At 35.6% G+C, this 72089-nt stretch overlaps 1 protein-coding gene across 5 annotated transcripts; it reads right to left on the bottom strand.

The window, feature by feature from the left end:
- Positions 1-26862: 26862 nt before the first annotated feature.
- Positions 26863-56808, bottom strand: LOC131072031 (uncharacterized). 5 transcript variants are annotated; one of them, XM_058008034.2, is made up of 3 exons: positions 56490-56808; positions 53695-54613; positions 26863-27250 (listed from the first exon to the last, which is right to left on the bottom strand). In XM_058008034.2, exon 2 carries the CDS (start codon positions 54523-54525, stop codon positions 53704-53706), a length of 822 nt encoding a protein of 273 aa, XP_057864017.2. In that variant the 5' UTR covers positions 54526-54613; positions 56490-56808; the 3' UTR covers positions 26863-27250; positions 53695-53703. The 5 variants fall into 5 exon arrangements, with proteins under 5 accessions (XP_057864017.2, XP_057864018.2, XP_057864016.2 ...); XM_058008035.2 differs by lacking the exon at positions 26863-27250 and adding an exon at positions 27609-27969; XM_058008033.2 differs by lacking the exon at positions 26863-27250 and adding an exon at positions 27609-27973 and having other exon boundaries at positions 56490-56807.
- Positions 56809-72089: the final 15281 nt, after the last annotated feature.

Here is a 72089-nt window from a genome sequence, read left to right as displayed (position 1 = left end):
TGAGTTTTACTACTATTAGTCATACCTATAATATCCCCGTTAGAAGAAGTTGTAGAATTAAGGCTACCCAAGGTTTAATTACCGAGGAAATGGAGCCTAATTTGGCTAGCTTTTTCAATGAGGATATTGGTGCTTCTTCTAATCCTATAAATATTTCCATTTATCCTCTTGATAATTCTCATAATGAGGAGGAATCACTAACTAGGGTATCCATTGATCAATTGGTGAAGATGGATAATCAGTTTGATAATCTTCAACAATGGATGAGTCGAGAATACTCGGACACTGAAGCTCTCTCATTGATTGAAGGATTAAAAATAATAATTCAAAGTGATAAACATGGTGTTGATATCTTGCGTGGTATTTCTCATATTGTAGATTCTAATATCATTTCTATAAAGAGTTGTGCCGAAAATTTAGGTTATACACAACCTCCTAGTCAAACTAATCATTCCATTCCTTTAACAACTCCTATGACTAGGGTTCCTACCTTCACATCAAATATCATGGCTACCTCTACACAAAATGTTATACCTACAAGTGTTAGTCATGGGATCAATGCCTCTTCTTTCATTTCTCCTACAATGAGTATTCCCCTTGTTACCCAATCACATTCACCACCTATAAATGTTAGTCAAGGGGGCAACTCACTCAATCACAATTTCTTTATTCCTCCTATGAGTCTTCCATGTGTTATCCAATCTTCTCCATTACCTACTTATCATAGTGTCCCACTTCCTTATTCTCAACCTCTTCCTCCATTCAACAATATCACTCCACCCTCTCAATCCAACATGTCTAATTTCAATCTTTCTACAGAAGCTACAATCAATAGTTTAGCCTAAACAATTTATTCCTTACAACAACAAATAGCTTCTGTGAATCAATCCAAGTATAATGTGCCCACATTTGACGTAGCGAGCCCATTATCCAATGACATTGTTAGAGTTGTCCCTCCTAAACATGTAGAGTCCCTCAATTGGAACTTTATAATGGAAAAGGTGATCCCTTAGCTCATGTTAAAACATTCCAAACTTTGTGTAGTGATTTTGCTCACGATCAAAGGTTGTTAGCAAAATTGTTTACTAGAACATTAAAGGATAGAGCTTTGCAATGGTATTGTTCTTTTCCTCCTTATTCTATTAATTTTTTTCAACAACTAGCCAATGTTTTTATTCAATAATTTCACAATAACATTGGTCCTAAAGTTACTTTAACCTATTTGATGCATTGTAAACAAGGAGTTAAAGAAAAAGTGACTGATTTTATTGGTAGATATAAGAATTTGTATTCTCAGATTTCTTTTCCTATGCCTGATCCAAACATTCAAAAGATTTTCATTGCTAATTTACAAAAATATATCAGGGATAAACTTCTCTTAACTGAATTTACTTCCTTTTCGCAATTGTGTGCAATAATTCATAATTATCAACTAATTGTGAGTCAATTGGAACAATTATCTCCTTCCATGGCTCTGAGTGATAAGGGTGATAGTGCTCAACAACTGTTTGCGAAGTTCAAACCAAACAAAGGATTCATCAAATTTAATGACAATGTATCAATAAAAATACTCAAGTAGCAGCCACTACAGGTGTGCCACCTTTGTCTAAATTCTTTAAAAGAGAAAAATAGTTTACTCCTTTGAATGAATCTTTGCATAGCATTATGTCTCGGTTAATACAAAGGAATGTGTTATAACTTCCCCAAATCAAGCCTATCGACCCATCCGAGATAATTTCACCATACTTTGATGCTAAATCTTTTTTTCAATATCATCGTCAACCTAGTCATGATACTGAGAAGTGTTTTTCATTGAGAAGTAAGATTCAAGAATTGATTGATAACAATACTATATCTATGGTAGGCGTGAATGATAAAGGAAACAAATCCATAGCTCCTCCTAATCAGAACCTTCAAATTTTTATTGATACTTTACCATCCCATTCCACTAATGTGATTGAGACTGATCATCCTGCTTACTCTCCCAATGATGTGACCCTTGAATCTAATAATGTGGTGAACCTTGTAGATGAATAAGAACCTCCTAAGGATTTGTGCATCACATTTGATCCTAGTGAGACCATTAAGGCACCCGATGGCCCATTATTCTTATGTGCGAAAATCAAAGGTATACTAGATAGAGGAGTGCTTATTGATCCTGCTTGCATGGTTAATGTAATAACTGAAGAATTTCTTTATACTTTGTAATTGCATCTAGTGATATATGATGATAATAATGTGATAGTTATAGTTTTTGATGGCTTCTCTTGTCCTGATATTGGTTCTATAACACTTCCTATTGATGTTGGCACTAAATGCTTAGATGTTCAATTTGCTATCATTCCTACATCAGATCAATTTCGTGTGAAGTTGGGATATCCTTGGCTCTCTTCCATGAAAGTGATCTCTTCTACTATTCACAAGTGTTTGAAATTTCCTCATAATGGTGAAATCATAACTGTTAATCATAGAATATTTTAACCTACACTGAGGCGTGGAGATGTTTGTCTTGATTATTTGTGGTCCAAACAATTCAAGCCTCTTCAACCTAGAATAAATGCTCTCTTTAGATCATATCAAAACTGGAAAAATGAAATGATTTTGTCATTGAGTAAACCTAGAAATCCAACACTTAGCATTCCTCTTGATGATCATATACCCCTTCTTGAGGATAAGATTATTCTTCCTCCTAAGGAATGAAACAATCTTCTTCCCAAGAGGCACCTATTCCTTCTCCTAAAGAGAAGAGTATCCTTTCTTGAAGCAGTCACCGGTTAGGAGGGACCTCAAAGAGATCAATCCAGATCGGTCAACAAGAGTAAACACAACAGAAACACAAGGACATGATGGAGACAATTCAAAAGAAATTGAATTATAACATAAAAACTGATTACAACCAATCGATATATGATGGGGGCAATTCAAAACAGATTGAATTATAACATGAAAACTAATTACAACCAACCGGTAACAGCTGGGTTACAAAATCGGCTCATAGGCCTGCTAAAACATGCTCAAAGTACATAATAGATCACAATCAGGACCTCAAATCTCAAGATCTATTTTTGATGCTGAGTCTAACTTCTTGGTTACATTCTAATGCTCTATTACAATAATTTATATGATCCAAGGGGATCCGGTTGGCCCAAAGAGGGATTAAAATCCGAAGAACAAGACCTAACATGCAAAACCAACAAGGTCGGCCTCCACCAAGGAAGTTCCTTCGGAAAATCCAAAGGATGAAGAGTAGATCATGGGAAAAGGTCAGACACATGCTAAGGAACATTGAAATCAACACTCAGGGCTTTGCAAGCTATGAAAGGGATCTGGTAGATCACCAATGCAAATAGGTCCAGACAACTGGTAACATGAAACTGTCAACCGGTAATAGGAAACTGTCTTGGAAACCGTTAGCGATAACTTGTCGAAAAATGATCCAAATGCTCCATGGTTTGGGAATAAGGAAAATGATCAAGTCTTCAATTAAAATCCAACTCCATAGGTTCCAGTGAGCCAAATCCGGGACACACAGAAATAAATGTTGAAACTGCAAATAGAGAGAAAAACAGAAAGGAAACATTTTTGGTTGATGCAAGATTGCTATGAACTAGAGATGCTCCTGCATCAGACATCTGAGGTTGTTGAAGAAAAGTGAGTCTCTCACTTTGCTGGGGTCAGAGGAAAACCAAGGCGGTCTACCTCTTCCTGAGAAATGCAAGATGAATCTTCAACTGGTTTCTCCTTCCACTTCACAAGATACTCCTTATACTGACTGCTCTGGGTACTACGCCCAATCCTACTGTCCAAAATGCCTTCAATCTGATCTGGTTCCTTTCAAGGCAACTGTTTCCCCAAGTCTACAATACTGTTCTCATTGAATTCTAGTTCATGATACTGATGAAGATCTGTTATGTTAAACATAGGTGAAATACTCAGACTATCTGGTAACTCCACTTCATATGCATTCCCAGAACTGAATTTTCTTAAAATCCTGCAAGGTCCAAATTTTCTCATCAGCAATTTGTTATAAGATCCAACCGAAAATCTTTCTTTTCTCAGATACACCATCACTTCATCGCCAACTTAAAATTCCTTATGTCTCCTTTTCTCATTTTCCTTCTCCTTATACTTGCTATTCATGTCCTCCAAATGTTGCTTAACTTGAATATGTAAGTCCTTCATGTTATCTGCAAATTCTTCTATTTCTTAACTTCTCTGGTCTTCACTGCTAATATCTATTAATTCTGATATACCTCTAGAATGTGCTCCGGTAACAATATCAAAAGGTATTCTTCCGGTACTCCTGTTTATTGAATTATTAATTAACTCTGCTTGTGCAAGAATCAAATCCCAACTTCCAGTTTTATCTCCAACTAAATATCTCAACAAATTTACCAAGCTCCGGTTAACTACTTTTGTCTGTCCATCAGTCTATGGATGAAAAGTAGAACTGAACTTCAAATCTGTTTTCATCTTCTTCCAAAGTGTTCTCCAAAAATAGCCAACAAACTTAGTGTCTATGTCTGAAACTATGCTCTTAGGTAACCCATGCAATCTCACTACTTCCTTGAAAAATAGGTATTCTACATGTAGTGCATCTGATGTCTTCTTACAAGGTATGAAATGAGCCATCTTAAAAAATCTATCCACTACCACAAATATAGAATCATTCCCTCTCAGTGTTTCAGGCAATCCAAGTATGAAATCCATGCTTATATCCTCCCAAGGTCTTACCGGTACTGTCAAAGGTTTATACAATCCCACATTTCGACTACTACCCTTTGCAACTTGACAAACTCTACAACTTTTCACATATTTCCTAACATCCTTATGAATTTGCGGCCACAAGTAATGCTCACTCACCAATGCTACTATTTTGTCAATACCAAAATGTCTGGCTAATCCTCCACTGTGTTTCTCCTTTATCAGATTCTCCCTCATAGAATTCTTAGGTATGCACAACTGAACTCCATTGAATAACATCCCATCCTGAATGAAGTAATCCAACCACTTGCTTCTATCCACCGTAAAAGTTTCTCTACATGTTCTCTAAGGTTCTACAAAATCCGGGTCATCATCATACAAGGTCTTCAATTCCTCAAATCCTAGTACTGTCACTCTCACTCTGTCAGTAAATTTCTTCTCCTACTTAGTGCATCAACAACTTTGTTAGATTTATGACTTCTATGCTTCAACACAAAGATGTAACTCTTCAAAAATTCTACCCATCTCATATGTCTCTGATTCAACTTTGATTGTTCAAATACTGCAAGGCTTGATGATCCATATACAACACAAACTCCTTAGGCAATAGATAATGTCTCCACTTCTTCAAGGCTTGAACTATGTCGTAAAACTCCTGATCATACATTGAATATCTCCTCCAGACATCATTCAATTTCTCACTGAAATAAGCTACTGCTCTCCCATCCCGAGTCAAGACCGCTCCTATTGTTGTTCCACTTGCATTGCAATCCACTTGAAATACTTTATTGAAATCCGATAAAGCTAACACAGGCTGCTCAGTCACTTTCCTTTTCAACAACTCAAAACTTTTGTTTGCTTCGGTGGTCCACTTGAATTCCTTCTGATCTCCCCTCATGGTCTCAGTCATAGGGTTACAAACTGAACTGAAATTTTCAATAAACTTCCGGTAGAAACTAGTCAATCCATGAAATGATCTTACCTCTCCAATGCTTTCCAGTGTAGGTCACTCAACAATTGCTTTTACTTTATCAGGGTCCATCTTCAAACCATCCTCAAATATCACAAATCCCAAATAAACTAACTCATCTTTCATGAAAGTACACTTCTTAAGATTTATTAGCAATTTTTCTTCTCTCAACCTCTGCAAAACTTGTCTCAAATGCAACAAATGCTCCTCTTTTGTCTTAAAATCAGAATGTCATCCAAATATACAATAACAAACTTACCCAAGAATTTATTCAATGCCTCCTTCATCAACCTCATGAAAATACTTGGTGCATTAGTCAACCCAAAAGACATCACCAACCATTCATACAGTCCTTCATTTGTCTTGAATGTTGTCTTCCACTCATATCCTTCTCTGATCTTAATATGATGATATCCACTCTTCAAATATATCTTTGTAAAGTATTTGGCTCTGCTCATATAGTCCATTATGTCATCCATCCAAGGCAAAGGAAACCAATACTTCACTATGATCTTGTTTATTGATCTGGATTCAGTACACATTCTCCATTCTCCATTCTTCTTAGGTGCTAATATCGTTGGTACTGCACAAGGGCTTAGACTTTCTCTGATCAAACGTTTCTTCAACAACTCCTACACTTGTCTATTCAATTTTTTATTATCTGTCGGTGTCATCCAATGTGTAGCTTTGTTAGGCAAACTAGCTCCGGGAACTAGGTCCATGCAATGACTGATACTTCTCGCAGGTGGCAATCCATCAGGTATATTATCTAAAATGATGTCTTCATATTCTATCAGTAAATCTTTTCTCTCCCGGTTGTTCCTCTTCATGCTTCAGATTCTCAATCTTCTTAGGAATTAAGGCAAAACACACATTCTCATGTCTCAATCCATCCAGCAATTTCCTTCCATCCACTAAACAAATTATAGCATTCGTACAGACTTAACTCTTCAAAGGTTCCTCCAAGGGCAACAAGGTTTGATTCATCCCATTGGCCACAATAGTGTATGTATTCTTCCTCCCATCATGTATTTCTTGTTTATCAAACTACCAAGGTCTACCCAACAAAAGATGACAAATATACATAGGCATAATATCACACAAGACTTCATCATGATAATTCCCAATTTTCAATTTCACCAAACATTTCTCACTTACTAACAACTTATTTTCATCCTGAATCCATGCTATCCGATAAGGCTTAGGGTGTTTCAATATTTCCAAATTCAACTTATTCACCATCTCTTCTAAAATAAGATTATCTAAACTACCACTATCAATAACAAATTTACAACACTTATCAGATACCTTACATCTGGTCTTGAACAAATTCTTCCTCTGCAAGGGCTCTTCATCTCTCCTGGTATGACACAAATCTCTCCTCATCATCAACAGTTCTCCATCTTCCAGTTTATTATCTGATCCAATGGGGTTTTCTTTCACCACTGCTGCTCTTCTAGTATTCTCTATCTTCTTACACTTGAAAGCACAATTCCCTTCTCCTCCACACTTAAAGCAAGTTCCTCTAAATGTTCTCTTATCTTGTCTTCCAAAATTCTCATCCTGGTAGTCATTCGGTTCTCTCCTCCGATAGAAATCTCTATCATCTTTACGATATGAATTACCTTGTTTGCTTACTTCCTTGTCCTTGTTCTGATTTGTACAGGTTCCTCTACCTCTGGTATATCCTTTTCCTCCTTGAAATATTCCTTCGGAAAACCTTCCACCTCTACCTCTCTGCCTTTGCTCATGTCTTTTGTTTAGCTTTTATTCTGCCTTCAGGGCGTACTGGTAAGCCTCTTCAACATTGTAATTTGATCAAACCAAGTTCATCTTGTATAGACACCCGAAGTCCATTCAAATATCTTGCAACTTGTTCAACTTCATCATCAACATGTCCAGATCTAATATTCAACTTGTAAAATGCTTCGGTTTATTCCTTCACACTAGATTCCTTCTGTCTCAAATCCTGCAATTTCCGGAACAGATTCACTTGATAATCAAATGACATAAATTTTGATTTCAACTTAGCAATCATTCGATCCCATGTCTTGATCTTCTCTTTACCTCTTTTCTATCGATCAACCTGCAAATGCTACCACCAAAGAGAAGCATGACCTTTCAACCGGGTACAGGCATATTTCACCTTCCTTTCTTCTACAGTGTTTTAAAAATCAAAATATTTCTCCATCTTCGAGATACAATCCATCAATTCATCCAAATCCAACTTTCCATCATATTCCGGTGGGGTAAAATGACGTTTAGTATTCACCCTACTCAAAACCCTCAAAAACCTTTCCTCATCCAAATCAACCGCTAGTAGGTTTACTTGTTCTGCTGGGGCTTCTTCTCTTTCATCTTCACTTACATCTTCAATGTGTCAACCTCTTCTCTGGGCTATCTCCATGACTTCCAACCGGGCTGCTATTCCTCGCAACATTTCCATCACAACAGGGTCTGCATTCCCATGTGCTCCACCATTCCTAGTTCCTCTTCGCGCCATCTTTACGCCAGTCCTCTATAGCTACAGGTTGGATCCACAGTCTGCCACCCTACAACAAAATTCTCAGGACAACGCAACCACTGGAATGAAAAATCAGTCCAATACCACTTGAAGCAGTCACCGGTAAGGAGGGACCTCAAAGAGATCAATTCGGATTGGTCAACAAGAGTAAACACAACAGAAACACAAGGAAATGATGGAGGCAATGCAGAAAAGATTTAATTATAACATGAAAACTGATTACAACTAACCGGTAACAACCGGGTTATAGAAACCAACTCACAGGCTTGCTAAAAAATGCTCAAAGTACAAAATAGGTCACAACCGGGACCTCAAATCTCGAGATCTATCTTTGATGCTCAGTCTAACTTCTTGGTTACATTCTAATGCTCTATTATAATGATTTATACGATCCAAGGGGATCCGGTCGGCCCAAAAAGGGATCAAAACCCGAAGAACAAGACCTAACATGCAAAACCAACAAGGTCGGCCTCCACCAAGGAAGTTCCTCTGGAAAATCCAAAGGATGAAGAGTAGATCATGGGAAAAGGTCGGCCACACGCCAAGGAACATCAGAATCTGTAATACCCTAAAAATGGTCATCTAAACCATGGGCCTCTAATCTTGACAACGTCACCAAGGTCCTAACCAAAGGCAATTAAATCAATCTTGAGCACATTATTAATTCTTTAATCATCAAATATTGCATGGCAAATCAATTACTCAATATTAATTAAATATTTAATTAATTAATTGAATCATTTCAAGAACATCATTTTGATCAATTATCCTATTTTAATTTATTAAATATCCTTTCATATTTAATTAATTAATAAATTTGTCATTAATCATGCAAAAAAAGAATTAATTTATTATAAAAGAAGAATTAATTACAAAGCAAGAGTTGAATTGAAAATAAAATAAAAGAATTGAATTGAGAGAGAAATCAAACTTGAGATATTATTTCTTTTTCTAAATTTAGAACTTGAAATCAGAAAAGCAATTTAATTGAATTATTGATTATTCTCTAAAATTGAAACTCAAAGCTTTTCAGAAAAAAGAAGTTCAGTTGCATTAAAAGACTCTTTTCTTGAATAAATCAAAGAATTATCTATTTTTATCACAAAGAATTAATTTAATATTATTTTCTAATGCAACTTGAACTTCTTATCTAAATGAATTTCAATTAAATTATAATTGGAATCTATCTCAAGGTTAACTGAACATGATTTCTCAATTATTTCAATTAATCCTAAATTGAGCTTTTTTGTAATTCTCTATAAATTCAGCCTTCAGCTCTCATTCAATTCACCCCAGAGATTTTTGAGAATACGCTTGGAGATTTATTATTATTATTATGCTGATTTTGCTCTGGAGTCCTTGAATATATTGTGCTTTTTTAGATTATTTGCATCCATATTTTAGTTTATTCATTATTGCTTGAATTCGTTATTGCTTGAATCTTTCATCCATCTTGCATCCATTTAACTTAATATCATGCTCATATAGATTAAATCCTTCATCTTGGTGTAGTCTAGTCACTGGTATTGCTTATAAAAATCTGAGAGCAATCTTATACTCGCATCTTTTAGAAGACAATTAGTTGCTTTGTTATGGTTTATTATTTATTGATTATTGATTTACTAACCATACATGTAATGACTTAATTGAAGTGTTGTGCTTGTAGCTACAGACCCTTTTTTCACACACACAGAATCAATGCTTAGGGCTCTACAAGCTACGAAAGGGATCCGGTAGATCAACAATGCAAATAGGTCTAGGCAACTGGTAACAAGAAACAATCAACTGGTAACAAAAAACTGTCTCAGAAACCGGTAGTGATAACTTGTTGGAAAATGATCCAAATGCTCCACAGTTTGAGAATGAGGAAGATGATAAAGTCTTCAAGTAAAATCCAACTCCACAGGTTCCAGTGAGCCAAATCTGGTACACACAGAAAGAAATGGTGAAACTGTAAACATAAAGAAAAACAAAAAGGAAATATTTTTGGTTGATGCAAGATTGTTATGAACTGGGGATGCTCCTGCGTCATTTCTCATAAGAAAAGAGATATTATTCTTCCTAAAGAAAAAATATATTCCTTCTCCTATGGATGAGTCCATTCTTCCTTGCAAAGGTAGAAAAAATCTTCCTCCTAAACAACAATCTATTCCTCCTAAGGCTAGACCTATCCCTCCTCCTCATGATGGACCCAGTCTCCTTCCTACACCTCCCATTCTTCCTTTATATGGTGTGGTTCCTCTTCCTTCATCTTATAGAGAGAAGCAACCAACCTCTCCTATTGTCCAACCTAAATAACCTCAACCCATTTATCCTTCCTTAAAAGAAGAGACAAAGCCTATATCTGATGAACCTAAACCTTCTCAATCTTCAGCCAAAAGAACGCTGACAAAGACGTCGTGCTAGATCTCGTGAAGTTGCTTCCCAAACCATTTCTTCTCCTAAAACACAAACAGTTGACATGATTCTATTTTCTCCTAAACAAGATGTTCAACCTAATTCTCCAAGGCACAAAATGCTTAAGACAAATGATGGTTCAAGTTCTATTCCTATTAGAGCTCCTATTCTTATTAATCTTGAAGAAATAGGTGAAAATTTTATTAATGATGAAAATGTTGATCCTAATATTTCGGATGATGAATATGAATATGTTGATGTTGTGACAATGATTTATCTACAAAATTTTCAAAAGTATTAATCCTAGCTCCTAGTAATGAACAAAGCGACTTATCATTAGAGAATGGTCCTTGTTTGGAACTTGTGATAACTCCATCTACCGTGCTCAATGTGGCTCCTCTTGCATGTTGTCCACCTTCCCAAAATAATGATCAGTAAGATTGGGGGGAGGATGACGTGCTTGATTAGCTTCATTAGCACCATAGATTTCTCTCTCTCTCTCTCTCTCTCTCTCTCTCTCTCTCTCTCTCTCTCTCTTATTTGTGACATTCTTCTATTTGTTTGCCCTACTCTTCTATTTGTTGTCCCTAGTGTTGTCTACTTGAGGATGATGCAAGTATTGAGATGTCTTTTGGTCTCTCCCATGTTGACTCAAAAGACACATGTGCTCCCTCCTTTCATGGTGGTTTCTTTTGTTTGGGGGATGAGGATGATTCTATGCACATATACATATACATGATATACATGAGTTATCATAAAAAGAATACTGACTTCAAAGTTAGGTGAAACCACCTCGTGTTTTGTGCTTTGTGTTCATTATCCTTTGATTTATCCTATCTTGGGAGCTAAGTTATTGTGATAATATGTTTGTCTTCTTTGGATGTATCCTACTTTAAAGAAATTGCTCCCGATAAGGCATACACAATCTATTTAATGTGGAGGCATACACTCCACTCATGATTCTCTCTTTTGATACTTTAAGTTACTTAGCAGATTGTATCTTTGCTTTGTAATTTCTGGTATTCTTTTCATGACTCATAGTAAGGGAACCTTACTAGTTGCAATCATGGTTCTCTCTTTCTCTCTCACAATCTCCCCTTTTACCTTGTCATTGAAGTCATAAGATCCTAAAGTCCATTGGGGGCTTGGTGAATCTTGCCTCCTTGATGTGGTGAAAGTTTTTCAATCTAAATTCCTTGTATTTTACCGACAGTATAAGCTCATACTCCCGCTAAAGTGGGGGATAAATGTAATGTCCTAAAATTGCACCCCTCGGAATTTTTGACTGTATTTGGGTTTTCACCTTAGTGTTTGTGCCCCTCGGCCTGTTCGGAGACCTGAATATGCTCATGCACATCAAAAACATCTTGCAATTCAGTAATACACTCAAGGGCCACCTTGATCGTGCCCCAAAATAGGGCAGGACCAAGGCATGACACCCTAGGATCCCTTAATTGGGGCCTATCTTGATCCTCTTCCTTGGACCTAACTCAAATTTGAAGCGGGAAAATCCCCTCTATGTTGGCTCAAGTCAAAAAATTAGTCAATTAATCCTAATGGCAAGTACATAAGAGAGATTTCCCTTCTCATTTGACAGATCATGAAAATTATATCAAGCGTTCAAGAATTCAAGAGATCAAGCATTCAAGAGAAATTGAGCATTTTCAGTCTTCCTTTAAGCTTTGGAGCATCCATAGAGTCAAGATTTCAAGCATTGAAGAGGAGATCATCATTCTACTTCATGAAATCATAATTCCATGTGGAAGAAAGCAAAACTTCACAAGGAGGTATAAGCATTTCATTTTCAAGCAATTCAACATCCCCTCAAAGAGGAGGATTTCCACTTTCAGTCATTTCATTTATATTATTTCAACCACTTGGTTAATTACAAAACCAGGGTTTGACTTGAAGGCAAACCCCTATTCCCAACACATTTACCTCTCTTTTTGTGTGCAGGAAATAGGTGCACAAATGTACTTTTGGAATTAAGCTTTACTCACAGAGATGGAAAAACCCTTTTTGATCTGTGGAAAGCTCGGAGGAGCGATTGGAGGGCGCCCCTATTCGGACACATGGTCCTTGCAAATTTTGCCCAATTTCACAAAGTATCTCCAAATCATCTCAAACTTCTTAGATCCAGGTGCACGACTGAATCTCGAATTTGCACAATTTCATAAAGTATCTCCAAATCATCTCAAACTTCTTAGATCTAGGTGCACGACTGAATCCCGAATCTGCACCTCGTTGTTTTTGCATACTTTGTCTTCATTTTCAGCACTTTGCCTTAATTCAATTAATCAACTTACAAAACAAGATCAATTACATTCCAATCTACAACCAATCTACTTAGTTTTCAGTCCTTGCATCCTTTGGGATTGGATCTTACAGATTCATCCCCCTCTTTTGAATGTAAAGTTTCCTCAAGTGAAAATTGAGCTTAGTAAATTCCCACACTTCCCACGTGGAGAATTAGCTAAGTTCCCAATTTTCCACTCAACACACACACACAGATATATATATATATCGAATTTTGATGATTTTTTTAGTTGTCTTCATATATGACTTAACTACTTAGAGCTACTTTTTTGGCCTCTGGGTAGTAAAGACAAACATTGTGGTCTACGTTATGTATGGAAGAGTCAAAAAGTGGTCATTTCAAAGTGTGAAGGCAACTCGTTAATTAGTTGCCTCCCTCACCCTTCTCTGAAACATATTCCCTATTGCCCCATTACACATTCATTTTGGCATCCAAAAAAATTGTAAAATTGATCCAATACTTATGCACAAATGCCCTAATAATCACGTGTTATTGATATTAATAAAGTTGCATAATTGATCTAGTTACTTATTGTTTTCCCAAAAAATTGGTAGCCATTGGCCCAACAGATGATTTTTTAGTGGGTTTTTAATTACCAAAATCCAAAAAATGGTAATTGAAACATGGGCGATAACTCGTGCTCTTCCCCTAGTTGGGATATTGGTGGGATTATTGCCCCTTGCATCTCCATCATTTGTGAATTTTTTCTATGATAGAATTTTTTAATATAGGGCTATTCACTTTTTAAATCAAAAGCTTTTAAACTTAGGATAATTGCTAGGCCTAGGGTAAGATAACTTGCGGTTTAAGAAATATAAAATTCATACATAAAATATTTATGTATTTAATATTCTTCCACAAGAAGAATTATTATTATTTCCTTTAGTTAAAGGAAAGTAAAATTCAAGATAAAAATATACACATTTCAATAATTATTTATTGTTAATTTATTTATGTTTAAATTATTAATTATGTTTTTTATTAAGTTAAGTGAGAAACAAGGGTCCCAAAGCCTTTACAAAGGTTTCCAAAGGGGTTGATGAAACAAGCTTGAATAGGCCATAAACTACAAAGAAATAATACAAAGAAAGAAAGAGGAACAACCACTACCAAACACAAGACCACCGACATCCTACTTAGATAATCCTAAGTTGGGGGGGGAGTTGACTTACCACTTAAAAGACGAGTATGAGATTGGTAAGAGTAAGAATAAAGACCTTTCCTCCTACAAACAATAGAACAAGAAATATTTTCATCCAAATGCTCATTACAAAGGGCAACATGAGGCAAAACCCCATAGAGGGCTTGTTAGCACACAAAGATGGAGCATCCACATGCACAAGACAATGTTAACCAAGTTGGGATTCCCCCATAGGGATTCCATCGACATGAGAAGAACAATAAGAAGGTTCTAAAGACAAAGGAAAATCGATCTACAAGGGGAGAGCACAAGTTTCCACCATAGAGTCCAAGGGCATTGGAGTTGCACCAAAATCAAGAGATACATCATCATCCTAGGAAGAGTCATCCAACAAATCATCAAGAGCATGGATAGTTCAGTGGTCATTAGTAGCCTACTTCCATCATGTAGCAGAGCCCTTGTGATGCATGAGAGGATAATTTGTAGCCAAGTGATTGACGAAGAAGCACTAATGAAATTTGAAGGGGAGGCCCTGATAAACTTCCCTTGTGTTGCATGAGAGGATAATTCATAGCCAAGTGATTGATGAAGAAGAACTAATGGCATTTGAGGGGGAGGCCTTGATAATCAAGAGGTTGAGTATAAGGCCTATCCCCAACCATTAAAACTACATCTCTATGAAGGGGCTTATAAAAATTGTTGTGTGTGTGTGTGTGTGACATCCTTAGACAAACAAATTAAATGTTGGATCTTACTTAAATTGAGAGATGATACTATTTCAAATTTATACCATAATGAAGCTCATACATCTATGACTTGGATAGATCCAACATATAAATTGTTTGAAACTTTGAACCAATTACTTTATCACACACCTCTCAAACTCTAGTTTGTGATACATATGTACTAATGTAAGTTTGATAATTTAGATAATTAGGCAACATGATCAAGTTGAAAGCAATTTATATATCAATCAAAAATTAAAATATGGTCGATTTCATAATTATCATAAATATGAAATTATGCTAAAGGATATATAAATTTAAAGTGTTGTTGGTATTATCTACTATTTTAGTAGTTATGAAGTGCATGCAACATGTGAACAATAATAGACATATGAATAAGGAACTTATGAGCCATTTATAGTGTATGAAAATTTCTACCTACAAGTTCCTAATTTGGTGTGAGAAAAGCTCTAGGCCCAAATAGATGCCAAGCTCCATTTCCATGGCTACCTACTCAATTTTATTCAATGGAGTTCAAAAATTTTCTCCACACCAAGAGGGAAATTAGATAAGGGAACCTACTTTCCCCTCTATTAATCCTATTTAGGAAGGGAATTCAAGAAGTGCTCTTAAAGGGAGGTTGTATGGTGGTAGTGTAAATAGCGACTTTATGCATCTAATCTATTTTTAAGTCTCTACATAGGGATTTTTAAAGATTTGTCTCACCTCATGTGATTGAGACATGTGTAACTCACTTAGTGAGACACGTCTTGCAAACACACATGAAACTTGCTCACGCACTTGTCAAGTGTGCTCACAAATGTCCCACGTATGAAGTGGTAGTTAGTCATCATCTCTTAACTTCTTACTTCACTAACTTGCCTATATATGCAAGCCACTATATACATTCATCTCATCTCTTACATAATATTGTTTTAGATTGTTGTGTGCTCATTATTTGTGAAAGTTTAATTTTTTCTTATTGATCTTCATAAACACTAACATGATATGTGACCCTTTATAGCAAAATTCTTCCCCTATTTTAAGCCAATCACACTTCTATCCTATCCAAGAGTTTATGCTAATCTTTGTGCTGAAAGGTCGACTTACATACATCTTTATGTTGTGAATTTGATTCTCATAACGCATTTGGAACGTGGGAAACAAAGAAATGTTTGTATCTGTGCATGAGGTCATGGAACTACACAAATCATCTGCCATTTTGGATCAAGGCATCTTGATATGACTCACTCTTCTTTCTCGCCGATCTGCACAACTTTGTCACTCAAGAAAAGGTTCAACTAAAGATGGTCAATCTAAAGAAGGTCGAGGTGTGGAGGAGGTTGATACAAAAGCAGAGGTTGTGGTTCTCTTGTTTACAAGTAATTTCATCATAGTCTTGGGTGCATCAAAAAAGATAATTTGCAATGTGTGCAAAAAAGGGTGCAACCTCTAGCCACCCAGGACCACCACCCTACCTCCATTAATGCACCAAGAGTCTTGCTAATTCAATATCATTGTGAAAATAGATATTTGCTTGAACCCTTCCCCATAGGCTTTTCAGAGTTTAAAGTTTGCAGTTGCTAGCAATTTTTTTTCTGTTTCCTGCACAATTTCCACTCCACAAAAGACTCTCACATGACTTCTTTGTTTGGCATTGACCAAGTCAAAACCTCCACTCGTAGCTCACCTTCCACAAGTTTACACAACCTGTCATTTTATTTCAGTTAGCATTTATTTCAATGCTACTATTAACATTATATTTCCTACCAATATTGTAACCAAAACATCTATTGTTACTAATTGACATTTAATGTCGCATTTGTTGTAACCACTAGTGGTTAGTTTATTGTTGGGTGATTGTAAGGTTGCATACAAACATGTAAAGGGGGTGTATTTATTCATTTTTCCATAACTTTAAGTGTGAACAGTCATTACAAAGCTCATTCCATGTCAATTTTGATAAATAGTTTGAAGCTTAGATCTGACCTCATCTTAAGCAATTTTGTCTTATTTTAGAGTTGTCATAATTAAAATAGGTCAATTTTAGTGGGAACTTCAATGTTTAATAACTTTTTATCAATAACTCAAAATTGAGTATCATTTTTTGCAAAAAATTGTGTTTTCCCATTTCCCGTGCATTGGACCTATTTGCATTATAAAAATAAATAAGTTATAAATTATCGAAATTTGGGGGGTTGCCTAATATTGCATAAAGGGGGGTTGTCATTGTGTTGTGCCTTGTGCACTTGACATTTCTCCTACAATTTCTTCTTCTATGATTCTAAGTTTGCAATCAAAAGCATGGAGCCTAATCGACCAATCAATCATCTTACACCTTTTAACTACCAAGAATAGAAAGTGTAGACACTTAAAAATAATTATTTTAATTATTTTTAATTCCTCACATAATTAATTAATTAATTATGTTAATTCAAATTCTCCTCAATATTAATTAAATATAATTAATATTGTCACTATATCATGTGATTGATTTGTTTAATAAATAAATCCCTTTCTGTATTCTTCTAAAAAATCAAATCCTCACAAATCTCTCTCTTAGCTAATTAATTTCAATTAATTAGTTAACCCCCATAATTCCTACAAATCATCTTCTTATTCATCATTAACCTAATAAATTCTTCTAGAAACTTCCTAAACTCACTTAACCTTATTCTTCTAATTTTTAATTCCCTCCACTCATTCTCTCTCTTAGTCAAATCCTCCTATAAATCCTAATCCCACCTAACACTTCCTCTAATCCCTTTCCTAATGAGTTGTTAGTGACTAATCATCATGATTAGTCACAAAGTCAACCCCTTGTCCCTTCCATCCAACCACTAGCTTTAAATGCTCTTTTCCTAGGTGAATATGAGATTTTCAAGATCTCACATTCTTCTAGGCATCCCCTCTCCCAAGGAATTTTTAATTCCTTCTTATTCCTCCAATCCCTATGCTTATCCGTTTTTGGAGAATTTTTAATTCCTCCTCTCCATTCTCCAAAGAATGTCACATCCCTTGCTCTTCTCAAGGCACATTGGGAAGTCTTCCCAAGGTACCTTGAGAGTCTTCCCAATGCACCTTGTGGAGTGTGGAGACAAGAAATGCCTTTAAGGCATATCTCTTGGTCTCCACACCCTCTCTTGGGCCTTGTGTGAGCTCACAAGCAATCCTAGCCCTTCATCTTGAATCCATCCTATCCATCCATTCTTCCTCTCCTCTTCCTATAAATTGAGGACTCCATCTCTCCATTCATCATCTCCAAATTTAATAATCTTATGCTACCCATTTGAGTTCAAAAAAGTCATCAAAGCATCCAAATTATAGCCAAATCCATACTCATCCATCACTTAGCCACTTATCCATCCATCTCATCCTCCTATCAATCATATTGTGCACATTTGGAGAGCCATCCACATCAAGCAAGCAAGAGGAGCCCATCTGATCAAGTTGAAGAGAGAGGCGCTATTCAACTTCACCAAAGGCTCAATCCGAAGGAGAAGGTAAAATAGCAAGGTGAAATGGTCTCTTTATCATATTTTAGCATTTTTCATGTTTATTTCATTATGTTTTGATCATTTTCCCTTCTAATCTATTTTCCCCTCTTCATTTTGGCACTCCCGGTGGGACTCACATCCCTGGATTTAACCTTTTTTTGCAAGTTTTTGTGAATTTTTGTTGCAGATTCCGCTTCAACACGAAAACCACTAAGAAAACTCGTAGGAACCTGCAAAATGAGTCGTATGAGTTTCTGTTTCTGTTTACTTGTATATATATATAAAAAAAAAAAAAAAAAAAAAAAGAGTTTTCTTTTTAGTAGTTTTTAGAGAGTTGTTTATGTTTACTCGTATAAAAAACAAAGAGTTTACGAGTTGCTGTTTCTGTTTACTCAAATTTCAGGTTTTTTTTTAGGGTCAGGAGTTTTCTTTTTTTGGGATGTTTTGACAGTCTAACAAGTGTTTGCAGATCTCATTTGTCAAAGGATTCGTCAATCAAATCTACACTTGTCAAAGACTTCATTTTGAAATTACTAACCAAGTGGTGTTACAAGTTGTGTTTTCGATTTTTAGATACTTAGGCTTAATTAGGGGAATAAATGAATCATTATCTTTTGAGGAAAGTGTGAAAGTAGGAGAGTATGCTCTTGTCTATCTAGACAATCAGAAATCCAGACCTTTGGCATTTTTCTATCTGTTTAGCATGACTGTTATTTGCTTTGATATCTGCGACTGTTATGTACTCTGTTATCTGCGATTGTCATCTGCTTTGTTATTTGGTCTGTTATCTGTGACTGTTATCTGTTCTGTTTTTGTTTGTTGTTTTATTTAGCACTTTTAAGACTAATTTCCATCTTTTTAGTTTTGCAGATTAATCTGACCGCCTGCTAATCAGTACTCTCTAGTGTGTCTCTATATCTAGGATCAATCATCCTAAGGGGCATTACTAAGCATCTAGATAGGTTTAAACTAGTTCATGAGTGCATCCTCTCATAGCTAGGTAGTTTGTGCTTGTAACAACACAAACATCGCTACACCTCATCTAACAATTGTTGAAACACCAAATATGCAATCCCAAAAAGGACTTTGTTGACATCCAATTTTTAGTGAGAGAGATCACTCATCCACCACACATTTCAAACTCATCATCCAATCTTGGAACCATAAGAGGGGATCAACCACCCACTTTTTATTCATTTTGTTTCCAAAACACGAATTTCAAACATGGCTAAGACTAGGTCTCAAAGTCAGAGACAACTGCAAAATGAAATATGGGAAGAGGAAGAGGACATTAACCCCTTTGCAAGAGGAGAAGACCAAGAAACTCCTACACAAGCAAAAATAGAAGAAGCAACTAGTAATCTCAAATTTAATAGACTCTTTGATGAAATTCTCAGGGGAAACGTTGACGCCCATTTCCTAAGACTTGCCCAAGAGGGAGAAAAACTCCCTCCGGACTTTAACGCATTGCAACTTAGGGACGCACCAGAACAAGCCCAACGCAGTCATCAGAAGGAAAGAAATCGAGACGATAGAAGGGCGAGGAATACCCACAACTATGACGACAACTATCGACAAGGGAACATCCTGCCTCATCCCACAGAAATGGATATGTTAAGACAACAACTACAAGACCTCGCACAACAATTAAATTCAGGGAGGGCACAAACAAGATATGCTCTTGAAGATATTTGTCCCTATCCATTTGATAGGAACATGGTCATGCCTCCTTTTCCCTGAAATTTTGAGACTCCAAAATTTGACAAGTACAAAGGAAAAGGAGATCCAAGGGACCATGTGAGATAATTTTACTCCGTATGCTTAGAGGTAGCATATGACAAAACATATTTAATGCGCCTCTTCCCTCAAAGTTTATGCGGCTCTGCTATGCAGTGGTTTTCACACTTGCCCGACAGAATCAGGACATTTGAAGACCTAGTACAAAAATTTGTTACACATCATGCCCACAACATAGAACGTGATGTCTCGATGGCCGATTTATGCAACACTAAACAAAAGAATGGAGAGTTATTCTCAACATTCTTGCAACGATGGAGACACATGTCTAACAGATGTTCCTTCCCCATTCCTGAGGAACAATTAGTGGAAATCTTCATTTCAAACTTAAATGAAGAGATGGAATTTCACTTGGAAGTCAAATGTTCAGATTCTTTTAAGGATGTAATAGCCCAAGGACTCAAAATCAAGAAATCCCTTATCAAGAACGGACTTGTCAAAATCTATAAAGACAACAAGGATGGTTCATGACTAGCATATAATAGTGACAAACCCAAGTTTTGGTCCAAGAACAAAAACACCATCAACAATGGTATTATAGACGCAAGGACTGTCAAGATCGCTCAACCCATAGAAAAATTGCAAGGCAAGATGATAGATGTAACAAAAACAATACCAACCAAGGTAATACCCCAAACATTCAAGGAAATCAATCTCCCAACACACAGCAAGAGGCACTTAAGAATAGGTATTCTACCTACAAACCAAATCGAACATATACACCCTTGGGAGAACCTCTTGAAAAGATATTACAACAACTTATCTGATCTCATCATGTTTCCTAAAACATCAAACTACAAACCACAGGTTAAACCTTCATGGTGGAGAGCTAATGAGTATTGTGAATTTCACAAGGGAAATGGACACAAAACGAACAACTGCCATCAGTTAAAAGATATCGTTCAGGAATATGAATGGGGTTCTTTAGCTTCACATGAATTTGAAGAGGATCCTCGTAATACTTTTGAAGACAAAAGAGTTGAAGGAGAGGCATGGATCAAAACCTTTTGGGATCCAAATACAGAAGATACTTCTAAGAGAAATAGGTCACTGCCCCAGCCCGATTACGATAAGGAGAGTACTGACACTGACCCCAATACCTCCATCCTAACCATAACCGATGCATCTTATGAATTCAACATTAATTGATGAAGCAATGCCAATTATCCAACCCAAACTCATTGATTGGGACCAACAAAATCCCCTACGCATTGACACCTTCCAAAACGATGATGCAATAATAGACTTTCTCGAATTATGGGATAACATACCAAGCGGGGATCACAAGGAGTATGCTATTGAACTTGATAGCGTGACTTACTTTGGAGAGAATGCCAAACCTTTTAGTTGCAAAAATATTACAATCAAAACAAGATCTTCAAGTGAAAACCACACTGTGGCACTTTTGGATCCCACAAAAGTAAAAACAAAGGACGCATCCAAAGGTGAAAACCTCTCTGAGGCGCCCGAGGATGGAAGGTTTGACATTCTCCCCTTCAGTGTAAATTAGGAGAGATCATCCATTCTCATAGAGGAGACCAAGGAAGTCAATCTAGGATCGGAGGGGAATCCTCATAAAATACATTTAGTAGCCTCCTTAAGTCATTTAGAGGATCCTCACTTTGTGGAATTCTTCAAGGAGCGACAAATAAACTTTGCTTGGTCATATGTAGACATGTCAGGACTGGATCCAAATCTATTAATGCGTCACTTAACAGTCACAGAAGGAGCAAAATCGGTCAAACAAAAGCTCAAGAAAATGCATCCTTAGATCGCAATATTAGTGAAGGTAAAACTGAAAAAGTTGTTAGATGTTGGTTTCATCAGGCCAATTGATTATGCAGAATGGATATCCAACATCGTACTAATGGCAAAACTAATTGGGGGCATCTGTAGCTACACAGATTTCAGAGATCTAAACAAAGCATGTCCTAAGGATGACTTCCCTCTGCCCAACATTGATATGACTGTGGACCTCACAACGAGACATGCAATGCTATCTCTCATGGATGGGATCTCAGGATACAACCAAATTAAGATTGCTCCAGAAGATCAACGCAAAACTGCATTCACATGCCCATGGGGAACATACTGTTGGAATGTGATGTCATTCGGTCTCAAAAATGCAAGGGCCACATATCAAAGGGAAATGACTACCATCTTCCACAACATGATGCATACCTTAATGGAAGATTATGTGGATGATTTACTAGCTAAATCATTAACAAGAGAGGGTCACCTCCTAGTACTAGGCAAAGTCTTCACAAGCCTGAAACAGTACAATGTCTGGCTCAATCCTAAGAAGTGTCTTTGAAAGTGACTTCCGAGAAGCTCCTAGGATGCATTGACTTGAATAAAGGAATTTAGGTTGATCCTGCTAAAGTAAAAGCAATCATGGAGATGCCACCTCCTAAGAACATGAGCCAATTGAGGACATTACAAGGAAGACTATAGTCAATCCATCGCTTCATTGCACAATTGGTCGATAAATGGCATCCCTTCACACATCTACTCCATAAGAATGTCCATTCCAAATGGGAAGAGAATTGCCAGCAAGCATTCCAGCAGCTTAAGGACTACCTGATGATGCCACCATTTCTATCACCGCCATCTCTAGACATGCCATTATTGTTATACATATCAACTATGGCTTCGGCCTGAGGGGAATTACTAGCACAACATAATGCGAAAGGAAAAGAATGTGCAGTTTACTATATCTCTAGGACGCTACTAGGGTATGAACTCAATTATACACCTATTGAACAATCATGCCTCGCAGTAATTTTAGCAGCAACCAAAATGAGGCACTACATGTTGACACACAAAATACAAATCATTGCCAAGATAGATCCACACAAGTACTTGTTCAGTAAAGCAACACTAACAAGCCATTTGGCAAAGTGGGATATGCTTCTCAGCGAATTTGACATAAAGTATGTGGGCCGAAAAGAAATCAAATGTCAAGTCACTGTCGATTAGTTGGATGAAGTGCCACTCATAGGAGACCATCCTCTCATCTCAAATTTTCTAAATGAGGAGATCTTCACGACCATGGCAGTGCCGCCATCGAAGTTGTATTTTGATGGATCCTACACTAGGCATGGTTCGGGAGTTGGTACTATCCTTTTTATCACTCCTCGACGTGATAGCATTCCAAAATCATAAAGGCTCACCTTCCCATGCACAAACAACATAGCAGAGTATGAGGCCTTGATCACAGGACTAAGAATGGTTGTACAATGGAACTTAAAGGAGCTACAAGTATATGATGATTTACAACTGGTTATTTGACAGGTTAATGATGATTATCAAACTAAGGATGATTAGCTCATGCCTTACAAAAAAATGGTTGATAGTTTCAAAGGATTATTCACAAAAATCACCTTTGATCAGATTCCTCAAGAGAAAAACAGAGCCACAGATGCAATGGCTATGATAGCCTCTCTTCTCGATCTTCCACAGAACTCAACATGCTATGAGTTCTTAGTTGAACAACTTTGGATCCATGCTTATGATATCCTGAAATCCAAGATGGTATGTCAACTCATCACCTTTCATCAGATTCCTCAAGAGAAAAACAGAGCCACAAATGCAATGGCTACGATAGCCTCTCTTCTCGATCTTCCACAAAACTCAACATGCTATGAGTTCTTAGTTGAACAACTTTGGATCCATGCTTATGATATCTTGAAATCCAAGATGATATATCAACTCATCAATCCCACTTACCTATGGTATGGTGAGTTTTTACGCTTATCTACGTGATCAAATCCTTCTACCAAACCAATTGAACAATCAACAAAAAACCTTCATATGCCAATCCGCCTAATAGCTAATCATTGTTGAAACCCTATACCAATGAGGTCTTGATGGTACTCTCCTCCAATGTTTAGAGCAAGGTGAGGTGACCACAACTTTAGAATAAGTACATGAAGGAATTTGTGGGGCTCACTCCAGCGGCCCTTCATTGGCTAAAAAGATCATGAGAACATGATACTATTGGCTTTCCATGGAAAAAGACTCCTATTACTTTGTCAGAAAGTGCAATAAGTCCCAAGTACACAAGGATTTGATACATGAACCTGCGCAAGAACTGCAATCCATCACAACACCATGGCTCTTTTGTCAGTGGGGACTTGACCTTGCGGGTAAAATCCATCCATCTTCATCCGGTGGTCATAAATTCATCATTACCACCACTAAGTACTTCACAAAGTGGATTGAAGCCATTCCACTCACCCAAGTAACCGACAAGCAAACCGCCTCATTCATCCTCAATTGCATAATCTATCGATATGGTGTACCCATTTCCATCATCACAGATAACGAGCTTCCCTTCAAAAATCAAGATGTCTAAGAACTCTGTGAGAAGTTTCATATCCAACACCATTTCTCCACCCCATATTACCCACAAGGAAATAGTCAAGAAGAAGCCTCAAACAAGAACATATTGAGGATCTTAAAGAAGACAGTCAATGATGTCGGTCATGATTGGCACATTCATCTGAATCTTGCACTATGGGCATATTGAACCAACATTTGCACCCCTACAGGTGAAACCCGATACTCCCTTGTTTATGGAGCAGAAGTTATCTTGCCTATTAAGGTTGGATTACCATCCCTATGGGTCTCCTTGCACAATCTGATTAATGATGAAGAGTATCGAGTCTCTCGTCTTCAAGAATTGGAACTACTTGATGACAAGTGACAAGCTGCCTACAATCACCTTAAAGCATATAAGCAAGGCACAAGAAGAAGCTATAATCACAGCGTAAGACCTCACACATTTCAGATAGGAGATATTGTTCTCAGAGAGAATCCTCACAATCAACCAAATAGAGAACACCAGGGCAAATTTGAATCCAATTGACTGGGTCCATATGTCATCATCATTGTCTTCGGGTCTGGGGCATATCAGTTAGCAACTTCACAATTCAGGCAAATTGTGGGGTAAATTTTGCTTCTTTGCTTTCAAATTGACAACAGTGGGAATTTTATCGTGCAGAATGAGCCATCGAAAAGATTTTACTTTGGGCTAGCTATGGTAATCCCAAAGCTGATGTGTATATGATGCTTCAGCCGAAAAAAATTCAACCAAAAGCTTGAATTTGGATAGGTGCCTTTATGCCTTACTTGATTATGAATTTTATATCCCATCCGATTGATTCATGTTCAGTCTGACATGTTAACCTTTAGGTCAAATGATCCTTGTGCTTGCATGTTGAGGTGCAATCTTGTGAACTCAAGATTGGTTATGAAGCTTACCTTCCTAACTATCCTTCCAAAACCTGATTGTCAAAACATTGCCTGGTTGCCAAGTGATGTGGTCTTGAGGAAGGATGAAGCTTTTTGCACGTGTTCTGTTGGTTCTGAAGCTGGAGAGGCTTGATGGGCACTGATTAGACCTATCTAGATTTATAATTATGAGGATGAATTTGCATATTGTTTGTGGTCCTCTGTTAATATTCCATGCTACTTCAATGCAAAGCCTTGTCTAGAAACCTGATGTTTTCTTGTTATTCAATGCTCCTTATTTGTATGTAATTGTACCCCATAAAACAAATGGAGATTGAAAGTTGTGCCCACCCCTTGCTTGACAAAGTTTAATTGACTTGTGATGAACTTGTTTTCAGCCTGTTTGGGAATGAGGATAAGAGATAAAATATACGCCAGGACTACCTGTAAGATTGCTTGAGTTAATTGAATTGTTCCCCCACTAAACTCAATCATTTATCAGTCCATCTATTAAATTTTAATTGCAACTTGTCCACGATTGGTTCCCATATTTCCTTGGTTTCCAAGTACGAAGAAAACCCAAATATGTCATAAGAAGGCTGCCCTATACGAATTGGAAGATTCCAAGAATTTTTTATTTTGAAACTCTGTTTATGTTTGCAAAAGTAACACTGGATTTATGATTGTTTGAGCTATCCTCTAAGATCGCTTGAGTTAATTGAATTGTTCCCCCACTAAAACTCAATCATTGATCAGTCCAACTATTAAATTTTAATTGCAACTTGGCCACAGTTGGTTCCAATATTTCCTCGGTTACCAATTAAGAGGAAAACCCAAATATGTCAAATGAAGCCTGCCCTATACAAATCGGAGGATTCCAAGAAATTTTTATTTTTAAACTTTGTTCATGTTTGCAAAAATAACAATGGATTTATGATTGTTAATGAGTTGTTCCAGAGGCCAATTGGTACATATTAAGGATTTCAAAAATGTCCTTTCACAAAAAACAAAAGAAGAGATCTACAAAACGTATCATCCCCCAAAATGGAAATTGTTATCTATGTTGTCTCTTACTGGTGCCACATAAACCTTACCACATAGTTTGGCCTCCACAATTTTCAAAACAGGCAATTTCCAATTTTAAGAAAAGGATATGGGATTAAAGAGTTGCCATGGCAGAGTCCTCTAATAGATCTGCATGTGGTCCATTTCACTAATGAGCAAAACCAAAGAATCTGAGTAGTGGTACAGCTGCTTATGCACCCTACTACATGCTGAATCCTAAATCTTTGAGTCTGGAAGAGGAGTGCCTAATTCCATCCAAAATACCTTAGCCATATCCAATTCAATCAAGGCATAAGACTTGAGTTGGTTCCATAAGGTGCATGTGGTGTTATGCATAGTCAAAAAACATTAAAATTACAATGTTTGCCAAGATTTTAATATCATGCACGGTGGAAGAAATGAGTAGAAGGCTCTACCTGACCAAAGAGATCGCTGCAACTACAAAGAGGCAAAAAGATAAAACCACATGGAGACAAAGATGGTCTGCATGTACAAAATATAGCATTTCGAGTGAAACAGTTAGCCAGAAAACAAAACCATTGTTTTGTAGTATTCACCAAACTCAACTGCAAAGGGAGATGATTTTGTAAAGAAGACATCAAATTCAAAACAACAATCACCAAATGCAAAGATGTATTTCCCAACCCACCCATATGACTCAAGACACATAAAGAGATATAAGTTTTGAAGATTCAATACTCCTTTCCTCACCCTAAGGGTTCCAACAAGCACTTACTCATCGATTGAGTAGGTGCATTGAATTGATAATTGTTATCCTCAAATTTCTCTAGCGTAGCTTCAAACTACCAGGAACTCATCCTTTCTAAATCTGTCCTCCAGATTAATTTTGTTCAACAGAGAATCATTCATCCAAATATCTGTAAGAAAAATATGTGCAAAACATATTCAGATAATTATAGGTTAGTAATTTTAGTGAACAATTATAGTTGCAGACTTTCCAGTGTGACCAATCAAGTCCCTTGTGATTACTTATGGACTTACTACAAAGTCTACCAGAGTATAAATAATCTTGGAAACTAAATCAGTTGGAGCATACAGCAATTGTGTTTATTTGTCATTTTTAATATTCCAGTACATAATTCAGTTAACAGTTCAAGCCTTGTCCAGGTAATTCAATCTGTGTTATGGTAAGAAGCAGACGTGTTTTTGCTCCTTACACTTTAATGAGCAAATATCAACTAATAAACACATCACCCTTATATATAAATTATGAACTAGGACAATAGTCTAATTCTATTTCTAATAAATTATAAGTACAAACAAGTGAATATTTCAGATATACCTCAATACTTCTACTAGTTCCAAAATGGGTCTTAAATTACATCAATACCTATTTCACCACATGCCAAATGAGATACAAGAAGTATATAAGGAATTTGCTGACATGTTTAATCAACCACACACCACTCCAATATCTGACCACTGAACATTGGAACAATTGACCCAAAACTGAAATTATATTCCTCTGGTACTTGCCAAGAGACCTTCTGCATGGTGATCTTCGATGTGTTACGAGAGAGGCCATAGAAATTAGGTCCACTAAAACTTGCAAATGCCTCAATTTTTTCAAGTGCTCCTGCCTATGAGATCCATTTTAGAAATTGAAATAGATTAGAAAAAACCACCATTGTTGTAAACCATATATTTAATGAACATTCAGAAAGATATCCCCATCCATCCTCCTGTAAAATCTATAGTACTTTATATATCTCATCCATACCAAAATAAAGAACAAGAACAATATTTAGAGTTTTGAAGTGAATAATGAAAGACATGCAGTCATGGATGGAGGATCTCATGAAAGAGTGTTGAAACATGCAGCCCTAACACCTAGATTGAAGAATCAAACACCAAAAGGTCAAATCAAAAGTGAAACAATACAAAATGAACAACAAAAATTATCTTTACTTATTTCATTCCCAATAATTACATCAAGCTATTAGGTTTTACAATCAGATACTTAAAACCTTACAACAATCACAAACCAAAAAGTCTCAGTCCAATACAATAGACTTCACTAGGAACTCATTCCAAGTTCACACATGAGTTATAGATCTATTCTGCACTTGAATACTACCCACAGTCTTCAATCCTTTGCCTAAACTACAAGCAATACACATTCAGATCTTCACTGATGCACCACAGGACTTTTGAATACTGCTACTTGCATTCACACTTGGATTAGGCCTCTTGCTCAAATCTTCAACTTTGCTCTCAAAGCTCATTGTACCATTGTTGTGAACTTCAAGACTCCTAGCTCTGTACACCCCAGTGAATCTAAATCCTCGGTTTATATGGGTGATTCCCAAAGGAAATTTATTATCTTTCCAAGTAAGAAAATTCGCCATCACATAATTCCAATGCTAATTAAAGATGACCTTATGAAACATCAATCATTTCCAACCACTTATCATCAATTCCTACACATAACGAAGCCTTAATTTTTTGGCACCAAGAAATAGCTCTCCACTAAGGATCAAAATTACCCCAAATGACCAAATGTGTACACCTGTACCTCAGGAATAATTCTAGTTAGCCCCTTTCTTCACCACAATTTTTGATATGTATCCTTTTGTCCTCTGAGTTAAAGAAAACAGCTTCAATTTGAATAATTTGATCCTCATGCCACCTTAGAGCATGAATTATGAGCAAAGAAAGTTCAATGGTTTTACTGCATAGTGCTTCCAAATTAAAAATGCTTCCTCTAGCATTACTGAACTGGTTGAAAACTGTCAAATAGACCTCAATCTTCATCCAGCAACCAAAACTCAACCAATGACCATGCACCACCACAATATACATTCTTAGGCCCACAAAGCCAAACTCTAATTGGAACTCCAAAAATCTATCAAAAAAACAAAAAGGAAACATATCTTTTTGGATAATTCAAGTTTGAATGACCCCTAAGATTCTCCTACATCAAACACATCAGATAAGAAGCTTCGAGCTAACAAGGATTGCATGGTAAAATCACCCTTTAAGATGGTATTTCAACCTCAACGCATCCTCAACAATTGACTAGGTTTCAAAAAATATGCTTGCATATTTTCCTACACCTCTTTCAATTCTACAAGCAAGAACTAGGGCATATACTGAGCTCCTCAGCCAAGAGTTGGTTCTACTATGCTCTTTCTCATTCCTAGAGAACCAGAGTCTCACTAGTACTATACACCTCCAAGTGTTCTTCCATTGAATTTTCTTGTGGCATAACTCCCTCAAAATAGCTATTACCACATCATTACGATGCACATTTGCGCCGTAATCAAGACACTCTTATGCTTCCATGTACTCGTGACTTCTCAAAATATTTACTACTGCTTTTGCATTAATCTAGTGCCGCATTCCTCCTCATGCTTCTAATGAAATCATTGTTCACAAACTCTCCTCCAATGGAATTTCCAGTGAACACGTGAACTTTTTGTATCTCATTTACCTACCTTCCCTATGGCAGCTCTCAATTACTGCCTTTAGCTTCCTACTATCACCATGCCATCCTTTGTTGGGTTTGTATCCACCTTGTGCTAACTGCAACCTCTTAGGCTTCTTTGCAACCTTCTTATACTTGTAGATGTTATCACACACACTATCAAGTTCCAATGAACTACAAGGACACACCCCCCCCCCCAAAAAAACAAATCCCCACATTTCTAGGATGATGACATACCGCACTGCCACCTTCATTGGCATGCCAGGGACGTCGAGGATGTCAAGAAGTCCTGGGGAGGAGTCCCCAACCATCCCAAGGACACCCAAGCTTCTCCCACAACTTCCAATCAAAAACTCCAACTGAAAGCAAAAAAAAGTGATAAAATTGTGAAAATGACATTTGTCATGAAGGTTTGTGAGGTTTTGGAAGCCTTATTTATGCTACCTCAAACCCTACGAAGGGCACTACCCCTTGAACCCGTTGGAGGCTCTACCCTCATACCTCCACAAGGGGCATTACCCCTTGACCTCATTGGTGGCTCTACCCCAAAACCCCTGCAAGGGTCACTGCCCATTGACCTCATTGGGGGCTCTACCCCAAAATCCCCACATGGGCTGATACAGCTTGATCACAAACCTCCACCCACCATTGTTATTGTTCAATGCAATCATTGCCATGTTTTATGTTTTATTAGTTTCAATAGTTGTTGTCCCCATTTTTGTTTTGAAAAATGAAGGACCATTACATGAATTTTTTGTCCAAATTTTTTTTTTTTAAAAAAAAAAAAAACTCTATGACACGCTTCTCGAGGTAGAATTTCGCCTAATCCTTGGATTGGCTTATTCCTTAGTCCATCCTCGAACCACGTTTCAAATTTCGACACATTCTGGGTTCGTTTGCTATGTCTTTCCTTTAATTTCGAGTTTTTCCTCCCTGACTGCAAGTGGGAAATTTTCCTTGAATTGCAAGTTTTAATGATTTCTTTTGTTTTTGTCTTTGTAGGGAAATTTTTGGTTAGTTACAAGTGCACTTTATTGAAAAAGAACTTGTAACTTACCTTTTATTTCCCCCTTGATGCCTTTTGGCTTTTTAAGTTATGATAGTGATTTTTTGGATAAGTTACAAATTAATTTTAAATTGCATATTTATAAATAACTTGTAATTCTTTTCTAAAACCCCTATTTTAATGTCTTTTGCTTGTAATGCGGATTTTAAACCCCTATTACATATGTGCAAGTTATTAAAACTTGTTGTAGGGATTTTATTTTCCCTTTACAAGTAACTTTGTAACTTGCACATCTCTCTCCAAAACCCGATTTTGCCTAGAAATGAAATAAAGTGACATTTTAAATTTGCTATTTTGCCCAAAAGACCTGATTTTCTCCATAAAGTGCAAATTGGAGAATTTTAAACTTGTAATTTCATTTCCAAAACCCAATTTTGCCTTGTTGAGAGAAAAGTGACATTTAAAACTTGCTATATGGGAAATAAAAACTGATTTTCTCTATTGCATGTAAATTAAAAGTTGCATTTCACTTCCAAAAACCCGATTTTCCTCTCCTAAGCCAACTTCGTCACAAATTCTTCCCATTTTTTTTGTGGAGAAATTCAAGGAGCAAGGAGGCGATATTGTTGCAAGGCGATTTATGTGAGTTGAAGAACACGTTGCATTTGTTTTGGTGAATGATTCAACCCTTGTTTTCTGCAAAAACTGTTTCCACGTGATTCCTAAAACCCACGTTTTGGGGGATTCAAACTATACAAAATGGCAATCTCCTAGGTCATTTTGCCTTCCTTCACCTAGGCATTGAAGTTGGAGGGAGATTTGGCCATTTCTTGTGCCATTTAACTTGCATTTGGTGCCACGTTTTGTTGCTTATGGCGTTTTAGTAAAAACGTGGCAAGGGTTTTTGAATGTGGTTTAATCTCTATTTAAGAGCTATCCTTTCTTCTTTCAAAGACTAATCATCTTTTGAAGAGGCATTTTCAGTTTGAAGCAAGGTATGGTTTCTTTCCTTTCTTTGTTTCATTTTCTTGTTTTCTTGTTTTTCCTTTCTAGTTGTAAATTTGTGTATATGTTTATTTTGCCCCAAAAATCGGTGTGAGAGAGATTTTCCCCTTTGTAAAACAATTTTTGAATTGCATTGTTCTTCCCCTTTTTCCCTCTTTACTTTTATTTGGGATTTTAAATCCCGATTACAAGTTGGATGAAAATCATTGTTCTTCCCTTACGGTTAAAAATTTAACCATCTTTTGTTGTAATTCCAAGTTGCAAAGATGAAAAATACCCATCCTTCTAAAATCGGGTTTTTAGAACCGGATTGCATGTTCAAAGTTCTTCCCATTTTCATGAAAATGTCATTCCCAAAATCTTTCCATTTTTATTCATCCATATTGCCTATATCCGTACTTTCCGTTCACGTCATTTCCCGCAAATCTAATTCTCATTTTTCACTCATTTCTCCATTTTCCATTTTACAAGTATACTTGCATTAGGGTTTTAAAAATCCGATTGCATGTGCATTCTTCCCAAACTTGTATACTTATAAAATTTTCCCCAAGATCCGAAATTGGTCAAAGTCAAGAATCCTAGCATTTCCCATTTACTTTCCATCTTTCTCTCACAAAAACGTTAAGCGCAGGGGTTGGAGTTCTTCCCATTTGAAGAAGGAAAAATGTTAATTGCAGCTGATCATGATGTTGCTTTAACACTTTTAAGTCTTCATCGCAGCATACCAAGTTGTCCTTCAATGTTAGATTTGTCGTCATCTCCAATTCCAAAGAAGATGAAGTATAAATATGACAAGTACCAAAATGAGGTTTCACCTTCTCAAGTTTCCTCTCCTTTGGATTGCATAAAAGATATAGAGATAGGGCATGTGGACATGTCAAAATTTGTCAAGAGGGTGGAGGATCCACAGGATAGCAATATGCAGCGGCTGTTGGACAGCCATATCCATCATGCATCTTCTTTTCCAGTAACTGCCCTAGAACCTGAATTTGTTCTCACTTGCGCCCATCACTTTGACAAGGAGATGAGAACCATTAAAAATGATGATGGTGAAACAATAATCCGCCTTGATGCAGATACAATTGAGAAAATCTTTAGAATACCACCAACACCTGTTTATATGGAGATTTCCAAAGATAGTGCAGTTGAGTACTATGTCAAAAGGGAAAAGGACTGCAAACATCATATTAACAGGTGGATTCATGAGCCACGAGCCGCCTTCTCAAGATGGGCTAAGTTGTACCACTGTGACTTCAAGTGGGAAATTGGAGATATCATAACTCTCCTCAGCAGGATGATGGGTCTTGAACACTCCAATGTTTTTGAACCCTGGATGTATCAGTTTACCATGTTCATCATATATCATGGGGAGAGATTATCAGCGATGCTTTGTGTGAGCAACTTGCAGCAGTCCCTTCCACCATGACTTTCTACATGAATTCATACTTAGTGTATTCGACAGCGTCACTCAAACATTTCCGTGGTCTTTCTACCAAGGGTGACCGCTCACTTATACCTGTATGGAAATATTATGATCAGCTGCCTTTGAGACCTAGCCAATTGCATTTCAGAAAAGTTCAAGATGCATTCTTCGGTTACTTCATGTGCCAGTTGATAGAACTCTAAAGAACAGAAGGGTGTCAGATGAGGCATGGGAAAGAGTGAATGAGTATGGGTGCTTATTTCTTCAATTCCCAACCTTTACGTATATGAGAGTCGGATGTTATAGCGGGCAACCATACATGCTTCCTAGATACCCAACCAATAAGATCATTCTTATGGAGTTGGGAAGACAGATCATGGATGTACACGCTCATCAGTTTGTTAGACATAAGGTTGGAATGGGGATTTCTACAACAAACCCATTGAAAATTGGCTAGTATTCTCTTGTCACTTCCGTCAAAGCCAAAGCTATAGAGACTGAGATGCAGGAAATTAAACTCAAAAGGTTCAAGTCCAAAGCTGATTTTGATTACTGGGGTATGAAGGAAAAGATCGAAAAGTCCTTCGTGCACGTTATTGCAGGCTTACTGTTGAGCAGGTTATTGATTTGAACTTGGTGGATATTCCACAAGGGATGATTGATGATGGGCATGTACTCGATCCTAAATATATTTCACGAAGGGTTGTGGAAGCTCCACTTCCTTTAATCCAATGGTCGCATAAAGAATGCACGTCCATTCTCAAAAGATTTCAGCCTATCTTGGCTAACACCAATACTTGGCTCAAAGGTAATGGTGTTAAACTCATCAAGATCAAGGTTGGGAAAGAAGATGACTCTATGGGGCCTCTTGGACGTAAGTCTGAGATTCAGATTGACAATAAGGAAGGTGCATCATCTTCTGGCACCAAGATCAAATTGCGAGTTAGTAGGGCAGTAGTGCTTCCTCTTGAGGAGGTGACAGTTCGTGGAAAGGAAAAGTCACGGTTTCATGTTCAGGTGATCGATCTTGATAATCCAGAAGAAGGATAGCAATCTGATGATGCTCCTAAGTCTCTAGCTTCGGACTCACCTCATGAGATTCCTTCCTCAGTTTCCATTGAGATGCCTCTTTCTCCTCCTGACATAATGGTGGAAGAGTCTCCTCAGAATGTCGTTCCTATTTCAGCATACGAGCCGCCTCCTAAACCTAACCCATTCTACCTACCCACATGTCCCCTTTCATCCAACATCTTCTAGAACCTTTGTGACACTTGTCACTAAGTGTTCCCTTTCATCCTACTCCTTTTAGAAGCTTCTTGACACTTGTCACCATAGAGATGACAGATGTGGACGAGGGCTCCCTAGGTTTTCTGCACACTACATATGCACACATTCTAGTAGAGATGGACATTAAGAAGGTTCCTCCTGTAGATTTATATTTGAAAACTTCCAAGGGCAGTTGGCTACAGATGTTAGATTATGAAGGAATCCCCTTCAGGTGTAGACGACAAACAAGTTATCTAGCAGCTAACTGTGTCATAAGGAATTCAAACACAAAAGCGACTTGATGGAAGGATGCCTCCCCTCTTCACTATTTGGTGGAGAAAGAAGAGTAAACATCTAAAAAATAGGTTAATCTAAGTTGATACCTCACGTTTTAACAGATCTGTACTGAATATATATGAGCTAGCAAATTAGGATGCTTCTTAATGTTGTATATTTTATCTTATGTATTGTTAACTTGTATCTTGGATTCAACAGTAATGGAAGAAAGAGAGATTAAATCCTAAGACTCACAAAGTCTCCCACACTTCATGAGAGAATGTGCTGCATACACGTACATAATAGAATTTAATTCCACCCATACCAGCAAAACATCAAATACAAGTTTGAGAAAACTAGTGATATATTGAAGGGATGAGGGGTTACATTCGATAGAATTTTCTGCGAATTTCTTCAGTTTGTGCTTGAAAGATAAACATTTTCTGCACCCATTTGCCATCCAAGACAAGTAAAAAGCAATGCTTGCATCAGACAAGAATATCTGAGAGAAAGAGGTGAAGCGAGAAGAGAAGAGAAATAGAAAAGCAAACAGTCTACAACAAAAGGACTGAGGTTGAGTGAGCAAGCAATTGAATTGGTCTTGAGAAGAGATGGATCCATCTCCAATGAACTAGTCCTCTTGTTGTCCCGCAAAAACATCCCCAGTTTTATGCACCTTGTTGCCATATTTAGAATTTGGAAGAAGTTGGTGTAAGAAAATATTACTGCTTTTGGTCTTAGCAAAAACCACCATGACCTGTAATTTAAAAAGAGATTGCCTTGCTATTTTTATTGCTAGTTCTAGTGCTACTCGGCAAAATTTTGGTCCACCCATGGATAGTGTGTTGTCTGAAATTCCGATGTTTTTAAAAAATTTATTTTTGCAGAGGCTGGAAATTAAAGGGAAATCCTCAAATACTCTTCTCATGGAATGTAAAAGCTTTGTCATTCATGGATATTTGAAATCTTCCTATTTGTGAATCTCACAAATTTCAGAGAACCTTTAGCTTAGACATTTTAATAAAATCATTACTAAAAAATCGAGCTCCAAATCTTTTAATTGAGATGTAGGTCATACTCCCAAGAGTCGTGATGAACATTTATAGTTTTCACTTGCTCAAAAGAAATGCCAAATAGCTAAGTCTGCGGGACAAAAACTGAAGCACATGAACATTGTGACTTGCCCTTTCAAAGCCTTCTCAAAATCCAGACATAAGTAGATTAAATTTAAGGGAAATGAGATTTAAGGGAGGAGAGGAAACATGTACCAACGTGAGGAAATATTTTGTCTGATGTTTGATGTGGAACAAAGAAACACCATGAGTTCTAGCGGCAACATTATTTGGAAAAGAAGAATCAAATTAATATGTAAGCATTAAAAAGTTGGGAAGTTTTTTCATTATCCACAGTTTCCAAGGATAGATAATAGATAACCATGAGCACAAAAACATTGCAGGAGGGACTAAAATATAGGTTCCTCTAAGTTGATACTTCTTGGTTTTGACATATCTGTTCTGAAGATAGTTGAGCTGGCATATTAGAATGCTTTTAATTTTTAATAGTGTATATTGGCAGTGTACCCGGATTTTAGTTAAACTAATCAATGATATGTTATAATATGGCCTAGGTTGGCTTGACAACCAATTTATATCCAGTGTATTCCGTTCAATTGATGGTTGCATGTGGCCAAACTCTGATGCTTAATTCTTTCATTCAGGCCTTTCATTGTTGCTTCTTTCCCAGCCTTTATCTGCCATCTTGGATATTGACTTTTGTCAAGTACCCAGTAGATTGACTTGGACTATGGCATGTCTTGTGGATTTGCTTTCCATATTCTGATTAGCTCTCTCCTGTAATATTTCTCTGAAAATGCTTTCCTGAACATCGTCAAATCTTACATTTCAATTTTTTTTGTTTACTGCTTATTCCACTTATTCCCACATTATTATTGAGTGAACCCGCTTTAATTATTCTTTTGGGCTATAGGTTTTATTTGGAAGAGATTAAAGTTGTGTAAATTCCTTCGTTAGAAATATCTAACGGGATGGTGTACATGCACTCCAAGCTATATGGAATGCACTCTAAGCTCTTTGGATTAACTTTGCACCTTTCATATTTGGAAATTTGTAACTCTACGGAACTTTCTTTTTAACACTTTTTTCTGTGCATTCCCTAATCATGGACTAGTAGCTAAACTGATGCTGAGTGGCCTTATTTTTGTCTTTGAAATTAATGTTGTTACAGTTGATTTATCTGGACTTAATACACTTGGTTAATGAAATTTTTGGGTTATGTTATTCTCCCCATTTCATAGTGTGGCAGTATAAAACTTAGGATGGAATGGAAATTGTAAGAGAGAATCATTGCGTGCAATATACCTCATTTTGGTTGTTCAAATTTTTATGTGAAAGCATTGTTGTTGCATATTTAATTATGTGTCTCAAATTCATCTGATTATGGATAGTTGTTTAGCTTAAGACAATGTTTATTAATCTGCCCAACTGATTCTATTGGTTTTCTTTATAACGAAATAGTTTTTACTGGAAGAGGATATCAGATGCTTGTAATTTTGTACATACGGAGCTTTTCGGAAACAGTCATTTATTAGATGTGGGAAAAGTTTATAGAGTTTTGAGGTTAAAACCCTGCAAAGCATTTCTAATCAAAGATTAAATTTTTGACAGAAAGAGTCGAAATTATTTTCAAAATGTGTGACATTGTGTTTCTGCTAACATTACTGCGATGCCAAAAGTGCAACGTTCCATGTGGAATACTGTATTGAGCTACACAAGGAAGAATATAAACTACAAATCCCATATTGTCTTTTATTTTTTAACATATTTAGATCACAGCATAGTGAGATTGTGTTTTGGGTGTTAAGGTGGCTACATTGTTATTGTTAGAGCCCAGATATCTGAGATAGAACGTAAGAAACTAGTTATGCTGAATATTTGATTAGAAATCAATTATGATTCTGTTCAGCTATACTGTGATGTGAGATGAGAAGTCAAGTCAAGAGGGTCACATAGGGCGAAATTTGTGAATTTGTCTAAGTATGGGAAAACTTCCATTGCTCATGCTTTGGAGCGAATTTCTTCCTTAGCCATCAAAGTGGAGTGATTGCACTTATTCTATAGGAAGGTAGCATGAAAAAGATGAGATTAAGATTGATAAACTTCCTTTGCTCCTTTGGAGGAGCGAACTTCCTAAGTTGACTGACCTTGCTCATTAGCTTAGCATAAGCAAGAGATAAAAGAGAATTTGATGGAGGAATCCCTTAGATCAAGTCTAGCTAAATATGCTGGTGTTTCCTTCATCATCCATTTTGATCCAATTGTACTTCAGTGAAAGGTGAGATAGGGGAGCAAAATTTGACCAAGTATCCAAGAATTTCCATTGCTTCTCCCTAGGAGCAAAATTCACTTCCTTTGCTCCTCAGGAGCGAATTTCCTCTCCAAGCCTCCTATGGCATCTAAAACCCCATTGGCTCAGCATGTGATGTCTTAGTTTGAGCAATGAATTCAATCCTTGGGCAACAATCATGAATTTAATGAAGTATAAAGGTCATTTCCTTTGCTCCTTCTCACGAGCAAAATGGACTTCCTTTGCTCCTTCACAAGAGCGAAATCCTCTTCCTTTGCCCTCAACTTGGAGCGATTTTGCTTCCTATGCATATTTAAGGGCAACTTAATGAATTTCAACTAAAGCAACCTTATCTTGATCATTAAAAGGATCAACTTCATCAAGTTCATCATGATTTTGACGAAAGAATAGAGGGAAGATGGCAAATTCGAGGTCACTTCCATTGCTCCTCTCCAGGAGCGAAAAACACTTCCATTGCTCTCCTTTGGGAGTGAATTTCCCTTCCATTGCCCTTGGTCAAAGCGAAATCATCTCCAAAGCATTCATTAAGGGCTTTTCATGACCAAAACCTTAAGGTATGAGTTGATAAGACTGAGATAGAGGGGCGAACTTGAGGTCATTTCCATTGCTCCTCATTTGGAGCAAAATACTCTTCCTTTGCTCTTCCATGAGAGAGAATTTGCTTCTAAAACCTCACATGAGGATAATTCGATGCATTTGAGTTGGTGGAATGAAGGTAAATGGGTGAGGATGAGCTAAGTTTCAAATTTGAGTTTACTTCCATTGCTCCTCATTTGGAGCAAAACTTACTTCCATTGCTCCTCTTCTAGAGCAAGTTTCACTTCAATTGCCCTGGTTTAGGAGCAAAATTCCTTCGAAGGCCTTCCTTGAGGTCAATTTGACACATTTTCACGCATGGATGGCTAAAAACTTAAGGTATGAGTCAATGGAATGAAGGTAAGTGGATGAAATTGAGCTAAGTGTCCAAATTGCGATGACTTCCTTTGCTCTCTCACAGGAGCGATTTTCACTTCCATTGCTCCTACTTAGGAGTGAATTTCCCTTCCTTTGCTCTTGCTTAGGAACGAAATGGATTCTAGAGGCTTCCTTAAGGTTGATTTGACACCTTCATCTGCATAGATGGTAAAATACCCAAACTTGGGTTGATGAAGGGTGAATTTGAGTTCACTTCCATTGCTCCCCAATTGGAGCGAATTTCACTTCCATTGCTCCTCAATTGGAGCAAATTTCCCTTCCTTTGCTCTCTGATGAGAGCGAAGTTGATTTTAGAGCCTTCTTTGAAGTCCATTTGACACAATCACACGCATATGAATTGATGGAATGGAGAGAGTAGATGAAAATTTGGCCAAGTATGAAATAATTTCCATTGCTCCCTTCTAGGAGCGAATTTCACTTCCATTGCTCCCTTCTAGGAGTGAATTTTAATTCCATTGCTCCTCTGCAGGAGCAAACCTCCTCCAATTGCACTCAAAAGTCCAAAATTCTTCTTTTAGTTTAATAGGGAGTGTATTGATTCAGTCAATTTTGTTATTTCATCAATATGATTCAAAATGTTTTCTTTTCCACATCTGATTGAAGAATCAAAGCCGAGAGTGAGGAAGCACATTCAAGATTACACCAAGATGGAACACAACACAAGGCAAGCATGACATTCAAGAGAGAAAGGATTTCACTGGCAAGCATAATGATATTAAGGAAGGTGACTACACAAGAAGGATTCACTTATACAAGAACATGATCCACACATCCAAGGATGTGTATGAGAGAATCAATAGCATGAAAGGAATCACAAAGAAAGAGTTTCGAAGGAGCGAAGAAGCAGTTATGACATCAAGGGCTCATTCCAAGACAATGTCAAGATTCAAGATTACAAGGAAATCAACATCTACACCCTGCACCTTCATAGCTTTCAGCAATAATGATATTCAAGAAGATAGTTTCAAAAGAGTTAATCAAAATTAGAAGATCAGCTTGAACAACATGATACAATTTGGAAACACGCCTTCATCATCATCACTGTTGAAGCTAGATAATGTGAGTATCAAGAGATATTGTTCAATATTCATTCATCCAGTCCACATGTGCAGATTAAGGTGGCATCCCAGTCACTCCACCAATCAGAGAAGCTCTTGCACCAGCATGTCTCGATTCAATGAACCAAGCTCACCCATGGGGGCACAAACTCCAATGTACCTACACCCACTATCTATTGGTCAAACGCTCTAGAGATGGCATGTGTCAAAATGTTGTAATTATTTCATTGGTTGGAATAAAGTTTGTTGTAACAAACCCTAATTAGGGTTCCAATGTAAAATTTTGGCCATTGATCTAGAATAATCCTAGCCACTAATTGTAATGAGCTCTCTATATAAAGCTCAAGCTCTTCATTTGTAAAGGTCAATAGTGAATAGAGAATAGTTAATGGTTTAGATAGCAAGCAATTAGAATATAGATTAGGAGGAGGAGGAATTGTTGTTAAGATTTGTAAATGGAGATACTCTTTTCAATTAAGTTATGGTGAAATGTGTTATTTCAACAAGTCACATGGTTTCTAATTCTCATTAGCTTTCATGTTGATCAGATTGGATGGAGGAATTTGTGGAATGTATTTGTGTGGAATCCATTTAGCCCATACCACTAGCCTCTTGCTGATTGTAAGTGTGCCTTGCATGGTCAACTGGAATTATATGAACTTAACTTCAATTGTTATACGTCCATTGTTTAAGCATTGACTTGAATGGTAATCAGTATTTGATGATAATGATTTAAACATCTTTGAATTGCATCTTAGAAGATTGCACTGAATTTGTATCAAATTGTTTGACTTGATGGTGAGACCTTGCTCAGTAGGATTCCATCAAATCATTCACTCTTCTCTTACATTCTTATGAGTACCTTAGACTTCCTAAACCCTACATCTTTTCCCTTTTTTTATCACTCCAAGCAAGTAGTTAGGATCTAAGTTCCAGCAATTCAAGTGTTCAAGTATTCGAATGTAAGCCCCCTTGTGATTCCAACATAATCACACCAAACCATTGGGCTTATCCCCACATTGTGACCCAACATGTTAGGAACCTTGGAGTTGTCTCATGTGATCCTTGTGCGAATCTTCAGCATTTGAGAGACTTTGTTCAAGAGAGGATAAGATACCTTGGTATTTTATTCTGTGTTTGCATGTGCCTAAAAAAACACATCAACAAGGTGTCACCTAGTGATTACACTAAATAGCTTCAAGGGGAAATTGTGCTGGCAAACAGTAAGTGAAGAGGGAGAAGAAAGCATTGAAGAAGGGTACACTCAATATGCTACTCTGTACACATGATAAGCGTGGAGTTAAGCAAAAGATATGAATTGGAGACCTACTGATAGGTCTTTAAACTTTGGTGTCTAGATGTATGGGGAGGCACCTCCCTTGTTGTAGCCCCACTTGGTTCAGGCCAATTTCAAAACCTGGTATTAATATAATAAAAACTTTTATCGATCAAAATATATATATATTTAATTTTTGCTCAAACAAAGACATACTGTTCATTAGATGAGCAATATATCCAAAGTGCTCCATGAACTAAATCTGAATGATGACAAGCAAGCTTACATACTTCTAATAAAACAGCCACCAAGACATAATCATTAACATTTGTCTTTACCTAGAATAGTAGTTGCAAGCTAGTTATTGTCAAAACCAGTGGCTTGTTGATCTTTTACTTCAACTAAACAAATGCCTTTTATTTAATTCTACGCCATATAAAGGACTACTTGTGACGTTTTCACACATCACCCCATTGCAAATGGGGACCCCCTACTTTTTAAGTCCTCTTGGTCTTTTTGTTTTGGTTCTTTGGGTCTTTTCACAGCATTCCCTTCAATCTCCACGGTCTGCAAGTGTTTTGATGAAATTTGATCAAGTCCGCAAGTCATTTGAGCGAAATTGACTAAGTTTGAAACCTATTTTGTCTATTTTAGGGCTTTGCCCTTCCATAGGTTTGAAGTCTTTTCCTTAGGGTTTTGGAAAATTTGAACGTTGCAATGAAGTTAAAGCCCTTCAAGGAAGCTACCAATGAAATTTGAGCAAATTCTGAGCACTTACTATGTTTAGTAAGTTTCATTGCATCCTGGATTGGCTTAATTTTGCCAAAAATCAAACTTACTATTTTTAGTAAGTGTCACCCTATCCCAGTTTGCCCTAATTTGATGTTTAGAAGTACTTACTATTTTTAGTAAGTCTATTTTTTGGCAGGTCTATCTCAGGCAGTGGGTAGGACACTAAAGGCAGAGCATTCCTGAAAATACAAGTCCAAATCCACAAAGTTGAAAAAGCAGACAAGTGATCTGAAAAAAGGCTTAAGTACAAAGTTATTTCCTGAAGTGGAAAATCATGAAAACCTTCTAAGGCAAAGATATTCATTTCATTCCCAAAGCGACCTCCACATCTAGAAAAGATGAAAAATGGACGAGTCTGGAAAGAATTTCTAAGTTTGGTAAATGCACTTTAAGTCATGGCGAAGTTGAAAATCCTTCACCATGCCAAAGGAGCCTTCCAAGAATGTGTTTGGGCACCAAGTAGAGGTAAAGGAGGAATTCCTTGAAAATCCAAAATTCCTCATACACATGGAAATAGCGCTCTAGATGAAGATTTTCCTCGAGGAGGAATTCCTTCCTTGAGCAAATATTCCTCCACAGCAAGGAATTTCCACCCAAATCAGTGCATGGGCACTAAACAGGGGTGATGGAGGAATATTCCTCCAAATCAAATATTCCTCCACAAGGTCAAAATTGTGCCCAAGCAAGGGGTCAGGGCGCCAAATCAAGGTGATCGAGGAATTCTCCTCCAAGCACATTTTTCCTCCTCAGTATGAAAATTCCGCCCAAATCCTAGTGTGGATGCCAAGATGGTCAAGGGAAGGAATTTCTCTCCCAAACAAGAATTCCTCCACAAGGTGAAAATGCTGCCCATACATGGAGATGGGTGTTGAAACAAGATACAAGAGGAAAATTCTAAAATTTCAAAATTTCTTCCCAAGGACAAAATTGACAAAGTAATTCATGGCCAAGGAGGAAAATTCAAAATTTCAAAATAAAATTCCTTCCTCGGGAAGAAATTCGCCCAAGTTGAAGAATTCTAGGAAAGTGAAAAATTAACGAAGTGTTGGAAATTCCTTCCTCAGGGAAGAATTACGCCCAAGATGAAGAAATTCCAAGGCATGGGGCAAATTGGCTAAGAGAGGATTTTCTCTCTCCAAGAACTCCAGACAGAATAAAATTTCCCAAACGTGGGAGAAATGGTTAGCTGATGGAAAATCTCCTTCAGAACAAGATGTGAACTAGAGGCAAAAAAATTCCTTCAGGACAAAAAGTCTCTCTACGAAGATTCTCTCTCCTAGAATTCCAGACGTACAGGAATCCTTTAGAATTGGAAAAGATTGTTAAAATTCTTCCAAGGCAGGAAAATCTTCCAAAATGCCTTTTGTGAGCTTGGAATGGAAAGATTCTTGTAAAGGATGAGATGGCGACATGCAAAGAGAATATTATGTATTAATGAAGCACAACCTGAAAAATTATAAAAGTTCCTATGACGGTGGGGTCCATTTGCATGGGGAGAATCTTTTCATTGCATGGTGGCATGGTGGCGCATTCATTGTAAGGAATGTTTGACCAAGTGGCGACAAATTCAACGCATGGCAATCGTCATACTTAATGAGATAGTGGAACATCTTTTGCATATGGCCAATTTTGGAGGTGATGGTGCATTTATTGCACAATGGGTAGCTTTTAGCATGATGGAGCATTTATTACATACGGGGCGAATTTGAAAGAAGTGGTGCATTTAATGCACAATGGACACCATTCTTGGCAGAAAGGAATTTATTGATAGTGGACATGATGGGGTCATTGATGTTTATTCCCACCTTGTTGCATATGTGTGTCGAATCTTTTGGTCAAACCCTAATTAAGGTTTGCATGTTGTATTGTAGCCATTGATAGGTTTGTAATTTGGGTCGTCCATTTTCATTGTTGGAGGCCTACATAAGGGGGTGACCCCTTCATTTGTGAAACATGAGAGATTGTCTGAAATTGTTGCGTTAAGCTATTGAAGTAACAAACTGTGGTGCATTGTTCTCTGATGGTGTACACTTGTCTTATTTCATAGCTTGCATGGTTTCACTTTCCTCACTTAGAATAGATTTATTTCAAGTATTTAGATGAATGAGGTTGATTGCAGTGTGTTAAGAAGAAGATCACTTGCTCATACCTTTTGTTGTTATTAACAGTGCAAGGTTGGACTAAGTTATTTTATGCGTGCATTTAATCCAAATTATTGAATGGATATTGTTCTATGATTGGTATTCATTGATGATTTAAATCTTTCAAACACAACCCTTGAAGATTACACCCGCTTCATGTAGTTGTCTCAACGTGGCGAAGTGAAGTGTGGTTGATCCTATCCTAGACATTGCTATCTTCTGAGTTTCTAGATTTAAAGTAGCTTTCTTTAAACCCTTCCTCATTTACTTCCAGCATTATTTCAATCGAAAAGTTCCCAAAAAATTGAACCATTCATTGCCAAATCATTTGAGAATATCCTTGAAGTTATTAATTTGCCTAAATCTTCTTTAAGTGTGCATAAGTCCCCTTGGATTACCAGCATTTCACATCAAGCCAACTGAGTTCACATCCATTGCATGATCGGAACCTTGGAGTCAATTGTTTGAACTTGGAGTCAATCTTAGCATACAATTGAACTTTGATCAAGAGAGGATAAAGTGACCGTTGGAAAACTTTATTATGTGTTGGGCATGGTCATAAAATGTACATCAACATTGTAATAACCCACCAAAAATTAACTCAACAAAATTGACCATTTTTTTTTTGTTTAATTTAATCATTTGTGTTTGATTCAATCGCATACTCTGGGGATCCATCCATTTGGATTAGGCATTCATCCATCCGGGATGAGCATCTAACCATACGGGTTAGGCATCTGTCCATATGGGACATAAGATTTCATCTATCCAATACGAGATAGGCATCTACCCTTACGGGGTAGGCATCTATCCAATCGGGATAGGAGGTGCTCTGGCCAGAGACTTAGACTCATCGGGACCATTCAAGTCCTGAGCCACTCACTAAGTACTACACTCTTCTAACAAAAGTGCACCGAGGTCGCCGTCCTTAGGAGTAATTAAATAACATAATACAAGCTTGAATTCCGCCTCGGAATTTGGCTTAAAGCCTCGGGAAGTCAAGCGAATCCATATGGGATTCCTTCCGAGTATGCATTGAATTACTTTTTCCATTTTAATTATGTCCTTAGAAGTAATTAAATAACATAATACAAGCTTGAATTCCGCCTCGGAATTTGGCTTAAAGCCTCGGGAAGTCAAGCGAATCCATATGGGATTCCTTCCGAGTATGCATTGAATTACTTTTTCCATTTTAATTATCTTTCAAATTAAGATTCTTACTCAATCCTCCTCCTTACCAAGCCTACACCCCACCCACGAACGCCTGAGTACTAGGGACAACTCTGTCCCAAGACTGCCTACATACCCGTTTCGACACGAGATCAAGGCGTAAAGTATGTAGTTCTATTTTCTATTCTATGGTTTGATGTAAACTAATTAGTGAGTACGCAACCCTTTCTAGGGTCAATGTCCCAGATAGTTTCTCTGCGATTGCTACCCACGGTGGTAGCGCTTAAACAAAGGCTTAAGATGGCCTATTGTTTGTGGCCTAAAACAACTACATCCTAACACCTATCATAAGCGTCACCCTTGACCAAATTGTCAATCACCAATATCTCTTCAAGATTAAATCAATTTCTTAAAAGCATTTTACTTAATCAACCCTAAAGGGGGTTTACTATGGTTTAACTCAACGGATGTAAAATCATTTAAGGATTATCTTGTTAAATTATCGATCCAAGAGGGATTACCCGCCCCTTGGATTTTAACTTCCAAGTGTCCCTTATTACACCCCGACGATTTATAGGGACGATGCCACAGACGTCGTTGATGCAACTTTATTAGGCATTAAGTGCAGTAGTTCAACACAACGACATTACCCATAAGCGTGACCCAGAGGCACTGTATATACCGAACGCTGCTAGGTTTTGGTTTTCCAACTTCCTTTGTTTAGTTTTCTAACTAAGAAGCTATGAAATCATCATGCTTGAAATTAATCACGAAATGAATGTACATAATTAGCAATTGCGAAGTTTAACTGCTTCGATTGAAAAAAAAATACCATTCTTCTACAACTAAACTAATTAATATATAATGGTATGATAATGACAATTATGAAAAAAAACATGTAACTTGCATGAAGATAATGGAAATGTAACTTGCTCATCAATGAATGCAATTTAATATATAAGCAATACGCATGATGCAAAAATAATGTCATTTACATACAAAATAAGCAATGTTTACTTCTATCGTGAGAATATTTAATTATAGAGTTACTAGTTCCAAATGAGCAATTAGTTTATACTTTTGGAAATTTTGGATCGAATCATAATAATAAGACTTATTTGTTTTTAAGTGAGCCTAAAATCATCAATCAAGTAATCCAATAAATCTCCAAAGGGATTGAGACAAAAATTTTAAGTTTCAAATCTTTTACACAATAATCCTAATTTTATTAACTTAAATTTTAATTAAAGCAATTATTAGCAATTACTTAAAATTTAACCCAAAGTAATTACTAAAATTCCAAATTGCAATTTAAAAGGAAAAAATTAAAAAAACTAACTATAAAAATAAAATAAGCGAATTGTTTGTTTTAATAGTAAATAGGGTGGGGATGGGGACCACGGGTCCCATCACCCCTGCGGGCCTGCGGTTGAGGGGACACCGCAAGCCCCTCCACTCCCCCTGCGACCACTGCCATGACAGTGACCGCAGGGGTAGTGGAGGGTACCACTACCCCCGGTGGTTACAATAACCGCCGCCCTTGCATGCCATCTGTTATTCATTCAAAATAATTTTTGAATACCGTGTCGTTGCTAATTTATATTCGCCTTGCAATATTTAATAAATTTTAACGTTTGAAATAAATTATATATGTGTGTGTGTGTGTGTGTGTGTGTGTGTTACATTTCCAGATTATTAAATTACATAGAGAAGAGAGAGTATATAACAGGTATGTGTATATATAAAAAGAAAACATTAATGTAAGAGTGAGAATAACAATTTAATCCCAGGGACGAAAATATAACAGAGAAATAAAATAAACAAAGAAATAATTTGCTCCAGCGATGCACAAATTATCAAAGAAATAGGAAGATGTTTATACTGAGAAATACAAAGCTCACACAGAGGGATTTATATTCTATTTCTCAACTAACGTTCAGAGAGGGGGATTTATTTCTTCATTCACAGAGAGATTTATTTCTTCACACAGAGAGATTTATTTATTCATTCACAAAGAGAGAGATTTATTTATTCATTCATAGAGAGAGAGATTTATTTATTTTTATATTCAATATCATCTCTAGTTTTCAAGAGAAAAGCAAAAAATCCGATTTTCTACCTTTTAAATAGATCAAATAAAATATGCAAGAGAAATCTGCATTTGTATTTAAAAAGAGAAAGAATTATATCACTGTATTTCTTTAAGGAAACAAAATAGATTTTCTTCCTATCTAGCAATTACGAAATGATTTCTTCCAGAAAACTATATTCAATGAAAGAATCTAGAAAGTATATATTTTTTGATAATACAAATTCCTCATATGACAAAAGGAGAGAACCTAGTTTATTGAAACTTGTTGTTGAATCCTCTAGCTATCCTTTTGATCCTTCCTTGCAACTTGAGAGAAATCCTTCAAACAACAACTTAAAAATCCTGCAACGAAAATGAGACTACCAAAGAAGATCCTACTACTAAAACTTGGGAAATTTCCTTCAAAACATAATCAACTCCCTTCTTTGAAACTTGCATACAATTTTATAAGAAAAATCCCTCAATTCCACTATCTAGAGAATTTAATTAAAAAAAGAGATTCTTCTCCAATATTGGACTCATGCAAATTGATTAAACTTAGTGGGGGGGGTTACATGCAAGGTGGTGGAGATTCCTCTAGAAGCTTCTTATTCTTCCTACAACATGTGCCATAATTGGGAGTGGAAAATAAATAAATAAAAATAATGCATTTTGAATTATATTCTCCAAGTGTGTGTGTGTGTGTGTGTTCATTTTATTCTTTTATAACATTTATTCAATCATTTTAAGTAGTTTAACCAAAAACATAATAGAATTGTATTTAAATCAAAAAGTGATAAAGGAGGGTTGTGACAAACATGACTTACCAATTCCCATTATGGAATATATAGCATTACAATCGTGGAATATGATTTGATAAACTTTCTCAAATTTTGAACTACCACTAAAAAACTCTTTACCTCAATCACAATGAAAATCTTGGATCACTTCAAAATGGCTTCCACTCTTACTAAATTCCTATCAGTAGCTAGATCGTTGTTTGATAAATTTTGATCTCAGTTACTTCATAGACTAAGCTAATATTTGATCTCACACTTAGACAAATATTTGGTGTATTTGGTGATTGCTCTCTTAAAACATTAATTGAATATTTGCCTATGGATTCAGCAACATGAATATAAACAACAAAAATCTATTTTCTACAATTCATGGGTTACACTATTTTGTTTGCTCTCTATATCTCTATGCTATGGAACTGTTTCTCTCTTTTTCTACAATTTTTTATGCTTTTTATAAATTCGATTTTTTCCTGACTTTTTCAAAAAATCTTATACTTTGGTTTGTCGATTTTTCCCCAAACCATTTTTGCTTCTATAATGGATAGCACCTTGCATTTCATTGACAACAACATGCTCACATACAAGGAGAATTTAATAGCCAAATGAGTTGTAGAACCAAAAAAGCCAACCAAAGTTAACAATGAAGTGAGACAAACAAGGTTAGTTAGTATTGGTTTGAAGAAGCTTGGCCTTGAGGAGTCCAACAGCTTGAGTGATAAGGAGTTTGTCGCAAACTGTGGGAATAAATGATTATTGCAGGCACCAAACCATTGGCCAATTCTATTTGAATTTTGAATGCAATCATCACTATGAATATAATATAAATAAAATTCGGCATTTCCATTGTTCAATGCAATATTTTTGAGTATTTTAAAGTTTCATTTGCTATTCCTTATATATTTTTTTAAACTATTTTTTTAAGTACAATATCTTATATACCCCACCATCACCAAATCTAGGCCCCTTGGTCCCACAATCCCCTATGTCCACCCCATCCAGAGACTCAATGGAACATGGATGTAAATTGAAAATGATTACATAAAATCTTAGATTAATCTCCTTCAATGTTATGGGTAGAAAATGCAAATGAGTCGCATCAGTGCTTCAAGATATTTGCAAAGATTTGATAGCAACTTTGTTTGGGGAGCGTGGCTGAAGTAGACATTTCAGTCAAAACACCTGCAAAGGAAGTGAATAATCATGGAAGTACTAAGATTATTTAAGAAATGCTATCAAATAAGTTTCAAGGTTTACAGATGCCTCCTCCACTTGTTCTACATGCTGCTCTCCAAAGTTCTTATTGTCCCATCGTTATCTCAGTTGAAGCACATCTGGGAATCCAATCACTACTCATTTGATTTAAATGGTGATCAAGGAGAAGACTAAATAGCAACCACAATAAATGTTTGGAGTGATGAATTTTGAGGGGGCACAGAAAAATGGGGGACTCAAGACATTTACCAAAGAAAATTGTCAAAGATATGGCCTAGGACCATCCAGACTGTGTCTGCATAGAACTCAAGGGAACCTGAGCCCAAGTGCTTACTTAGACAAACATGATAACTTAGGTGTACATCCTCCATTTAATCTGCAAAGAAATACAACAAGTAGAATACAAAGTCTCGATTGGAAACATCTGACCTCTATTAATTGAAAGGCATGGTTTACAAGGTCAACGTCTAGCTTAACATACATAAATTAAAGTATATACCTTTAAAATGGAAACAATAAATTCACGGTTTTATTTTATTCCAATGTTCCATGGGGACGTGTCCCCCCCTTTTTGGTCGCGTCTCCGAGACAAGGACATCTTCGAGACGGGGGGGCGGGGACACGACGTCCCCCATCGTCCCGCCACCGCCACCCAAGCACCACCGGGGACAGGGAGACGTCTCCGTGTCTCCCAAAGAGACATGGAGACGCCTCCACGTCTCCTTGGGAGACGTTTGGGCGTCTTCCTGTCCTTCAAGAAACGTGCAGATGTCTCTCAAGGGACGGGGAGACGCCCAGACGTCTCTGGTCACCCCCATGTATATGCAATGCTTAAAATTAAATTTTTTTTAAAAATGACTTTTTTGGGGGTTAATGGGGAAAAATAACACCCGACGCCTTTAGAAAATATTTAAAGTATTTTGGAGTGCTGCCCCAAAACCCCCGTTGAAAAATATAGGGGGAAACCACACCAATAGAAGTAGGGAAAATCTAACCTCCGAGTTTGATTAGGCTCCATACAACAACACAACTTAGAAATCTAAAATCTTGGTATTTAGATTTAGTATTTCAAATTTCCTATAGTCTCATTTGAAATGTAATTCTTATACTGTAATACTGTCATACATCTTTTCAAAACTAGTTTTTCAAGTACTATATGTATATGTATAACTATATCAGCACCACACCCCGCCACCCCCTCGCCGTTGTCCCCCCGTCGTCCCCAAACTTAGGCCCTTGGTCCCCCCGTCCCGGAAACACGTCCCCTCGTCCCCCCATCCCCAACACCCGTGGAACACTGTTTTATTCTCACTAGTGGACTGAGGGTCCATTTTCTTGAAAGAACTTGTTTCATATAAGCCTGCACCCAAAGACTTGGACCACCTAGATTGTTTGTTTTTCTCTGGTTGCCTCTTTCAAGAGCAAAAAATATTTATCGGCATCATGAAATGATGCCATTACAGCCCACCTCTCCTACTTCCCACCATAAAATGCATGTTGGTGTAATTGAGATAAGCATAAAGTAATGTGAATATTATCCAGACACCATTCTTCTTTTAGCATATTACAATATGTTATAGTAATGTTTAGCTATAATTTGGGTACAATATGCCCATAAGCAGCATTAAAAAGAATTGCAATTCATTAAGAAGGGCACAAAATATTATGGATATATCCACACACCTTCTCTGTGCATGTCTCATGTAGCATGTCCTACTTTCAAAACCTTCTTTTTGGTCATCAATTCCATTTAGGCCTGTACTAAAGCAATGGACGACAATATTCTTATATGCATATTCCTCTGAATTGGCACTTAATTTTGTTGGTATTTTGGTATGGTTTTGTCATTGATGTCAACATCTACTAAAACACTAGCACTTTGGAGATCCAACAGCATTCACCGGCAAGCAAGTAACTATTGCACAGTTACTGGTATATGGTTCACCGGCAGCATATAATGATCAACGACACTTGGAATGATATGGAAGACACCTGGTAATGTCGAAGACATCCTGTGGACACTTTGTTTTGAAGAATTAATCATTGATATATTTATATTTGCATATTTGCTTTTACCGGTAAATAGGTCCAAGGTTACCTAGGGTTACACCGATAGGTTTATCTTTTCCAGATCAGCATGGCATGCTATGAAGATGATTTATTATTGTTGTAAATGCATTAAGCCGACATGTTTAATCGGTTATTGCATCAGGATATTATATTGATTGTAAAATGTTTTTATTGTTATATCTTGTAGAGCCGACCTACTAAAATTGGTCTTAGGTTATGGTATAAATGTAAGATCTTATTTGTAAGATCGAATGTGGAATGCGAAAAAGAATTGTGTGAAGGTATATGTGAGATTAAGCAGAGGTATACACGAAGACATCATTTGAAGGTGAAGCTAGGTTTTTGTGAAAGCATATCAGCATCACACCAATACTGAATCCAGCATATGAAGATGCTATTTTGTGCAATACATTCTTATTGGATTTAACTATCCAACTGTAGTCAATGTGACTCCCATTTTGTGATTGAGTAGTGAGCTCTAGGTTGTTGGCATTTCTATATGTGCAGACCCCATTTATGTACACTTACTATCTGCAGTAGTATCATCTGATTGTGGGTAAGGTTTCCCACCGTGGTTTTTCCCCTTACAGGGTTTCCACGTACAAATATTGGTGTTATGTGTTGTGGATGACTTTGTATTTATGTTTCATGCATTAATCTTTACCGGTATAGCAATTTACTATTAACACTGTCTACCGGCATACTTAACTGGTTTACCGGTATTAAGTATTAAGTTGGTTAAGTGGTTTTTGGTTTGAATTTATTAGACAACCGATTCACCCCCCCAACCAACCCCCCCCCTCAGTTGTCTCTGGGACCAACAAATTTAGTGTCATTTCATAAATTAAGTGCAAAATAATAACAGAAGGCACAACTAGACTCTAAAGTGATAGAAAATAAGGCTTTAAGGTAGCAAAACCAATTGATTGTTTGGTAATAATATCACATTATTTGAAGCAAAGGATTAAACTATATGGATTAGAACCCTATATTTTCGTTCATCCTTGAGCATTTCAAGCCAAGAATTAATGGTAAGAAATGGATGGTAACAGCCTGTAAATCTCCACAAAAAGCATCTAAGTAAATGATAAACAAAACATAACAGAAAAGAAATGATAGTCAAAAGTCACAATGGATTTTATGGGCAAGAATTTCTTTAAACTGGAATTAAAATTTTGAAAACTTTTCAATAAAAGTAATTGCCAAACACAATTCTTCTTCATCAATTTCAGTTATTTTTAGACTCTGCATTAAAGCTTCTCCCCTTTAGTTGCTTTTAGCAGAATCATAAAGTAGTTTATAACTTTATACCAAGTGTTAGGGAGGATTATACATATGTGTGAAAAAAATCTCCCAAGTTGTATGGTAATTTATATCAGGTGTAAAGTCAATAACTCAATAATTTAATTTATAGGCAATAAGAAAAGACAAGAATGTATGCATGTGTCAGCTTAAGCAGAATTGGTAGTTCTTCATGTGCGGTGAAATTCGAACTGGGCCAATTTGTATAAATCAACAAAATCATCATGGCATTTTATGTTTCAGTCTTAAATATGATGTTACAAAATATGAACGCTGTCAACTTTATTAATACAATCATCACTACAAATTATAAATTATCTTTGTTATGCTCAGCACCACCTATCATGTCACAACAATGAATGACATAATGCCATCTTAGATATTGTTTTGGAGTGATGCTTTAAAGAAATGAGAAAAAACAGTTGGCACAGTCACCATGCCTAAGAGAAATGCAATTCAATTCACACAATGTAAGAAAAGTTGTTTGTGTCTGACTTCTAGCTATAGATTACACAGATTAAAAACAATTATTAGCAACCCAATCAAAAACATTGTTATCCAAATTAGTTACAAAATTATCTTATTGACTCTCAAAATCATCTATCATTAAAGCCCAAGTGGATAGAACTATAAAGCAAAACACTTACACGGTGACATCATCGTCTACCATGATGCCTCTTCTGATGAGACTTTCTCTTCCTGCGCGAGTCTTCTGAATCAGAATCAGAGGAACTAGACCGTTGATGTCTCCTCTTCCTATGTTTTCTCCTCCTTCGCTCTTCTTCTGAGTCTGATTCAGAAGATGTCTCAGATGACTCACTCTCACTGACACCCGAAAGTGACTTAGATGTATCTGTCTCAGAGTCTGAGTCTTCAGTAGATATACCGCTATCACTTGAACTTTCAGATGCTTCACCTGTATCATCTGAAGAATGTCTCTTTCTTTTATTTGTTTTTTTCTTCTTGCTCTTTCTTTTCCTCTCCACTTTTTCAGATGCTGGATTGTCAGACAAACCATGCTTCAGACCCAAGGCATTCTGAGGATTATCGGGGTTGTCCAGTTCATACGAAACTGATAATCTCATCTTAAGTTTGGGATTCTTAAGCTGCTGGGTCCGGGATGGACGAGAAATATACACTCTCTCATTCTTGCATTCGTATGTCCAATGACCAGGTTGAAAACATTTCTGGCAGCGTTGAGCGGCACCTCCTGATGGAGCAGTGGGCTTCAAATCCTTCCTGACACCCAATTTCACAGCCTTTTCAGTACTCATCAAATACATTTGGCGCTTTGCTTCCTTGCGCTCCTGCCATCGGCTGGGCCCTTCTTCCTTCTGTCCATATGCATTTACATTCCTTGCTGCAGCAGCTGCTGCTCGTTCAGCCTGGGCTCGGCTAAGACCCTTGGCTGCACTCAATGCAGCAGCCTTTATCCGATCAGCTGCTGCTTGTGCAGTTTCTTCCTTCTTGCTAGACATTGTTTAACAATCAGTGCAAAAATCGTAGTGCCCAGATATTAGATGATACCAACTTCACTATTTGAAGCTAAAATTCAGCTATTCGCCCCTGCAAGTGTAAAATATTTGATTGAGTCAAAATTAGCAGAGATATCTCAACACATTTAAACCAAAGAAAAAAATCAGCAAAAAATTCCCTTGCTATAAATGGTAAAATTGCTGCTGCTGGTTGCAATAGAATAAGTAGAAACTGTTATGCATGTTGCTTTGTACTAAAATATATACTCTATAAAGCATACATAAACATGAAGATAGAGATTATCACTCTGGTTAAGAATGATAGCATGATTGCAGTTGTAAACCTAAATCAAAATCACCAAAAGCAATTAAAGTGGTCAGACGAAAGAAATTAAAAAATCTGTCAAAACACATCGTAAACATTTAAAATTTTAAATAACACGTAACATCTGTACTGAAATCTAGATTCTATAGTTGTAGTGTAATAGATCTAGAAGAAATCATTAGAACTTTACTTAGTTCAAATCCCTCTCACCACAGTGAAACAGCCAATAGATCCAGTGGATATGTAACCATTGCGGGGCAAATTTGGCATTCACCCTAGCTTACAAACGGACAAGTAGATCAGGCTTACCCCATGTACCATGCGGTTGCTTATGAGCATTTTCTGCTTATATTTAAGCAGCTAAGATGTTCCCATGTAAGATTTTAACTAAGGGAAAAGGATAATTTGGAATCTTTCCCTATTTTAGTGGAGCACCAGCTGCTTAAAAATTGAAAATAAGCTTTGGAAAAAAGAGGGGGGCTAGAAATAAGCAGTGACTGCTTATTGAAAAAAATGACATGTGGCTTCACCATGTTTTTTCGCTCTCTTTTTTAATTGCCTATAATTTTTTTTTTAAAGAAATATTACCAATAATTTCATTCACAAAAATGATTTAAGAGGATTGCATAAAATTAAGCAGCCATTTCACTATCCATGGGGCCACCTGCTCCACAAATTGCTCCTCAAAAAGTTGAGCAACTGCTGCTAGCCAAAATAAGCTAAGCAGCAGCATGGGGACCTGCCCTTATCCTTCCCATTATTGAAGTCACCCCTTAATCTCACCAAATATTTAGAAAGAAATCAAAATCTTGATTTTGCAAACAATAAAAAAATGGAGTTAAACATTCCTAGGTTCTCCTTTTTTTTGCAAGATCATGACAGCTGGTTAGAAATACAAAAAAAAGAGCAGGATCTTCTCAGATTAAAAAATTCCAAACCTTCCTTATAGCTACCTAATTCCAGAAAAGCTGAATGCCCATCTAATTACGGAATCAAATGGGGCAAAGGGCAAAGTTTATGCAGCCATCAGACTGCGCATTTGACCGTATTAATTAATTAAAAAACAACGGCTTTTTATTTTCAGCTAATTAATAAATACGGTAAAATGTGCAGTCTAATGGCTGCATAGCCAAGAGTATTAAATCGTCCCTAATACACATCCAAAACGGTAGACTTAACCTGTTGAAAGAACCCATCTATTACAAACACGAGGTGAAAATACTAAGCTTCCATTACATCTGATGCAAAAAAAGCTGAAGCATATTTAAACCACTAAATCCCGTGACCAAAACTTAACCAATAACAAAAAACTGAACAATTACAAACATGGGGAAATACAAGGCTCGCATTAAACCGTGAACAACTAATCATATCAAAAATTTGCTAAATAAATAAAACCGCTCTGAAACACACAGGTTAAAAACAGGGTAATCCTCGCATACAATTTCGACAAGAATTTTCAAACAGACTAGAGCCATTCGTTCAGAAAATGTAGTTACACAAATGATACAGGGCTTTAGGGTTTGAGTACAAAAACGTTCTTAGAGTTAGGTTTTTATCAGTTTTAGATAAAAAGAAAAATTATAGCAAACATCTCCAATGCCATAAATGAAAAATCTAATGGAACTGGGATTTCGCTTACCTTAATCGGCCTGCAGTCAAACAACAAAGAACGATCGAAGAAAAAATCCGTAGGCTTGGAAAGTGAAATAGCATTAAGCAATCAAACTTCTCGCTCGCGATTATGTATGGTTTCTTATCGACCGACTTGATTTATACCCTAGCCGCCTTTTCTACAGTTGCGGATTGTTCAGCTCATATGTAAGGTGTAGATTCATTTTAGAGAGCTTGAGTGCATTTACAGGGTCTGTAAATTGAACAAGGCAGTAAAATTTGAGCCTCTTATAAGTAAATTTCTTCAAAAGAAGTGGGGATTATCTCATGAAATAAGAGATTTTGAGTAGGGCGAAAAAAAATAAAATTATATATAACATGAAATCAGAGAATTTTGGCAGACCGTCAAATTTTGCGTAAGAATTGTAGTAAATGATATTTTTACGGTGAAAAGCATTTGTTTAGTGAGAGTATTTTTATTAATTGAATTAAGAATAAGAATTCATTATTACAAAATACAATTGTAAAATAAAAAAAATATTAGAGAATATATATATATATCAATGGTAGAGATTAAAAGAACTATCAAACAAATTTTGGTCATAAATAGATTTTTTGGAATGTACTTTTTAGGGGATAGTCATTAAAAAATAGGAAAAATTTAAAAATATATTAAATTTTAAATATTCATATGATTATATTAATAAATCATTCATTATATATGTTGTAGAAATTTAGTAGACAACATTAAAATTGAATTGAAAATTCACATAAGAGTTGACAAAATAATCAACAAAAATTAATGGTTTTCATTGTCAGTGTGTACATATATTATATAAAAATTACAACAAAATGTTTAAAGGTTGTAAGTTTAAACTACAAAATGATAAAAACATAGAAAATGTGTCGTTGTCCCTAATACTACCTCATCCAATGGAACCCCAATAGGTTCCTCTTATGTCTCCTCCTCATCAACCTCTGTGGCATCTTCGAGATCAACACCACAATGTGTGGATGGAATCTAACAATACTTGGGATTCGGTTGATCTTGAGATCACAAGGCATTACGCACAACCATAAACTTCATCAATTATCAAGTAGTAAGTTTATTCCTCTTAATTAAATAGTATAAGGTGAGGACAAGAGGTAAAGCCCCCACCACCAAGCCCAAACTAAAGCCTTTGATATCCCACAAATCTTCAAGGTGTATGTCATTTTTATAAATTTATGACTTTCTCCTCACAATTATTCCGCTTCTTTATCTTATATTTCATTCTAAGAGTTTGTGATCCATCGTATGAGAGTTAAGGATTGACTACAAACAAAACAACCTTCCACGTGAGAGAGAAGCAATAGAAATAATATGAAGCCAAAGAATTTAAAGAAAGGGATGAAACCCTGTCACACTGTAAGATCATAAAAAATGTCTTAATCTTTGTGATATGAGACACAAAAATTAAATGACCTAAGTAAGCTTAAGTATGTAAGTGTGAAACTAGTTAGGTAATATGTCATGTTCACACCAACAAACCCCCTTAACTGCAACTCAGGGTGTATGACAAGACATTCAAAGATGTAAGGATGGGTCTCAACTACAAAGCCAAATTAGGTACCCATGTAAAAAAAAAATCTCTCACAAATAAAGTAAAGGCAAAAAATTCATAAAATAAGCCCCTCTCCAAAAGAGAAGAGATGGAAACAAACATATACAAGTGAAATAAGTAAGAAGAATTCAACACAACCCTCAACCATATAATGGGTGTGGCGGAGAGAGAGAGAGAGAGAGAGAGAGAGAGAGAGAGAGAGAGAGAGAGAGAGAGAGAGAGAGAGAGAGAGAGAGAGAGAGAGAGAGAGAGAGAGAGAGAGAGAGAGAGAGAGAGACTGACTGATGACTAATGGACGGACAAATAGACAGAGACAGAGACAAAGATAGAGAATACATAGCCTCCCACAAAGTATAATCTCCTACAATGATGGTGGATGCTCAAAAAAAGGATAATGATAAAGATCTAAGAACATTGAACCTTAGAAAGAAAGAAACCAAGTATAGATGTAAGATATTTTCCACGAAGGAAGAAATATGATGATGTATGATATTTTTGTTACCTCTAAACTCTACTTAAGGTTTCCATGTTGACGTGAAAGAATGGTGTGCAACCAAGTTAGGTACAAGCCTAATAAATGGAGAAGGTGAAATACTAGGAATTGTACAAATTAATGAAGAATGAGATCCAAAGACGAAGATGTTGTGACAATAACAATGAAGGGATTGTCATCAAAGAGGATATGGATGTCTTCAAGCATGTCCTCCAAGTCTACAAGATGGTACTCACCAAAAAACTTCCAATATCTATCAAGTACTTATCCCAGTGTATCAAATCTAAGAGATTATGGTGTATATATGGTAAAGAATCATTCAAAGCAACAAATGGAGGTGTGATTTCAATGTATGTCATCCAACTATACAAACCATCTCATGATGATGTGTTTGCACAAGATGCATGAATATGATAATAATTTGCCAACGTTGAAAAGCAAGAGTCTTTATCCTCAATGTAGTGCATCTATATTAGGATTCATTAAAGTTAAAGAATCGATGGAAATCTTTATAGGAGGAGAAGGAGCATCAAGATAAGCCCCAATATTATCACAACTATCAAGACCTACCAAATAATCAAGTTTATCTTCGATATCATCATCATATGATAGGTTATCACAATTAATAAGGGGCACAATGTTGTCCATAACATGATCATCTACGAATGGAGAGTGATGTGGGTCTCTATATATCTCCCAAATTCTAGTCCAAAGTGTATGGGCACTCAATATATGAGATGAAATAAATAGTGTCAAAATCAGCATTGTTATCAATCGATCGAAGGACATGATTGTCAATATTTCTTTGTGTTATCTTGTGATTAAGTGTGGCTATTTTAAGGACAAGTCCATAGAGGGAGAAATAGATGAAGCCACTCAAGCTATTTCCAAGAACCTTTTTGCCAAAACTTATAGTTCAATTTGTTTAAGGTGATTATAAAAGGATGAATTAAAAAAACTATGATTTTATAATGGTAATCTTTGTATATATAAACTAGCAATTGCACTTTAGTGTGCAATGGATGCGCCAAAAAGGTGTGGAAGGTCAATTAAGAAAAAAATTGTTGTTACTGTTGCATACATTTGTGCAATACATAAGTTCAATTAATATGAAATTTTTAAAATAATGTTGATTACAATCAAGAAGCGATAGCTTAGAATCAACTATGCATCCAATTACAAGGATTCAAGCATGACTAAAACAAGAACTATGAATTGGGAAGATAACTACCTATTCCATCACTAACACACACACGCATATACATATATAGAAAGAGAGAGAGAGAGAGAGAGAGAGAGAGAGAGAGAGAGAGAGAGAGAGAGAGAGAGAGAGAGAGAGAGAGAGAGAGAGAGAGAGAGAGAGAGAGAGAGAGAGAGAGAGAGAGAGGAGACAATGAGAATAGGGAGATTGAGAGAGAGAAAGATAAAAATATAAGAAGTGATATATAAAGAGAGGTAGAGGAATATAGAGAGAGAGTAGGAGAGATGGAGTCAATAAGAGAGAGATAGAGATAAGGGAGATATGAGAAGATAGAGATAGAGCAAGCAAGAGTGAGATGTAAAGGAGGTAGAGAGAGAGAGAGAGGGGGGGGGGGGGGGGGGAAGAAGTGTGTGAGCGAAAAAGATATAGAGAGATGAAGAGATTAAAATTCAAAATACAACTATTCTACAATAATTAAAATTTTAATAAGACAAATAATGGTAAATTAAATTAATTTTAATTATTAATTGTAATTTTATAAAAAAACACAAATGATTAAAATAAATTTTATTGAAACAAAATAAATCAAATACAACACCAACATATATAAAAAATCAAATATTAATAAAAATAATAATTTTAAACAGATTAATAATTCAAACAAAAATTAAATTCAAAAATAATTAAATAAAAAATACAGCTAAATTTTAATCTATTAGGATTGAAATATTAATTAAATACGTATTTAAAAAATATTTAAAATATGTTACAAACAACACTAATTGAAAGATGAATTCAATATTAACAAATAAAAAATATTTTTAAATTAAACATAAAAATGTTTCCTAAAGAAAATATTTTTTTAAAAATTATATTAAAATTATTAAAGCCAAAATTTTATTGTAATATTAAAAATTACTTGTAAAAAACAAACCTAAAAATAAAAAATAATAATAATTAATAGTTCAACATATTAATAAAAATTTCAACTTAAAACAAAATATAAAATGAAATTTATTAAAAAATAAAAACAAATTCATAATTTATTAATTCATTGAATTCGGTTTATATATGAAAATAAATTATTAAAATTATTATATGATACATCTATTATATATAAACAAATAATCTTTTATATATATATATATAAAGTAAAAATGAAAGTAGCGGTAGATAATTGTGTTTGTAAAATTAATATTGCATTTTTGGATGGGATATGTATAGCGATCCCCTGTCCAAATATAAATAGAAGATAGAATTAAACTTTAAAAATAATAAAAATAAAAGGTACTAAAGAGAAATATTAAGTCGTCAACAACAGGGAGATGGAGATAGATAGTGAAGTGGAAAAAACAAGCCGTAATAAATAAAATTTTATTGACAATGAGTTTAATTCGTTTCCGCGGTAAAAGCTATGTGTTAGAATTATTGAAGTATATAATTATAGTATTTAATTCATTCAATATCCTAGAAATATCAAAATATAAAAAAAGTAATTATATATTAATAATTTGTTGATGATCGTTTGAAAACTATTAATTATTAATTCATGCTTTGATATTTGAAAAAAATCAATGACATGTCATTACAAAAAATTTAGGAGATTGCTACTTGCCACAACAATGCATGCCTAAAATAAATGTGCCTATCATCGATCATTTGGTTAGAGAAGTATCTGGTATTTGTGTTTTTTAAAACAAGAGAAGTAAGCACTGAAAGTAAGTGTTCAAATTTTCTTGAGAACAAAAAAGAGGGCAAATTACTTAAGTAAAAATGCAGGTGATCCAATCACAGAACCTGTGACCTATGTAATATTAATTTTAGTTTCATTCTTTCAGCTCATAAAAACATACAAAGATTTTGAATTGTTTGTTTTTCAATTTTTTAGAAAAGGGAGGGACATTAAATTCTGCAAATGAATAAATATGTCAATGAGAAAACTATAATAATCCAAGTCACATAAATTAGAATTATGATGAGTTATGACCTGACTAGTCATAAGCATAAGTTTTATAAGATACAGAGGAGGATAACAAAGTAAAACAAAGAATCAATTAAAAATTGATTTGTATATAATAGTCACAATTTTAGATTTTGGATTTCTTTATGCAAAGCGACATATTTTGGTCGTATACATATTGAATACCTCTTTAGAAATGTTGAGCCAATTAATTTGCTTTGATTTTTTCAAATGTTCATCTTTTTCTTTATGGAATTTGCTTTGATTTACAGGGATGTATTTTTTATTGACAACACTTGGTCCGCAATGGGTTCAGTTGTAATCTAAACAAAAGTCATCATACTAAGAAAGTGGAAGGAAAAATTTATGTGCAACAAAAGCAACATTGTATTTTATCACCATGAACTGGATATGAAAAATTTGGTGATACTTTTATGCTCTCTCAGCAGGAAATCAAAGTGAAATATCTAATTCCAATGACTTTGCTCAACTATTTATTGATAAATATCCAAATAACAACTAGACGGAAAGAAAGTATGTCAGAAGATTTTGAGATTGGAAAACCGCAGGTTTAAGTGCATTATTTTCTCTTTATAGTATTTAATAATTTAAAAAATCGTTTAGTAAGTAGGTGAGCTAATTTTCTATTTTAGGAAATCAAAGTTTTGAAGTCAAAATTATATTTAAATAGATAAAGGTTGCGAATGAGATTTTGGATACTATAACCGCCAAGTAGCCAAAAATTAGTGGGTATGGTCAGTTGGTAGAGGAGCATACGTACTTGAGAATAGTAAGGGTGATTGAAACAACCAAGAAAAGGTGGAATGAATTGCAGCACCAGTGTCAGTTATCCCATTTGTCCCTAGTGGCTAACATCCTCTCGCTTGTAATTTCTTGAACCTTGTCCCTAGTGGCTAACATAATAAAATCATTTTGTACCAAAACTTATCAAGTTTCATACCAATTTATGGAGTTTTGGGTCTTCTAGGCTTTATTTTGAGGTTTGTTTTGCATTAAGATGCACCATTCAAAGCTCTTGATTGAGACACACAAAAATATGAAAGGGGGTTACAAATATAGAGCTTTGTTGACATGTAAGAGTTCTTGATCCACCCCATAGTAAACAAGGATCACCTACAACCAAATTAGTTTTGCGGTTCAACTAGCATAGCCTATATGTTACATGTCAAATGATGAAGCTTGTTGCAAATATGGTCATTTTGGTATTTCCATATCTAACCTAGAGTATTGTAAGTTGGTGTTGAAACCTCACTTATATGTCTATATTAGACACTTTATAATATTTATAGTCACATCCTTAGCAACTCCAACCTATTTATTCATGTAAGGGTGTCATTAAGAGTGATATTTTGACAATAACTAGAAAACTCTATTCCTGATACACTATATTTCAACATCGTTAAGACTATAGAGGGAAAAAAAGTTCTTCCCACTTGATAATATGTTGGATAGTGTGAATCGTGGATTTTTACATGTAAAAAAGTTGAGCACGTTTTTAGTTCAATGACACCATTTTTCTTTGTGAGCTTTTGATATAATTAGGGATGGAGCTCCTAGTTAAGAAATAACCTTAACACACAAATTCGTTTGTAGAGTGAAAATCACAAATAAAACTAATATTATAACACAAAAGTACAAAATGATATATTTTTTTTATTGATAATTAGAATATCAACAAATATCTTGGTTAAATAATGAGGTTGTAAGGCCTATTTATTTCTACAACCCTAGTAAGACCCATTGTACCCTATTTAAGTAATTATTTCAAAATTATGTGTTGATAGTAAAATATAAGATTATGATTAGTTTCTTGTCATTTTCATACATGTTAATTAGTAATGAGAATTATTTCTACTATTCATAATTGCCTAGTTAATCATCATTGTTCTATGAGTAGTTAAACTAATTTAATTTAATTAGTTTTAATTATATGTTAATACTAATCTAAAAAATCAATTTTGTCATCTAAACAATAACTTCAATGATAAATTAGTTTATGGTGATTAAAATTAACTATATTGTGATGTGCCATTACACCAAAAGACTAGACTAGTGGTGATGGTGAGCACCATGAGAATTAAGGGACGTGTTTCAATATCAAGAGGAATCTCAAGGAATAATTGACACATGGAATCCCCACCATCTAGATTAGGTCCATGCACATTGACATAATAGAGGAACATCCATTGGGGTTTCCCACCATAATCTATAGGGCTTGACCTTGAGACATTGACTATAATACCATTGTGATGTGTCATACCAAAAGATGAACCTAATGGTGAGGATGAGTATAATGGACATTAAGAGATGAGTTTCATCCTCTAGAGGGCCCTTGAGGCAACATGGACACTTGGAGGCTCCACCATCTAGATCAAGTGCATGCCCATTGACACAATAGAGGAATATTTATTAGAGGTAAATGTAATATCCATGAGAGGATATTTCCACTGAATTTAATTTTAATCAACATAAATGTCTAGATTTATTACAATATCATATCTAATACAACAAGTATTATTCTCAAAGAACATATAGAAATGGATAAGAATCCTCTTTTAAAGTGAACAATTAACACATCACCCGCAATAATCATCTGCTCTTTATTAATTCAATATGAGTTTAAATTTTAACTAATTTAATCTTTACTAGATTTGTCAAAATAATCACAAAATATTGTTATTAAAAAATAAAATATATTAACAACAATGGGTGCTAAAGGAGATATAATAGACTAAAAACCATAAGCGTTAAGAGAGCTTCCTAACATTGAAATAAGTAGATTCTATATAAGCCACCTAAATTGTAAGTTGTTTAAGATCAAGTGTACTTGTACAATGGAATTTATCAATGTTGTATAGGGGTTTGCCTATTGATCAGCTATGGAAATTAGGGGGTTTCAATCCTCCAATATCTAATGGAAAACAAACAAGATGTTCGATCTGTTTGAGGGAATACTTTCATAAATCGTGGATATCCTTAGAAATCTTTGACTTTAGTAAAAGTAAGTAATTGAGCAATCACTTTCCTTGCAAACCATAATTTCAAACTCATCATTTTCCTCTAAATAACTCCACTCACAAACTCTTGGTTAACTACTTAAAGAAACAAATCTTGATTACATAACACAAAAGGCCCAAAAATATTAATGCTCACAAAATAGGAAACAACTAAGTATTACAAATTAATTTTCATTTAATTTATTTGCCCAAACCCATAGGAAATAGAGAAAATAATATGGGAAAAGGGGAGATTATAGTACTCTCTACCTGAAATTGCTTGCTCTCAATAAATTAAAGTTTAGATGCTTTAAGATGCTATCTCCTTTCCATATAGCATATTCAATCATAAAGTACATGCATTGCACCAATTACTTTATATTGGTTCTATTCCTCAACTTTATTTATTGAGTATCCAACATAACCTCTAGTATCATAATGAGTCTTCATTTGCCATCAAAAGGTGGCAAGTCTTTGTAAGGTGTAATATTATGTCCTAACACCTTTTTGAGGTAAGTAACATGGAAGATGTTGTGAATTCTATTGGTCTTGGGTGGCTCTAGCTCATAGGCTACTTATCCAACCTTTCTTATGATATGATAGGGGCCATAACATATGGGGCTTCAACTTTTTTTCTCCTTTCATCTTCAATGAAGTATGCCTATAGGGTTATAGCCTGAAGTAAACCATGTCTCCAACTTCAAACTCTCTTTCAATACATTATTGATTTGTATAGAGCTTCTATTGATTGTTAGTATGTTGAATATTTTCCTTAATATAAATCAATATTTTTTAACTTTTCTTGATCATATATTTATTTCTCTAGGTACCATATTTTCTATGATTGCAAGATCCACAAAAGTTAAAGCATTATATCTATATAAAGCCATAAAAAGCAACATAACTATGGATTTATGGTGGGAGATGTTATATCAATATTCTCCCAAATATAGCCACTTAACCCAAGCTATTTTATTTCCTAAAATATTATTTCTTAGGTGCCCTTTGATCTATTTTTTTAACAATATTAGTTTCCCATCCATTTTGGGATGGTTACTTAGTGTTAGGGTTGAATTTTTTTCCTACCAAATGAAACAATTCTTGCCAAAAGTGACTCAAACCCCTATTTTGTCCTTATCACTAACAATTATCTTGGACAAAGCATGTAATTTGAATACCTCTTTGAAGAATAAATCAACAATTTTGGAAGCCTCAAAATCAAGGGATATGGCATAAAAATGCACATAGTAAATCTATCTACTACAACAAAAATATTGTCTTTCTCATTTACTTTAGGTAACCCAATGACAAAGGCCATGTATATACTTTCATATGTCTACTCAAGGATGCTCAATAGATGAAGTACTTTGGTAGGATAGACTTGTTTGGCCTTGTTCTACTAACAAGACAATCATTCCTTAATGTGTTTGATCGTATCCCCTTTCACTCCTTTCCATGAGAATCTCTCTTCAACCCATTTATATATTTTGAAATACCATGGATGCCCAACCATTGGAGTGTTGTGTTTAAAGGATCTTAAAATCTTTTCCTTCATATTTGATTTTGGAACTAAATATATCCTCTCTTTATGCAGAATTAGATCTCCCATCACCTTGAACCTATCACTGTCTCCTCCTATTTAGAATGGTCATCCATGAAAATCCTAAAGAGATTCTTAGTGTTGAGTTCAATTTGAAGTCAACCTCTCTTTTAGATCGACTAATATAATTTGATTGATAGGTGAGAATGTTTACTTACATGTATCAATCTAGATAATTTTTGGCCACATACAATTGATAGTTTTTTATTAAATTAGATTCAATTATATCATTCCTCTTAACATCGTATTTCATCACGAAAACAACCTTACGTAGGCACATACATATATATAAATGTATATCTCATTTTATATTCTTCTAAGTAGATTTTATACTTATCTTCTATGATAGAAAATCTATGAAAAATGAAAGATACTTGACTTTTGAAAAAAGGGATCCTCTACTTATAGATCAAAATTCTTCTCTTGCATATTATATACTTCCTCATATATGTTTGAATTACCCTCATTTAAGATAGAGAATAATTAGTAGAACAAGGATAGACGAATCCACTAAAATTACATTCCTTGAATATAAGTCTATATTTGAGAATATCTAAAGCACTTTAGAATAAATTACAAATAATAAGTAATAATATGATTAGTTTCATTAATAGTTGTGTGTGTATATATACATGTATATGTAGCAATATACATATACATTACATAACAAATAAGTGATGTGAGTGTATATCTGTTGTCAAGAATGATCTTACTAAGATTTCATCATAATTGAAATATGAAATCAAATTTTGTTTATGAGAATGAAATCATTAAATTGGTCTTCCTTTTGAAATGACCACACATAGAGTAGTATACACCCATATATATACATATATACACTCATATATACCCATATATATACTTTCATAAGATTGTAAATACTTGCATCTTTCTTTGTATGATTGAAATCTCTTTATCCCTGTTAAAAGATTACATGGTTATGGTTAAAAAATTATGAATTCGGATAACGTATGCATTTGAAATAGATATTGCATCAAAGTTATATCAAAAAATCAATATGCATAAAGAGTCACGTAGATCTCATTTTGCATGGAAAAGTATTATGCACTCACATAATATTTGCATGAACTCATAGTAGGAAAAGAGCATTTAGTATCATAATGTTATCTTTTGCATAAAAGGAAAAGAGTTAGCTTTAAATATCATATGCATGTTTTGCTTATTACATCTTTTGTTAAAGAAGGAAGTTACTTTTCTTTGTGTGTGTTGGGTTTACCTTCAAAGATGGGTACTGAATATGTTCTAACAAAGAAGGAGACCTTCTTTTTGGGATCTACCAAAATATTTCAAGTGCTTTGGCCAAAGCCACGTGCTCATTGAAGTAGATGAATATTGTAGAAAATTTATATTGATATGTTTCTTTGCCACATCTTGATAGTAGTACATTGCATGTTCATGCTAGAAATACATGTAGATATGTCAGGTTGCATCGGGGTTCCCTTTTGCCTATTGTTTCTAGGTTGCTATGAGTTTCATGTAGGGCTAAGTATTCTCCATGTCAGGAAGAATTTAGGGGAAGCATAAGCCTTGTGGTTGGGTGAAAAAGAGTTTGAGCCATGCTCTCATCTCTTAGATTTGTAGATGACCTTGTGGGTTAGTGGCGGTTGGACACTTCATTGGTTATATTTTATATATCATACTTATATTTGTATGGTGACAACTATATGGCATGAGAGAATATGTTGTATTGTTTATATATGTCATTTCATGTGCTAATACTTAGATTAGGCACTTTTACATGTGAGATACAATATGTCATTTTATATACCCATTGAAGGCATTTCATTTTATTTCCATATTTATAAAAAAATGAGATGTTTTTTAATTTTGTGATATAGTTAAGGGTTACATGTTTTACTTTCTTGGACTGCACAGAAGCATATTGCATTGAACTATGCATGCATATCAAAAGTGCAGATGTCTAGACAAACCATTATGTTCTAGAGAAACAGAGTAGCTGATAGACTGAACTACCGAACCATGTATCTCACCTTCCAAAGATCTATAACACGTACAATCTGGAATATAAGTACATCTGATATTCATGAGTATACGTTACCCAAACCGCAAACCCATATTTGCAACTGCAAAGCAACGCAGAGCAAAACATGATGGACATAGTCACTAGTATACTAGAGCAACAACAATGCAATTCAATAGAAGTATGTTGACATCAATTACAACCAATGGCATATACAATATTATCCTTCATCAATGACAAAAATCCAACAATCTCCCCCTTTGTCATTGATGGCAACATGCAAAAAAAGGTTACTCTCTTCAAAATATTGCTTTACAAAATTATTTTTTAAAAACATTACTTAATTTCCCTTTTGTCACCATTTCTCCCCCTTTCTACTTACCAATATTATCCAAACTTCACATCTTCTTCCTACTTCTCATTCTCTCCCTCTTTGTCATCAATGACAAAGGATATCAAAATGATACCTTCACACATCTTCCCCTTAACAATAATGAAATTCAAAAAGAAGGTCTCAATTACCTTTTTTGAGGAAAAATCTCCTTAAATTTTTCTTTGAGTTACGAGAGAACGGAATTCCATGAGCTTATAGTAGACATCAACACTATGGCAATGACAATTGCACTGCACATGCAGGTCAATAGCACCAATCAAATCATCTGGGACAAACAAATTCAACTCAGTCTTCTCTACATCTTTTAATAGATGAATAAAGTGATCCATTCTAGCTACAACAATTTCTTTGACAATCAAGAACTTCCTAACAAATAATTTCTCTATCACTACACCAAGGATAATATTCAATTGTAATGAATTAATCTTATTCCTTATTGCACCATCTTTATCTTTGAAAATATTGAAGGGTTTTTCAAATATGTTCATCTCAGACTCCAAGGAGTCAATCTTTGCTTTGTGATTTCTTGTGGCAATAGGCCACCTGACATAATATTTGTAAACATTAGCAATATCACTCATACATTTACTCATGTCTTTTATTCATTTAGTCAATTTCTTCTCCGCACCAACACATTTTATGCTCATAGCTCTATGCACCTCATCTTCAAGATCTGGTTGGCCTTTTTCAGTGGCTTTCAAGGCTAATTGTTCACTCAATTGTTCAAACAAAATATTTGGGAGCAAATTTTCAATAGAACCAAGAACAATGTTGTTTCGAAGCAAGTAAATAGTCAAAGCTTCTTTAATCCTATCCTTGTCATACGATGGTTGTGATAACCATGCATCTCCAATTTTCTTTATTCCATCAGGTTCCTCAAGCATTTTCATCAGTTTAACAACTTCAAAGGGATATTCATCCAAAGAACCAGACCGTTCTTTATGCATTTATTCTTCTATAACAATTATCTCCTTCTACTTTACATCAACTTCAACAGTCTCAACATCGTCAATGCTAATGATTCCAATCTTTTCCTTTTTGTCTGAATTCCTCGTCTTTGAAACTGGAGATGAGATCTCAATTGATTTTCTACTTCTCTTCTTACCATAGGAGGATCCTTCTAGAGCCACTTGTTTAGTAAGATTTGATCCAATGAGTTCTTCATAAGTCCCAAACTTATCTTCAGTGAGATCTACTTGAAGTTTAAGAAGCTCATCTGCATACATCACACATTCTTCAACACTAATTTCATATCCAAATTCTATTAACTATAACTTTTGGGGCAACATAGCTTCCATGAAACAATGATCAATATCAACCAATAAAGTAATACCATCTCTATACATCTCAACATATCTTTTTCAGGATCCTAAATTTTAAATCAAGTTCTTTCAATGTTCATAGAAATATTCTTTTCACACGCTGTCTCTGTCATTCAGATTATCCAAATAGCTTTTGATCTGCTTTCCTATGGGTAAGTTCTCATCCAGATAACGTTCTCCTTCATTGGTAATGAATTTAAAATGTAAAAAGCTAGGCATACAATCAATGATCCGAAATGAAAGGGATAATCATCATTCTTAGTCAACTTAATATTACTCAACACTTGTTGTCTCAATAGCTCACATAAATCATAGTTCATTCTTGTCTTAGCCATATGATAAGAAACATATACTGCAATAATAGATGTAAAACCTTCTCTTTTCTAAAAGTAAATCTTAGAAGTAATACCCATAGCAACATATCTTACTAGAAGGTCTATAATGGCATAAATCCATAGAACTCTTTGATCTGTAGTCACACCTATCAGTGCTTCAACTTATTTGTTTCTTATTGACTTCTTCACAAGTACAGTTCCATTCGAACAAAGACTAGTAACAACCTTTAAAGCTTCCTTTGTAATCTGATACAGTTTGTCTTGCCAAATATAGTCATAATGAATTCCCCTTAGCACAATCTTGACCGATTCTTCATCAATTGTCACCAAAAATTCACACCAAATATCCAAATATCCAGACTGGAAGTGGTGATGCTACCCCGACGGGCGGTACTGCGAAGAGAACCAGGGCCAATATCAAGAAAGTTGTGGCTGTTGCTGCTAAGGATCCCCCCAACTTCAAAGACAACATCAAAGAGCTACAAGAAATCAACAATACCCTGGCTAAAGCCCTGGAAAAAATCTGATTTCTGGAAGGTCTGCTGGCTTTTCGGGGCTTTTTTGGGTTTTCTTCGATTTTCCACTGGTTTTTTCTTTTATGGTTCTGTTCCTTTCTATTTCTTGTAGCTTTGTTGTTTAAGTATTGCTTGTAAAGGGTTTCGGGGCCCCTTCAAAACCTGCTTTTTCATTCATCAAAAACTCAATGATTGACCGTAAATTTTCTCTAGAAAGAGAATATTCAAAATTCTGTATTTTCACATTGTGATATTCCTCAATCTGTACATCAATAAACTTATAGATATCTTCAAGACATACCACCCTAGCTAGTAGTGACAAAAATGCACCAACTGAAACATCTCTTATCGATTCTTTCATAAATTTCTTGAATTTAGGTCGGGATTCATCTTCACAACTAACAAACTTGCTGGAATCTGTGAGAGAGAATTTGTAAATACCTTAGCTCTTATAATAGCAATTCTGCTCGAATACTTCTTTTCACTCCTCAAATTTCCAAAATAAACAAAAAAAGAACTTTAATTACTTTATCAAATAACCTAGGGTTTTATCGCCAAAACTGTTATATCACCAAAAAGTTGCTAAACAACTCTGCCTATGTGAACAATCACATTCTAAACCTTTGCATTCTATCACATAGCAATATTTTCTGTCGCAATCTTTACAAAAAGTTTAAGTACATCAATTTACCCAACGTATCAACATGGTGTGACAACAACATCAACCTTTTTAGTGAGGGAAAAGGATCTTCATTATAGCTTCCCCTGAGCCAAATCTTCCAGACTAGTTTTTCAGAGGAGATTTTTGCACCGGAGCCAGATGCAACAACACTTTCTATCAAATCTACTTCCTTCTTTCTCCAAATATTTTTCATTTCAGTACTGACCTGTTCTACATCAATATTCTTTACTGGTTCATTCCTTTTTACTGAATAGTCTTTCTTAATATTCTTGCTTCTCCATGTTTTAGTAATGTGTCCAACTTTATTGCAACTAAAACACTTGATCTATTACTTTGTCCTAAATTTCTTGCAGTTATTCTTGATATGCATTGATTATCCTTGTGCCCAAAATCATTGCATAGCTGAAAATAACCATAAAAGAATCTCTTTCTTCCATCCATATTAATTTGATTTATGCAATTACTAGCCTTATGACCAAATCTCTTGCAAGTAAAACATTGAA

This window comes from Cryptomeria japonica, chromosome 9 (genome assembly GCF_030272615.1).
Source record: "Cryptomeria japonica chromosome 9, Sugi_1.0, whole genome shotgun sequence".
NCBI classification, from domain to species: Eukaryota; Viridiplantae; Streptophyta; class Pinopsida; order Cupressales; family Cupressaceae; genus Cryptomeria; species Cryptomeria japonica.
Note: the sequence above shows the minus strand (reverse complement) of the source record. Positions and strands in the feature narration are given on the sequence as shown.

What these genes read in the sequence shown, in the direction of transcription:
- LOC131072031 (XM_058008034.2), bottom strand. Translation starts at nt 54,525, where the DNA reads ATGTCTAGCAAGAAGGAAGAAACTGCACAAGCAGCAGCTGATCGGATA.